Genomic DNA, 71,193 nt, shown 5'->3' with positions numbered 1-71,193 from the left:
GTGGGTTCCCTGCAGCCAGGCTGGGGCGGGATTGGGCTGGCTGGTCCCTGCTCAGGCACGTGGTACCCAGTGCCTTGGGTTCTGCTGGCCATGCCCAGCCTGTCCTGTTCTTGCTTTGGGCCACACAAGCCCCATGGCAGTGCCTGGGGCCCAGCCCCCAGACCCAGCCAGCCTCAGCTCTGGCAGCAGAGTCCCAGTGTGCCAGCCTGGGGACACACGGAAGAGCCCTCTGTGCCTGACTGGAGTGACCATGGCACCTGCTTTTCTTCCCAGACTGATAGAGATCCTGGACTGAAATGGCACCTTTTTGTACATAGTTTTTAGAGTTTGTTCTTCTTTTTGGCATATAGGTTTTAGGGCTTCGTTTTGTCTTCTGTAAATACATTTCAAATATTGTTGTTAGATATGTTCTTAGGTATATACCTTCTATAAATTGTTGTTATTACAAATATTCTTACAAAAGTAAATGTGTTCTGTGTTTTCATTGCTGTTCTTATGTAAATAAACAACCTTGGGTTTTCACACCCCAGTTCTCTTTCCATTTGCTTCCGGCACAGGCAGTATTGGCCAAGTTGTGTTTTCCACTTGCTCCCGGTTCCCAGGGCTGGAGGTTCATGGGGGAGCTGGCACAGCCACCCCAGCAGTGGTCGTCCCACTCAGAGGGTTCCGCTGACAGAGGTCACTGTCTCCTTGCTGTCTCTCTGGACACACTGGGGAGCTGCAGGGGCGAATCCCAGCCTGCCCTGTCCCATGGGATCCCATGTTGGGACTCAATATCCCAGCCCGGGTGAGCACTGGTTGTGGCCCTGGGCTCAGCATGGCAGGCCTGGTGCTCACAGCAGTGCAGACTTCAAGCTGGCCATGCACAGCTCCGTGTTTCTCCCAAAAATATCACTGCTGCAGCACCTGGGGTTCCCCAGTGCTGGGCTTTTTATTCCCACTGCATGGAGGATCACATGGCAGGGCAAAGGATGGGATCCCATGTGGCCTCCAACCTGCCCTGATCCAGGCTGGGCACAGCCTGATGAAGGATGAGCACATCTCGCAGGGATATGGAAACCTCCCCTGAACACCTAGTTCAGGCAGAGCCTGAGCTCTTTTGTGGCTCTGGGCAGGAAGATGCTCAGGATCTCCCAGAGAGGCTCAGCGGGCAGTAGGATTGTGCCTGGATCTCGCTCTGGACATGCCAGTGGCTCAAGTGAGAGCTGTGGGAATGATTTATAATGCACCGAGAGGGGCCAAAGTCCTGCAAGGCTCTTACATCAGGAGCAAAGAGCAGCCTGCAGGGTGGGGAAGGCTGGAGCTGTAGCACTGTGTGCTCATCCCTCACCTTAATGGGGAGCTGCCCCCAGAGTTGCTATGTATCACTTTGATGATTCTCCTGTTGGGTGTATTTTGGAGCAGCTGTTATCTGTGGCTTTTTATGGTGATCCTGTGGAAAGCAGCCATTTACCTGCTGTGATGAACTCAAAACTAATACTAACTCTTCATTCCCTTTGGTTTTATTTGGGGTTTTTTTAGTCTCTTTGTTTGATTGGTTTGCATGGGTTCGTTTGTTTCTAGGTTTTGTCTGTTTTGGTTTGAGTCTTTTGTTTGCTTTTTCATAAGACTCAGGTGAAGTTGGCATAGCCAAAGTCAAGAGAATGTACACCAGGCTTGACTTTCCAGAAATTACTTTTGGCTGGGTTTAACTGCATTCTCCAGGCTCAGGATGACCAGTCCATTTGCAGGATTTGCTCTGCAACATCAGCTTGCCCAGACTCTGCTCGGTGATTCACAAATGGAGAAGACAATGGATATTGTGCCAAGCTTCCTTTCAAACAGCCAAAACTGCAACGGCATGAGAGAAAAAAAGAAAAAAACAGAGACTATATTCACCAATTAGAGCAGAAGCAGTGTCCCACCATCTTGCCCTCCACTCTTATTAATTTTGTACATTGAGAGGCAATCCTGGGCCTAAAGCTTCCGTCTCTCAGTTCCTGATGCCATTTGACTCCAGCCTGGACTCCCCCTGATCACACCGCCTGCTTTCCACGTGGGGCTGGGGATGCTCAGCCTGGAAAGAGGAGACCCTGGGGAGGCCTCACTGCAGCTCTGCAGGACTGCAAGGGTGCCACAAGAAAGATTGGGACAGGGTGTTCCACAGGGCCTGTGGCAACAGGACAAGGGGGGGGACGGCTTTCAGCTGCAGGAGGCTGATTGAAGTTGGATCTGAGGAAGCTGCTCTCTTCCACTGAGGGTGCTGAGGCACTGGCCCAGGCTGTGGATGCTCCATCCTTGGGAACAGGGCTCTGAGCACCATGGTCTGGGGGAACGTTGCTAAGCATGGAACCAAAGGCTCTCTAGCTCAGTGGTCATGTCACAATCCATGTCCCATCTGGAACTGCCAGCAGCCAGCAAGCAGCACAACACAGCCGTTGGCCCTGGGCTCAGCACACGCTGCACGCTGCTCCTGCTGCTCCTGTCACCCTTCTTGTTCCTGCCCCCGAGACCTCATCTCATCAGTCTCAAAAGCTGCCTAAGGCCTGGATTGTGTCATCCATCCCTGCAGGATGCTCACATTTGTCCTGAGGAAGGTACGGTGCCATTCCATGGAGGTGGATCCCCCCAGCTGCCCGGGTGTGGGCTGGAGTTCTGGGGGGATGGGGTGGGACAGGGACCCCACTCTGAGGTTTTGCTACCTCTGCAGGCTGTTGCAGGTAGAGAAGACAAGATGGAGGTGGACAGACAGACTGATAGAGAGGAGAAGATGGAAGTGGAGGGAGAAAAGAGAGGAGAGGAAGAGATGGAGGTGGGCACCATAATGGATACGGAGGAGGAGATGGAGGTGGATGGAGAACAGACTGGAGAGGAAGAGATGGAGGTTGATGAGGATGAGGAGATGGACGTGGAAATGGAAGAGTACACCCAGGAGATGGACATTGATGAGGAAGATGAAGAGGAGGCCATGGTCCTGGGATGAAGAGCAATGCCAGCAGCAGGACAGGCATGTGGTCCCCACAGGCACAGTGGGTTCCCTGCAGCCAGGCTGGGGCGGGATTGGGCTGGCTGGTCCCTGCTCAGGCACGTGGTACCCAGTGCCTTGGGTTCTGCTGGCCATGCCCAGCCTGTCCTGTTCTTGCTTTGGGCCACACAAGCCCTGTGGCAGTGCCTGGGGCCCAGCCCCCAGACCCAGCCAGCCTCAGCTCTGGCAGCAGAGTCCCAGTGTGCCAGCCTGGGGACACACGGAAGAGCCCTCTGTGCCTGACTGGAGTGACCATGGCACCTGCTTTTCTTCCCGGACTTATGGAGATCCTGGACTGAAATGGCACCTTTTTGTACATAGTTTTTAGAGTTTGTTCTTGTTTTTGGCATATAGGTTTTAGGGCTTCGTTTTGTCTTCTGTAAATACATTTCAAATATTGTTGTTAGATATGTTCTTAGGTATATACCTTCTATAAATTGTTGTTATTACAAATATTCTTACAAAAGTAAATGTGTTCTGTGTTTTCATTGCTGTTCTTATGTAAATAAACAACCTTGGGTTTTCACACCCCAGTTCTCTTTCCATTTGCTTCCGGCACAGGCAGTATTGGCCAAGTTGTGTTTTCCACTTGCTCCCGGTTCCCAGGGCTGGAGGTTCATGGGGGAGCTGGCACAGCCACCCCAGCAGTGGTCGTCCCACTCAGAGGGTTCCGCTGACAGAGGTCACTGTCTCCTTGCTGTCTCTCTGGACACACTGGGGAGCTGCAGGGGCGAATCCCAGCCTGCCCTGTCCCATGGGATCCCATGTTGGGATTCAATGTCCCAGCCCGGGTGAGCACTGCTTGTGGCCCTGGGCTCAGCATGGCAGGCCTGGTGCTCACAGCAGTGCAGACTTCAAGCTGGCCATGCACAGCTCCGTGTTTCTCCCAAAAATATCACTGCTGCAGCACCTGGGGTTCCCCAGTGCTGGGCTTTTTATCCCCACTGCATGGAGGATCACATGGCAGGGCAAAGGATGGGATCCCATGTGGCCTCCAACCTGCCCTGATCCAGGCTGGGCACAGCCTGATGAAGGATGAGCACATCTCGCAGGGATATGGAAACCTCCCCTGAAAACCCAGTTCAGGCAGAGCCTGAGCTCTTTTGTGGCTCTGGGCAGGAAGATGCTCAGGATCTCCCAGAGAGGCTCAGCGGGCAGTAGGATTGTGCCTGCATCTCGCTCTGGACATGCCAGTGGCTCAAGTGACAGCTGTGGGAATGATTTATAATGCACCGAGAGGGGCCAAAGTCCTGCAAGGCTCTTACATCAGGAGCAAAGAGCAGCCTGCAGGGTGGGGAAGGCTGGAGCTGTAGCACTGTGTGCTCATCCCTCACCTTAATGGGGAGCTGCCCCCAGAGTTGCTATGTATCACTTTGATGGTTCTCCTGTTGGGTGTATTTTGGAGCAGCTGTTATCTGTGGCTTTTTATGGTGATCCTGTGGAAAGCAGCCATTTACCTGCTGTGATGAACTCAAAACTAATACTAACTCTTCATTCCCGTTGGTTTTATTTGGGGTTTTTTTAGTCTCTTTGTTTGATTGGTTTGCATGGGTTCGTTTGTTTCTAGGTTTTGTCTGTTTTGGTTTGAGTCTTTTGTTTGCTTTTTCATAAGACTCAGGTGAAGTTGGCATAGCCAAAGTCAAGAGAATGGACACCAGGCTTGACTTTCCAGAAATTACTTTTGGCTGGGTTTAACTGCATTCTCCAGGCTCAGGATGACCAGTCCATTTGCAGGATTTGCTCTGCAACATCAGCTTGCCCAGACTCTGCTCGGTGATTCACAAATGGAGAAGACAATGGATATTGTGCCAAGCTTCCTTTCAAACAGCCAAAACTGCAACGGCATGAGAGAAAAAAAGAAAAAAACAGAGACTATATTCACCAATTAGAGCAGAAGCAGTGTCCCACCATCTTGCCCTCCACTCTTATTAATTTTGTACATTGAGAGGCAATCCTGGGCCTAAAGCTTCCGTCTCTCAGTTCCTGATGCCATTTGACTCCAGCCTGGACTCCCCCTGATCACACCGCCTGCTTTCCACGTGGGGCTGGGGATGCTCAGCCTGGAAAGAGGAGACCCTGGGGAGGCCTCACTGCAGCTCTGCAGGACTGCAAGGGTGCCACAAGAAAGATTGGGACAGGGTGTTCCACAGGGCCTGTGGCAACAGGACAAGGGGGGGGACGGCTTTCAGCTGCAGGAGGCTGATTGAAGTTGGATCTGAGGAAGCTGCTCTCTTCCACTGAGGGTGCTGAGGCACTGGCCCAGGCTGTGGATGCTCCATCCTTGGGAACAGGGCTCTGAGCACCATGGTCTGGGGGAACGTTGCTAAGCATGGAACCAAAGGCTCTCTAGCTCAGTGGTCATGTCACAATCCATGTCCCATCTGGAACTGCCAGCAGCCAGCAAGCAGCACAACACAGCCGTTGGCCCTGGGCTCAGCACACGCTGCACGCTGCTCCTGCTGCTCCTGTCACCCTTCTTGTTCCTGCCCCCGAGACCTCATCTCATCAGTCTCAAAAGCTGCCTAAGGCCTGGATTGTGTCATCCATCCCTGCAGGATGCTCACATTTGTCCTGAGGAAGGTACGGTGCCATTCCATGGAGGTGGATCCCCCCAGCTGCCCGGGTGTGGGCTGGAGTTCTGGGGGGATGGGGTGGGACAGGGACCCCACTCTGAGGTTTTGCTACCTCTGCAGGCTGTTGCAGGTAGAGAAGACAAGATGGAGGTGGACAGACAGACTGATAGAGAGGAGAAGATGGAAGTGGAGGGAGAAAAGAGAGGAGAGGAAGAGATGGAGGTGGGCACCATAATGGATACGGAGGAGGAGATGGAGGTGGATGGAGAACAGACTGGAGAGGAAGAGATGGAGGTTGATGAGGATGAGGAGATGGACGTGGAAATGGAAGAGTACACCGAGGAGATGGACATTGATGAGGAAGATGAAGAGGAGGCCATGGTCCTGGGATGAAGAGCAATGCCAGCAGCAGGACAGGCATGTGGTCCCCACAGGCACAGTGGGTTCCCTGCAGCCAGGCTGGGGCGGGATTGGGCTGGCTGGTCCCTGCTCAGGAACGTGGTACCCAGTGCCTTGGGTTCTGCTGGCCATGCCCAGCCTGTCCTGTTCTTGCTTTGGGCCACACAAGCCCTGTGGCAGTGCCTGGGGCCCAGCCCCCAGACCCAGCCAGCCTCAGCTCTGGCAGCAGAGTCCCAGTGTGCCAGCCTGGGGACACACGGAAGAGCCCTCTGTGCCTGACTGGAGTGACCATGGCACCTGCTTTTCTTCCCGGACTTATGGAGATCCTGGACTGAAATGGCACCTTTTTGTACATAGTTTTTAGAGTTTGTTCTTCTTTTTGGCATATAGGTTTTAGGGCTTCGTTTTGTCTTCTGTAAATACATTTCAAATATTGTTGTTAGATATGTTCTTAGGTATATACCTTCTATAAATTGTTGTTATTACAAATATTCTTACAAAAGTAAATGTGTTCTGTGTTTTCATTGCTGTTCTTATGTAAATAAACAACCTTGGGTTTTCACACCCCAGTTCTCTTTCCATTTGCTTCCGGCACAGGCAGTATTGGCCAAGTTGTGTTTTCCACTTGCTCCCGGTTCCCAGGGCTGGAGGTTCATGGGGGAGCTGGCACAGCCACCCCAGCAGTGGTCGTCCCACTCAGAGGGTTCCGCTGACAGAGGTCACTGTCTCCTTGCTGTCTCTCTGGACACACTGGGGAGCTGCAGGGGCGAATCCCAGCCTGCCCTGTCCCATGGGATCCCATGTTGGGACTCAATGTCCCAGCCCGGGTGAGCACTGCTTGTGGCCCTGGGCTCAGCATGGCAGGCCTGGTGCTCACAGCAGTGCAGACTTCAAGCTGGCCATGCACAGCTCCGTGTTTCTCCCAAAAATATCACTGCTGCAGCACCTGGGGTTCCCCAGTGCTGGGCTTTTTATCCCCACTGCATGGAGGATCACATGGCAGGGCAAAGGATGGGATCCCATGTGGCCTCCAACCTGCCCTGATCCAGGCTGGGCACAGCCTGATGAAGGATGAGCACATCTCGCAGGGATATGGAAACCTCCCCTGAAAACCCAGTTCAGGCAGAGCCTGAGCTCTTTTGTGGCTCTGGGCAGGAAGATGCTCAGGATCTCCCAGAGAGGCTCAGCGGGCAGTAGGATTGTGCCTGCATCTCGCTCTGGACATGCCAGTGGCTCAAGTGACAGCTGTGGGAATGATTTATAATGCACCGAGAGGGGCCACAGTCCTGCAAGGCTCTTACATCAGGAGCAAAGAGCAGCCTGCAGGGTGGGGAAGGCTGGAGCTGTAGCACTGTGTGCTCATCCCTCACCTTCATGGGGAGCTGCCCCCAGACTTGCTATGTATCACTTTGATGGTTCTCCTGTTGGGTGTATTTTGGAGCAGCTGTTATCTGTGGCTTTTTATGGTGATCCTGTGGAAAGCAGCCATTTACCTGCTGTGATGAACTCAAAACTAATACTAACTCTTCATTCCCTTTGGTTTTATTTGGGGTTTTTTTAGTCTCTTTGTTTGATTGGTTTGCATGGGTTCGTTTGTTTCTAGGTTTTGTCTGTTTTGGTTTGAGTCTTTTGTTTGCTTTTTCATAAGACTCAGGTGAAGTTGGCATAGCCAAAGTCAAGAGAATGGACACCAGGCTTGACTATCCAGAAATTACTTTTGGCTGGGTTTAACTGCATTCTCCAGGCTCAGGATGACCAGTCCATTTGCAGGATTTGCTCTGCAACATCAGCTTGCCCAGACTCTGCTCGGTGATTCACAAATGGAGAAGACAATGGATATTGTGCCAAGCTTCCTTTCAAACAGCCAAAAGTGCAACGGCATGAGAGAAAAAAAGAAAAAAACAGAGACTATATTCACCAATTAGAGCAGAAGCAGTGTCCCACCATCTTGCCCTCCACTCTTATTAATTTTGTACATTGAGAGGCAATCCTGGGCCTAAAGCTTCCGTCTCTCAGTTCCTGATGCCATTTGACTCCAGCCTGGACTCCCCCAGATCACACTGCCTGCTTTCCACCTGGGGCTGGGGATGCTCAGCCTGGAAAGAGGAGACCCTGGGGAGGCCTCACTGCAGCTCTGCAGGACTGCAAGGGTGCCACAAGAAAGATTGGGACAGGGTGTTCCACAGGGCCTGTGGCAACAGGACAAGGGGGGGACGGCTTTCAGCTGCAGGAGGCTGATTGAAGTTGGATCTGAGGAAGCTGCTCTCTTCCACTGAGGGTGCTGAGGCACTGGCCCAGGCTGTGGATGCTCCATCCTTGGGAACAGGGCTCTGAGCACCATGGTCTGGGGGAACGTTGCTAAGCATGGAACCAAAGGCTCTCTAGCTCAGTGGTCATGTCACAATCCATGTCCCATCTGGAACTGCCAGCAGCCAGCAAGCAGCACAACACAGCCGTTGGCCCTGGGCTCAGCACACGCTGCACGCTGCTCCTGCTGCTCCTGTCACCCTTCTTGTTCCTGCCCCCGAGACCTCATCTCATCAGTCTCAAAAGCTGCCTAAGGCCTGGATTGTGTCATCCATCCCTGCAGGATGCTCACATTTGTCCTGAGGAAGGTACGGTGCCATTCCATGGAGGTGGATCCCCCCAGCTGCCCGGGTGTGGGCTGGAGTTCTGGGGGGATGGGGTGGGACAGGGACCCCACTCAGGTTTTGCTACCTCTGCAGGCTGTTGCAGGTAGAGAAGACAAGATGGAGGTGGACAGACAGACTGATAGAGAGGAGAAGATGGAAGTGGAAGGAGAAAAGAGAGGAGAGGAAGAGATGGAGGTGGGCACCATAATGGATACGGAGGAGGAGATGGAGGTGGATGGAGAACAGACTGGAGAGGAAGAGATGGAGGTTGATGAGGATGAGGAGATGGACGTGGAAATGGAAGAGTACACCGAGGAGATGGACATTGATGAGGAAGATGAAGAGGAGGCCATGGTCCTGGGATGAAGAGCAATGCCAGCAGCAGGACAGGCATGTGGTCCCCACAGGCACAGTGGGTTCCCTGCAGCCAGGCTGGGGCGGGATTGGGCTGGCTGGTCCCTGCTCAGGCACGTGGTACCCAGTGCCTTGGGTTCTGCTGGCCATGCCCAGCCTGTCCTGTTCTTGCTTTGGGCCACACAAGCCCCATGGCAGTGCCTGGGGCCCAGCCCCCAGACCCAGCCAGCCTCAGCTCTGGCAGCAGAGTCCCAGTGTGCCAGCCTGGGGACACACGGAAGAGCCCTCTGTGCCTGACTGGAGTGACCATGGCACCTGCTTTTCTTCCCGGACTTATGGAGATCCTGGACTGAAATGGCACCTTTTTGTACATAGTTTTTAGAGTTTGTTCTTCTTTTTGGCATATAGGTTTTAGGGCTTCGTTTTGTCTTCTGTAAATACATTTCAAATATTGTTGTTAGATATGTTCTTAGGTATATACCTTCTATAAATTGTTGTTATTACAAATATTCTTACAAAAGTAAATGTGTTCTGTGTTTTCATTGCTGTTCTTATGTAAATAAACAACCTTGGGTTTTCACACCCCAGTTCTCTTTCCATTTGCTTCCGGCACAGGCAGTATTGGCCAAGTTGTGTTTTCCACTTGCTCCCGGTTCCCAGGGCTGGAGGTTCATGGGGGAGCTGGCACAGCCACCCCAGCAGTGGTCGTCCCACTCAGAGGGTTCCGCTGACAGAGGTCACTGTCTCCTTGCTGTCTCTCTGGACACACTGGGGAGCTGCAGGGGCGAATCCCAGCCTGCCCTGTCCCATGGGATCCCATGTTGGGACTCAATGTCCCAGCCCGGGTGAGCACTGCTTGTGGCCCTGGGCTCAGCATGGCAGGCCTGGTGCTCACAGCAGTGCAGACTTCAAGCTGGCCATGCACAGCTCCGTGTTTCTCCCAAAAATATCACTGCTGCAGCACATGGGGTTCCCCAGTGCTGGGCTTTTTATCCCCACTGCATGGAGGATCACATGGCAGGGCAAAGGATGGGATCCCATGTGGCCTCCAACCTGCCCTGATCCAGGCTGGGCACAGCCTGATGAAGGATGAGCACATCTCGCAGGGATATGGAAACCTCCCCTGAAAACCCAGTTCAGGCAGAGCCTGAGCTCTTTTGTGGCTCTGGGCAGGAAGATGCTCAGGATCTCCCAGAGAGGCTCAGCGGGCAGTAGGATTGTGCCTGCATCTCGCTCTGGACATGCCAGTGGCTCAAGTGACAGCTGTGGGAATGATTTATAATGCACCGAGAGGGGCCACAGTCCTGCAAGGCTCTTACATCAGGAGCAAAGAGCAGCCTGCAGGGTGGGGAAGGCTGGAGCTGTAGCACTGTGTGCTCATCCCTCACCTTCATGGGGAGCTGCCCCCAGAGTTGCTATGTATCACTTTGATGGTTCTCCTGTTGGGTGTATTTTGGAGCAGCTGTTATCTGTGGCTTTTTATGGTGATCCTGTGGAAAGCAGCCATTTACCTGCTGTGATGAACTCAAAACTAATACTAACTCTTCATTCCCTTTGGTTTTATTTGGGGTTTTTTTAGTCTCTTTGTTTGATTGGTTTGCATGGGTTCGTTTGTTTCTAGGTTTTGTCTGTTTTGGTTTGAGTCTTTTGTTTGCTTTTTCATAAGACTCAGGTGAAGTTGGCATAGCCAAAGTCAAGAGAATGGACACCAGGCTTGACTATCCAGAAATTACTTTTGGCTGGGTTTAACTGCATTCTCCAGGCTCAGGATGACCAGTCCATTTGCAGGATTTGCTCTGCAACATCAGCTTGCCCAGACTCTGCTCGGTGATTCACAAATGGAGAAGACAATGGATATTGTGCCAAGCTTCCTTTCAAACAGCCAAAAGTGCAACGGCATGAGAGAAAAAAAGAAAAAAACAGAGACTATATTCACCAATTAGAGCAGAAGCAGTGTCCCACCATCTTGCCCTCCACTCTTATTAATTTTGTACATTGAGAGGCAATCCTGGGCCTAAAGCTTCCGTCTCTCAGTTCCTGATGCCATTTGACTCCAGCCTGGACTCCCCCAGATCACACTGCCTGCTTTCCACCTGGGGCTGGGGATGCTCAGCCTGGAAAGAGGAGACCCTGGGGAGGCCTCACTGCAGCTCTGCAGGACTGCAAGGGTGCCACAAGAAAGATTGGGACAGGGTGTTCCACAGGGCCTGTGGCAACAGGACAAGGGGGGGACGGCTTTCAGCTGCAGGAGGCTGATTGAAGTTGGATCTGAGGAAGCTGCTCTCTTCCACTGAGGGTGCTGAGGCACTGGCCCAGGCTGTGGATGCTCCATCCTTGGGAACAGGGCTCTGAGCACCATGGTCTGGGGGAACGTTGCTAAGCATGGAACCAAAGGCTCTCTAGCTCAGTGGTCATGTCACAATCCATGTCCCATCTGGAACTGCCAGCAGCCAGCAAGCAGCACAACACAGCCGTTGGCCCTGGGCTCAGCACACGCTGCACGCTGCTCCTGCTGCTCCTGTCACCCTTCTTGTTCCTGCCCCCGAGACCTCATCTCATCAGTCTCAAAAGCTGCCTAAGGCCTGGATTGTGTCATCCATCCCTGCAGGATGCTCACATTTGTCCTGAGGAAGGTACGGTGCCATTCCATGGAGGTGGATCCCCCCAGCTGCCCGGGTGTGGGCTGGAGTTCTGGGGGGATGGGGTGGGACAGGGACCCCACTCAGGTTTTGCTACCTCTGCAGGCTGTTGCAGGTAGAGAAGACAAGATGGAGGTGGACAGACAGACTGATAGAGAGGAGAAGATGGAAGTGGAGGGAGAAAAGAGAGGAGAGGAAGAGATGGAGGTGGGCACCATAATGGATACGGAGGAGGAGATGGAGGTGGATGGAGAACAGACTGGAGAGGAGGAGATGGAGGTTGATGAGGATGAGGAGATGGACGTGGAAATGGAAGAGTACACCGAGGAGATGGACATTGATGAGGAAGATGAAGAGGAGGCCATGGTCCTGGGATGAAGAGCAATGCCAGCAGCAGGACAGGCATGTGGTCCCCACAGGCACAGTGGGTTCCCTGCAGCCAGGCTGGGGCGGGATTGGGCTGGCTGGTCCCTGCTCAGGCACGTGGTACCCAGTGCCTTGGGTTCTGCTGGCCATGCCCAGCCTGTCCTGTTCTTGCTTTGGGCCACACAAGCCCCATGGCAGTGCCTGGGGCCCAGCCCCCAGACCCAGCCAGCCTCAGCTCTGGCAGCAGAGTCCCAGTGTGCCAGCCTGGGGACACACGGAAGAGCCCTCTGTGCCTGACTGGAGTGACCATGGCACCTGCTTTTCTTCCCGGACTTATGGAGATCCTGGACTGAAATGGCACCTTTTTGTACATAGTTTTTAGAGTTTGTTCTTCTTTTTGGCATATAGGTTTTAGGGCTTCGTTTTGTCTTCTGTAAATACATTTCAAATATTGTTGTTAGATATGTTCTTAGGTATATACCTTCTATAAATTGTTGTTATTACAAATATTCTTACAAAAGTAAATGTGTTCTGTGTTTTCATTGCTGTTCTTATGTAAATAAACAACCTTGGGTTTTCACACCCCAGTTCTCTTTCCATTTGCTTCCGGCACAGGCAGTATTGGCCAAGTTGTGTTTTCCACTTCCTCCTGGTTCCCAGGGCTGGAGGTTCATGGGGGAGCTGGCACAGCCACCCCAGCAGTGGTCGTCCCACTCAGAGGGTTCCGCTGACAGAGGTCACTGTCTCCTTGCTGTCTCTCTGGACACACTGGGGAGCTGCAGGGGCGAATCCCAGCCTGCCCTGTCCCATGGGATCCCATGTTGGGACTCAATGTCCCAGCCCGGGTGAGCACTGCTTGTGGCCCTGGGCTCAGCATGGCAGGCCTGGTGCTCACAGCAGTGCAGACTTCAAGCTGGCCATGCACAGCTCCGTGTTTCTCCCAAAAATATCACTGCTGCAGCACATGGGGTTCCCCAGTGCTGGGCTTTTTATCCCCACTGCATGGAGGATCACATGGCAGGGCAAAGGATGGGATCCCATGTGGCCTCCAACCTGCCCTGATCCAGGCTGGGCACAGCCTGATGAAGGATGAGCACATCTCGCAGGGATATGGAAACCTCCCCTGAAAACCCAGTTCAGGCAGAGCCTGAGCTCTTTTGTGGCTCTGGGCAGGAAGATGCTCAGGATCTCCCAGAGAGGCTCAGCGGGCAGTAGGATTGTGCCTGCATCTCGCTCTGGACATGCCAGTGGCTCAAGTGACAGCTGTGGGAATGATTTATAATGCACCGAGAGGGGCCACAGTCCTGCAAGGCTCTTACATCAGGAGCAAAGAGCAGCCTGCAGGGTGGGGAAGGCTGGAGCTGTAGCACTGTGTGCTCATCCCTCACCTTCATGGGGAGCTGCCCCCAGAGTTGCTATGTATCACTTTGATGGTTCTCCTGTTGGGTGTATTTTGGAGCAGCTGTTATCTGTGGCTTTTTATGGTGATCCTGTGGAAAGCAGCCATTTACCTGCTGTGATGAACTCAAAACTAATACTAACTCTTCATTCCCTTTGGTTTTATTTGGGGTTTTTTTAGTCTCTTTGTTTGATTGGTTTGCATGGGTTCGTTTGTTTCTAGGTTTTGTCTGTTTTGGTTTGAGTCTTTTGTTTGCTTTTTCATAAGACTCAGGTGAAGTTGGCATAGCCAAAGTCAAGAGAATGGACACCAGGCTTGACTATCCAGAAATTACTTTTGGCTGGGTTTAACTGCATTCTCCAGGCTCAGGATGACCAGTCCATTTGCAGGATTTGCTCTGCAACATCAGCTTGCCCAGACTCTGCTCGGTGATTCACAAATGGAGAAGACAATGGATATTGTGCCAAGCTTCCTTTCAAACAGCCAAAAGTGCAACGGCATGAGAGAAAAAAAGAAAAAAACAGAGACTATATTCACCAATTAGAGCAGAAGCAGTGTCCCACCATCTTGCCCTCCACTCTTATTAATTTTGTACATTGAGAGGCAATCCTGGGCCTAAAGCTTCCGTCTCTCAGTTCCTGATGCCATTTGACTCCAGCCTGGACTCCCCCAGATCACACTGCCTGCTTTCCACCTGGGGCTGGGGATGCTCAGCCTGGAAAGAGGAGACCCTGGGGAGGCCTCACTGCAGCTCTGCAGGACTGCAAGGGTGCCACAAGAAAGATTGGGACAGGGTGTTCCACAGGGCCTGTGGCAACAGGACAAGGGGGGGACGGCTTTCAGCTGCAGGAGGCTGATTGAAGTTGGATCTGAGGAAGCTGCTCTCTTCCACTGAGGGTGCTGAGGCACTGGCCCAGGCTGTGGATGCTCCATCCTTGGGAACAGGGCTCTGAGCACCATGGTCTGGGGGAACGTTGCTAAGCATGGAACCAAAGGCTCTCTAGCTCAGTGGTCATGTCACAATCCATGTCCCATCTGGAACTGCCAGCAGCCAGCAAGCAGCACAACACAGCCGTTGGCCCTGGGCTCAGCACACGCTGCACGCTGCTCCTGCTGCTCCTGTCACCCTTCTTGTTCCTGCCCCCGAGACCTCATCTCATCAGTCTCAAAAGCTGCCTAAGGCCTGGATTGTGTCATCCATCCCTGCAGGATGCTCACATTTGTCCTGAGGAAGGTACGGTGCCATTCCATGGAGGTGGATCCCCCCAGCTGCCCGGGTGTGGGCTGGAGTTCTGGGGGGATGGGGTGGGACAGGGACCCCACTCAGGTTTTGCTACCTCTGCAGGCTGTTGCAGGTAGAGAAGACAAGATGGAGGTGGACAGACAGACTGATAGAGAGGAGAAGATGGAAGTGGAGGGAGAAAAGAGAGGAGAGGAAGAGATGGAGGTGGGCACCATAATGGATACGGAGGAGGAGATGGAGGTGGATGGAGAACAGACTGGAGAGGAGGAGATGGAGGTTGATGAGGATGAGGAGATGGACGTGGAAATGGAAGAGTACACCGAGGAGATGGACATTGATGAGGAAGATGAAGAGGAGGCCATGGTCCTGGGATGAAGAGCAATGCCAGCAGCAGGACAGGCATGTGGTCCCCACAGGCACAGTGGGTTCCCTGCAGCCAGGCTGGGGCGGGATTGGGCTGGCTGGTCCCTGCTCAGGCACGTGGTACCCAGTGCCTTGGGTTCTGCTGGCCATGCCCAGCCTGTCCTGTTCTTGCTTTGGGCCACACAAGCCCCATGGCAGTGCCTGGGGCCCAGCCCCCAGACCCAGCCAGCCTCAGCTCTGGCAGCAGAGTCCCAGTGTGCCAGCCTGGGGACACACGGAAGAGCCCTCTGTGCCTGACTGGAGTGACCATGGCACCTGCTTTTCTTCCCGGACTTATGGAGATCCTGGACTGAAATGGCACCTTTTTGTACATAGTTTTTAGAGTTTGTTCTTCTTTTTGGCATATAGGTTTTAGGGCTTCGTTTTGTCTTCTGTAAATACATTTCAAATATTGTTGTTAGATATGTTCTTAGGTATATACCTTCTATAAATTGTTGTTATTACAAATATTCTTACAAAAGTAAATGTGTTCTGTGTTTTCATTGCTGTTCTTATGTAAATAAACAACCTTGGGTTTTCACACCCCAGTTCTCTTTCCATTTGCTTCCGGCACAGGCAGTATTGGCCAAGTTGTGTTTTCCACTTCCTCCTGGTTCCCAGGGCTGGAGGTTCATGGGGGAGCTGGCACAGCCACCCCAGCAGTGGTCGTCCCACTCAGAGGGTTCCGCTGACAGAGGTCACTGTCTCCTTGCTGTCTCTCTGGACACACTGGGGAGCTGCAGGGGCGAATCCCAGCCTGCCCTGTCCCATGGGATCCCATGTTGGGACTCAATGTCCCAGCCCGGGTGAGCACTGGTTGTGGCCCTGGGCTCAGCATGGCAGGCCTGGTGCTCACAGCAGTGCAGACTTCAAGCTGGCCATGCACAGCTCCGTGTTTCTCCCAAAAATATCACTGCTGCAGCACCTGGGGTTCCCCAGTGCTGGGCTTTTTATCCCCACTGCATGGAGGATCACATGGCAGGGCAAAGGATGGGATCCCATGTGGCCTCCAACCTGCCCTGATCCAGGCTGGGCACAGCCTGATGAAGGATGAGCACATCTCGCAGGGATATGGAAACCTCCCCTGAACACCCAGTTCAGGCAGAGCCTGAGCTCTTTTGTGGCTCTGGGCAGGAAGATGCTCAGGATCTCCCAGAGAGGCTCAGCGGGCAGTAGGATTGTGCCTGCATCTCGCTCTGGACATGCCAGTGGGTCAAGTGACAGCTGTGGGAATGATTTATAATGCACCGAGAGGGGCCACAGTCCTGCAAGGCTCTTACATCAGGAGCAAAGAGCAGCCTGCAGGGTGGGGAAGGCTGGAGCTCTACCACTCTGTGCTCATCCCTCACCTTAATGGGGAGCTGCCCCCAGAGTTGCTATGTATCACTTTGATGGTTCTCCTGTTGGGTGTATTTTGGAGCAGCTGTTATCTGTGGCTTTTTATGGTGATCCTGTGGAAAGCAGCCATTTACCTGCTGTGATGAACTCAAAACTAATACTAACTCTTCATTCCCGTTGGTTTTATTTGGGGTTTTTTTAGTCTCTTTGTTTGATTGGTTTGCATGGGTTCGTTTGTTTCTAGGTTTTGTCTGTTTTGGTTTGAGTCTTTTGTTTGCTTTTTCATAAGACTCAGGTGAAGTTGGCATAGCCAAAGTCAAGAGAATGGACACCAGGCTTGACTTTCCAGAAATTACTTTTGGCTGGGTTTAACTGCATTCTCCAGGCTCAGGATGACCAGTCCATTTGCAGGATTTGCTCTGCAACATCAGCTTGCCCAGACTCTGCTCGGTGATTCACAAATGGAGAAGACAATGGATATTGTGCCAAGCTTCCTTTCAAACAGCCAAAACTGCAACGGCATGAGAGAAAAAAAGAAAAAAACAGAGACTATATTCACCAATTAGAGCAGAAGCAGTGTCCCACCATCTTGCCCTCCACTCTTATTAATTTTGTACATTGAGAGGCAATCCTGGGCCTAAAGCTTCCGTCTCTCAGTTCCTGATGCCATTTGACTCCAGCCTGGACTCCCCCTGATCACACCGCCTGCTTTCCACGTGGGGCTGGGGATGCTCAGCCTGGAAAGAGGAGACCCTGGGGAGGCCTCACTGCAGCTCTGCAGGACTGCAAGGGTGCCACAAGAAAGATTGGGACAGGGTGTTCCACAGGGCCTGTGGCAACAGGACAAGGGGGGGGACGGCTTTCAGCTGCAGGAGGCTGATTGAAGTTGGATCTGAGGAAGCTGCTCTCTTCCACTGAGGGTGCTGAGGCACTGGCCCAGGCTGTGGATGCTCCATCCTTGGGAACAGGGCTCTGAGCACCATGGTCTGGGGGAACGTTGCTAAGCATGGAACCAAAGGCTCTCTAGCTCAGTGGTCATGTCACAATCCATGTCCCATCTGGAACTGCCAGCAGCCAGCAAGCAGCACAACACAGCCGTTGGCCCTGGGCTCAGCACACGCTGCACGCTGCTCCTGCTGCTCCTGTCACCCTTCTTGTTCCTGCCCCCGAGACCTCATCTCATCAGTCTCAAAAGCTGCCTAAGGCCTGGATTGTGTCATCCATCCCTGCAGGATGCTCACATTTGTCCTGAGGAAGGTACGGTGCCATTCCATGGAGGTGGATCCCCCCAGCTGCCCGGGTGTGGGCTGGAGTTCTGGGGGGATGGGGTGGGACAGGGACCCCACTCTGAGGTTTTGCTACCTCTGCAGGCTGTTGCAGGTAGAGAAGACAAGATGGAGGTGGACAGACAGACTGATAGAGAGGAGAAGATGGAAGTGGAGGGAGAAAAGAGAGGAGAGGAAGAGATGGAGGTGGGCACCATAATGGATACGGAGGAGGAGATGGAGGTGGATGGAGAACAGACTGGAGAGGAAGAGATGGAGGTTGATGAGGATGAGGAGATGGACGTGGAAATGGAAGAGTACACCCAGGAGATGGACATTGATGAGGAAGATGAAGAGGAGGCCATGGTCCTGGGATGAAGAGCAATGCCAGCAGCAGGACAGGCATGTGGTCCCCACAGGCACAGTGGGTTCCCTGCAGCCAGGCTGGGGCGGGATTGGGCTGGCTGGTCCCTGCTCAGGCACGTGGTACCCAGTGCCTTGGGTTCTGCTGGCCATGCCCAGCCTGTCCTGTTCTTGCTTTGGGCCACACAAGCCCTGTGGCAGTGCCTGGGGCCCAGCCCCCAGACCCAGCCAGCCTCAGCTCTGGCAGCAGAGTCCCAGTGTGCCAGCCTGGGGACACACGGAAGAGCCCTCTGTGCCTGACTGGAGTGACCATGGCACCTGCTTTTCTTCCCGGACTTATGGAGATCCTGGACTGAAATGGCACCTTTTTGTACATAGTTTTTAGAGTTTGTTCTTCTTTTTGGCATATAGGTTTTAGGGCTTCGTTTTGTCTTCTGTAAATACATTTCAAATATTGTTGTTAGATATGTTCTTAGGTATATACATTCTATAAATTGTTGTTATTACAAATATTCTTACAAAAGTAAATGTGTTCTGTGTTTTCATTGCTGTTCTTATGTAAATAAACAACCTTGGGTTTTCACACCCCAGTTCTCTTTCCATTTGCTTCCGGCACAGGCAGTATTGGCCAAGTTGTGTTTTCCACTTGCTCCCGGTTCCCAGGGCTGGAGGTTCATGGGGGAGCTGGTACAGCCACCCCAGCAGTGGTCGTCCCACTCAGAGGGTTCCGCTGACAGAGGTCACTGTCTCCTTGCTGTCTCTCTGGACACACTGGGGAGCTGCAGGGGCGAATCCCAGCCTGCCCTGTCCCATGGGATCCCATGTTGGGACTCAATGTCCCAGCCCGGGTGAGCACTGCTTGTGGCCCTGGGCTCAGCATGGCAGGCCTGGTGCTCACAGCAGTGCAGACTTCAAGCTGGCCATGCACAGCTCCGTGTTTCTCCCAAAAATATCACTGCTGCAGCACATGGGGTTCCCCAGTGCTGGGCTTTTTATCCCCACTGCATGGAGGATCACATGGCAGGGCAAAGGATGGGATCCCATGTGGCCTCCAACCTGCCCTGATCCAGGCTGGGCACAGCCTGATGAAGGATGAGCACATCTCGCAGGGATATGGAAACCTCCCCTGAAAACCCAGTTCAGGCAGAGCCTGAGCTCTTTTGTGGCTCTGGGCAGGAAGATGCTCAGGATCTCCCAGAGAGGCTCAGCGGGCAGTAGGATTGTGCCTGCATCTCGCTCTGGACATGCCAGTGGCTCAAGTGACAGCTGTGGGAATGATTTATAATGCACCGAGAGGGGCCACAGTCCTGCAAGGCTCTTACATCAGGAGCAAAGAGCAGCCTGCAGGGTGGGGAAGGCTGGAGCTGTAGCACTGTGTGCTCATCCCTCACCTTCATGGGGAGCTGCCCCCAGACTTGCTATGTATCACTTTGATGGTTCTCCTGTTGGGTGTATTTTGGAGCAGCTGTTATCTGTGGCTTTTTATGGTGATCCTGTGGAAAGCAGCCATTTACCTGCTGTGATGAACTCAAAACTAATACTAACTCTTCATTCCCTTTGGTTTTATTTGGGGTTTTTTTAGTCTCTTTGTTTGATTGGTTTGCATGGGTTCGTTTGTTTCTAGGTTTTGTCTGTTTTGGTTTGAGTCTTTTGTTTGCTTTTTCATAAGACTCAGGTGAAGTTGGCATAGCCAAAGTCAAGAGAATGGACACCAGGCTTGACTATCCAGAAATTACTTTTGGCTGGGTTTAACTGCATTCTCCAGGCTCAGGATGACCAGTCCATTTGCAGGATTTGCTCTGCAACATCAGCTTGCCCAGACTCTGCTCGGTGATTCACAAATGGAGAAGACAATGGATATTGTGCCAAGCTTCCTTTCAAACAGCCAAAACTGCAACGGCATGAGAGAAAAAAAGAAAAAAACAGAGACTATATTCACCAATTAGAGCAGAAGCAGTGTCCCACCATCTTGCCCTCCACTCTTATTAATTTTGTACATTGAGAGGCAATCCTGGGCCTGAAGCTTCCGTCTCTCAGTTCCTGATGCCATTTGACTCCAGCCTGGACTCCCCCTGATCACACTGCCTGCTTTCCACGTGGGGCTGGGGATGCTCAGCCTGGAAAGAGGAGACCCTGGGGAGGCCTCACTGCAGCTCTGCAGGACTGCAAGGGTGCCACAAGAAAGATTGGGACAGGGTGTTCCACAGGGCCTGTGGCAACAGGACAAGGGGGGGACGGCTTTCAGCTGCAGGAGGCTGATTGAAGTTGGATCTGAGGAAGCTGCTCTCTTCCACTGAGGGTGCTGAGGCACTGGCCCAGGCTGTGGATGCTCCATCCTTGGGAACAGGGCTCTGAGCACCATGGTCTGGGGGAACGTTGCTAAGCATGGAACCAAAGGCTCTCTAGCTCAGTGGTCATGTCACAATCCATGTCCCATCTGGAACTGCCAGCAGCCAGCAAGCAGCACAACACAGCCGTTGGCCCTGGGCTCAGCACACGCTGCACGCTGCTCCTGCTGCTCCTGTCACCCTTCTTGTTCCTGCCGCCGAGACCTCATCTCATCAGTCTCAAAAGCTGCCTAAGGCCTGGATTGTGTCATCCATCCCTGCAGGATGCTCACATTTGTCCTGAGGAAGGTACGGTGCCATTCCATGGAGGTGGATCCCCCCAGCTGCCCGGGTGTGGGCTGGAGTTCTGGGGGGATGGGGTGGGACAGGGACCCCACTCAGGTTTTGCTACCTCTGCAGGCTGTTGCAGGTAGAGAAGACAAGATGGAGGTGGACAGACAGACTGATAGAGAGGAGAAGATGGAAGTGGAAGGAGAAAAGAGAGGAGAGGAAGAGATGGAGGTGGGCACCATAATGGATACGGAGGAGGAGATGGAGGTGGATGGAGAACAGACTGGATAGGAAGAGATGGAGGTTGATGAGGATGAGGAGATGGACGTGGAAATGGAAGAGTACACCCAGGAGATGGACATTGATGAGGAAGATGAAGAGGAGGCCATGGTCCTGGGATGAAGAGCAATGCCAGCAGCACGACAGGCATGTGGTCCCCACAGGCACAGTGGGTTCCCTGCAGCCAGGCTGGGGCGGGATTGGGCTGGCTGGTCCCTGCTCAGGCACGTGGTACCCAGTGCCTTGGGTTCTGCTGGCCATGCCCAGCCTGTCCTGTTCTTGCTTTGGGCCACACAAGCCCCATGGCAGTGCCTGGGGCCCAGCCCCCAGACCCAGCCAGCCTCAGCTCTGGCAGCAGAGTCCCAGTGTGCCAGCCTGGGGACACACGGAAGAGCCCTCTGTGCCTGACTGGAGTGACCATGGCACCTGCTTTTCTTCCCGGACTTATGGAGATCCTGGACTGAAATGGCACCTTTTTGTACATAGTTTTTAGAGTTTGTTCTTCTTTTTGGCATATAGGTTTTAGGGCTTCGTTTTGTCTTCTGTAAATACATTTCAAATATTGTTGTTAGATATGTTCTTAGGTATATACCTTCTATAAATTGTTGTTATTACAAATATTCTTACAAAAGTAAATGTGTTCTGTGTTTTCATTGCTGTTCTTATGTAAATAAACAACCTTGGGTTTTCACACCCCAGTTCTCTTTCCATTTGCTTCCGGCACAGGCAGTATTGGCCAAGTTGTGTTTTCCACTTCCTCCCGGTTCCCAGGGCTGGAGGTTCATGGGGGAGCTGGCACAGCCACCCCAGCAGTGGTCGTCCCACTCAGAGGGTTCCGCTGACAGAGGTCACTGTCTCCTTGCTGTCTCTCTGGACACACTGGGGAGCTGCAGGGGCGAATCCCAGCCTGCCCTGTCCCATGGGATCCCATGTTGGGACTCAATGTCCCAGCCCGGGTGAGCACTGCTTGTGGCCCTGGGCTCAGCATGGCAGGCCTGGTGCTCACAGCAGTGCAGACTTCAAGCTGGCCATGCACAGCTCCGTGTTTCTCCCAAAAATATCACTGCTGCAGCACATGGGGTTCCCCAGTGCTGGGCTTTTTATCCCCACTGCATGGAGGATCACATGGCAGGGCAAAGGATGGGATCCCATGTGGCCTCCAACCTGCCCTGATCCAGGCTGGGCACAGCCTGATGAAGGATGAGCACATCTCGCAGGGATATGGAAACCTCCCCTGAAAACCCAGTTCAGGCAGAGCCTGAGCTCTTTTGTGGCTCTGGGCAGGAAGATGCTCAGGATCTCCCAGAGAGGCTCAGCGGGCAGTAGGATTGTGCCTGCATCTCGCTCTGGACATGCCAGTGGCTCAAGTGACAGCTGTGGGAATGATTTATAATGCACCGAGAGGGGCCACAGTCCTGCAAGGCTCTTACATCAGGAGCAAAGAGCAGCCTGCAGGGTGGGGAAGGCTGGAGCTGTAGCACTGTGTGCTCATCCCTCACCTTCATGGGGAGCTGCCCCCAGACTTGCTATGTATCACTTTGATGGTTCTCCTGTTGGGTGTATTTTGGAGCAGCTGTTATCTGTGGCTTTTTATGGTGATCCTGTGGAAAGCAGCCATTTACCTGCTGTGATGAACTCAAAACTAATACTAACTCTTCATTCCCTTTGGTTTTATTTGGGGTTTTTTTAGTCTCTTTGTTTGATTGGTTTGCATGGGTTCGTTTGTTTCTAGGTTTTGTCTGTTTTGGTTTGAGTCTTTTGTTTGCTTTTTCATAAGACTCAGGTGAAGTTGGCATAGCCAAAGTCAAGAGAATGGACACCAGGCTTGACTATCCAGAAATTACTTTTGGCTGGGTTTAACTGCATTCTCCAGGCTCAGGATGACCAGTCCATTTGCAGGATTTGCTCTGCAACATCAGCTTGCCCAGACTCTGCTCGGTGATTCACAAATGGAGAAGACAATGGATATTGTGCCAAGCTTCCTTTCAAACAGCCAAAACTGCAACGGCATGAGAGAAAAAAAGAAAAAAACAGAGACTATATTCACCAATTAGAGCAGAAGCAGTGTCCCACCATCTTGCCCTCCACTCTTATTAATTTTGTACATTGAGAGGCAATCCTGGGCCTAAAGCTTCCGTCTCTCAGTTCCTGATGCCATTTGACTCCAGCCTGGACTCCCCCAGATCACACTGCCTGCTTTCCACCTGGGGCTGGGGATGCTCAGCCTGGAAAGAGGAGACCCTGGGGAGGCCTCACTGCAGCTCTGCAGGACTGCAAGGGTGCCACAAGAAAGATTGGGACAGGGTGTTCCACAGGGCCTGTGGCAACAGGACAAGGGGGGGACGGCTTTCAGCTGCAGGAGGCTGATTGAAGTTGGATCTGAGGAAGCTGCTCTCTTCCACTGAGGGTGCTGAGGCACTGGCCCAGGCTGTGGATGCTCCATCCTTGGGAACAGGGCTCTGAGCACCATGGTCTGGGGGAACGTTGCTAAGCATGGAACCAAAGGCTCTCTAGCTCAGTGGTCATGTCACAATCCATGTCCCATCTGGAACTGCCAGCAGCCAGCAAGCAGCACAACACAGCCGTTGGCCCTGGGCTCAGCACACGCTGCACGCTGCTCCTGCTGCTCCTGTCACCCTTCTTGTTCCTGCCCCCGAGACCTCATCTCATCAGTCTCAAAAGCTGCCTAAGGCCTGGATTGTGTCATCCATCCCTGCAGGATGCTCACATTTGTCCTGAGGAAGGTACGGTGCCATTCCATGGAGGTGGATCCCCCCAGCTGCCCGGGTGTGGGCTGGAGTTCTGGGGGGATGGGGTGGGACAGGGACCCCACTCAGGTTTTGCTACCTCTGCAGGCTGTTGCAGGTAGAGAAGACAAGATGGAGGTGGACAGACAGACTGATAGAGAGGAGAAGATGGAAGTGGAAGGAGAAAAGAGAGGAGAGGAAGAGATGGAGGTGGGCACCATAATGGATACGGAGGAGGAGATGGAGGTGGATGGAGAACAGACTGGAGAGGAAGAGATGGAGGTTGATGAGGATGAGGAGATGGACGTGGAAATGGAAGAGTACACCGAGGAGATGGACATTGATGAGGAAGATGAAGAGGAGGCCATGGTCCTGGGATGAAGAGCAATGCCAGCAGCAGGACAGGCATGTGGTCCCCACAGGCACAGTGGGTTCCCTGCAGCCAGGCTGGGGCGGGATTGGGCTGGCTGGTCCCTGCTCAGGCACGTGGTACCCAGTGCCTTGGGTTCTGCTGGCCATGCCCAGCCTGTCCTGTTCTTGCTTTGGGCCACACAAGCCCCATGGCAGTGCCTGGGGCCCAGCCCCCAGACCCAGCCAGCCTCAGCTCTGGCAGCAGAGTCCCAGTGTGCCAGCCTGGGGACACACGGAAGAGCCCTCTGTGCCTGACTGGAGTGACCATGGCACCTGCTTTTCTTCCCGGACTTATGGAGATCCTGGACTGAAATGGCACCTTTTTGTACATAGTTTTTAGAGTTTGTTCTTCTTTTTGGCATATAGGTTTTAGGGCTTCGTTTTGTCTTCTGTAAATACATTTCAAATATTGTTGTTAGATATGTTCTTAGGTATATACCTTCTATAAATTGTTGTTATTACAAATATTCTTACAAAAGTAAATGTGTTCTGTGTTTTCATTGCTGTTCTTATGTAAATAAACAACCTTGGGTTTTCACACCCCAGTTCTCTTTCCATTTGCTTCCGGCACAGGCAGTATTGGCCAAGTTGTGTTTTCCACTTCCTCCTGGTTCCCAGGGCTGGAGGTTCATGGGGGAGCTGGCACAGCCACCCCAGCAGTGGTCGTCCCACTCAGAGGGTTCCGCTGACAGAGGTCACTGTCTCCTTGCTGTCTCTCTGGACACACTGGGGAGCTGCAGGGGCGAATCCCAGCCTGCCCTGTCCCATGGGATGCCATGTTGGGACTCAATGTCCCAGCCCGGGTGAGCACTGCTTGTGGCCCTGGGCTCAGCATGGCAGGCCTGGTGCTCACAGCAGTGCAGACTTCAAGCTGGCCATGCACAGCTCCGTGTTTCTCCCAAAAATATCACTGCTGCAGCACATGGGGTTCCCCAGTGCTGGGCTTTTTATCCCCACTGCATGGAGGATCACATGGCAGGGCAAAGGATGGGATCCCATGTGGCCTCCAACCTGCCCTGATCCAGGCTGGGCACAGCCTGATGAAGGATGAGCACATCTCGCAGGGATATGGAAACCTCCCCTGAAAACCCAGTTCAGGCAGAGCCTGAGCTCTTTTGTGGCTCTGGGCAGGAAGATGCTCAGGATCTCCCAGAGAGGCTCAGCGGGCAGTAGGATTGTGCCTGCATCTCGCTCTGGACATGCCAGTGGCTCAAGTGACAGCTGTGGGAATGATTTATAATGCACCGAGAGGGGCCACAGTCCTGCAAGGCTCTTACATCAGGAGCAAAGAGCAGCCTGCAGGGTGGGGAAGGCTGGAGCTGTAGCACTGTGTGCTCATCCCTCACCTTCATGGGGAGCTGCCCCCAGACTTGCTATGTATCACTTTGATGGTTCTCCTGTTGGGTGTATTTTGGAGCAGCTGTTATCTGTGGCTTTTTATGGTGATCCTGTGGAAAGCAGCCATTTACCTGCTGTGATGAACTCAAAACTAATACTAACTCTTCATTCCCTTTGGTTTTATTTGGGGTTTTTTTAGTCTCTTTGTTTGATTGGTTTGCATGGGTTCGTTTGTTTCTAGGTTTTGTCTGTTTTGGTTTGAGTCTTTTGTTTGCTTTTTCATAAGACTCAGGTGAAGTTGGCATAGCCAAAGTCAAGAGAATGGACAACAGGCTTGACTATCCAGAAATTACTTTTGGCTGGGTTTAACTGCATTCTCCAGGCTCAGGATGACCAGTCCATTTGCAGGATTTGCTCTGCAACATCAGCTTGCCCAGACTCTGCTCGGTGATTCACAAATGGAGAAGACAATGGATATTGTGCCAAGCTTCCTTTCAAACAGCCAAAACTGCAACGGCATGAGAGAAAAAAAGAAAAAAACAGAGACTATATTCACCAATTAGAGCAGAAGCAGTGTCCCACCATCTTGCCCTCCACTCTTATTAATTTTGTACATTGAGAGGCAATCCTGGGCCTAAAGCTTCCGTCTCTCAGTTCCTGATGCCATTTGACTCCAGCCTGGACTCCCCCAGATCACACTGCCTGCTTTCCACCTGGGGCTGGGGATGCTCAGCCTGGAAAGAGGAGACCCTGGGGAGGCCTCACTGCAGCTCTGCAGGACTGCAAGGGTGCCACAAGAAAGATTGGGACAGGGTGTTCCACAGGGCCTGTGGCAACAGGACAAGGGGGGGACGGCTTTCAGCTGCAGGAGGCTGATTGAAGTTGGATCTGAGGAAGCTGCTCTCTTCCACTGAGGGTGCTGAGGCACTGGCCCAGGCTGTGGATGCTCCATCCTTGGGAACAGGGCTCTGAGCACCATGGTCTGGGGGAACGTTGCTAAGCATGGAACCAAAGGCTCTCTAGCTCAGTGGTCATGTCACAATCCATGTCCCATCTGGAACTGCCAGCAGCCAGCAAGCAGCACAACACAGCCGTTGGCCCTGGGCTCAGCACACGCTGCACGCTGCTCCTGCTGCTCCTGTCACCCTTCTTGTTCCTGCCCCCGAGACCTCATCTCATCAGTCTCAAAAGCTGCCTAAGGCCTGGATTGTGTCATCCATCCCTGCAGGATGCTCACATTTGTCCTGAGGAAGGTACTGTGCCATTCCATGGAGGTGGATCCCCCCAGCTGCCCGGGTGTGGGCTGGAGTTCTGGGGGGATGGGGTGGGACAGGGACCCCACTCTGAGGTTTTGCTACCTCTGCAGGCTGTTGCAGGTAGAGAAGACAAGATGGAGGTGGACAGACAGACTGATAGAGAGGAGAAGATGGAAGTGGAGGGAGAAAAGAGAGGAGAGGAAGAGATGGAGGTGGACACCATAATGGATACGGAGGAGGAGATGGAGGTGGATGGAGAACAGACTGGAGAGGAGGAGATGGAGGTTGATGAGGATGAGGAGATGGACGTGGAAATGGAAGAGTACACCCAGGAGATGGACATTGATGAGGAAGATGAAGAGGAGGCCATGGTCCTGGGATGAAGAGCAATGCCAGCAGCAGGACAGGCATGTGGTCCCCACAGGCACAGTGGGTTCCCTGCAGCCAGGCTGGGGCGGGATTGGGCTGGCTGGTCCCTGCTCAGGCACGTGGTACCCAGTGCCTTGGGTTCTGCTGGCCATGCCCAGCCTGTCCTGTTCTTGCTTTGGGCCACACAAGCCCCATGGCAGTGCCTGGGGCCCAGCCCCCAGACCCAGCCAGCCTCAGCTCTGGCAGCAGAGTCCCAGTGTGCCAGCCTGGGGACACACGGAAGAGCCCTCTGTGCCTGACTGGAGTGACCATGGCACCTGCTTTTCTTCCCGGACTTATGGAGATCCTGGACTGAAATGGCACCTTTTTGTACATAGTTTTTAGAGTTTGTTCTTCTTTTTGGCATATAGGTTTTAGGGCTTTGTTTTGTCTTCTGTAAATACATTTCAAATATTGTTGTTAGATATGTTCTTAGGTATATACATTCTATAAATTGTTGTTATTACAAATATTCTTACAAAAGTAAATGTGTTCTGTGTTTTCATTGCTGTTCTTATGTAAATAAACAACCTTGGGTTTTCACACCCCAGTTCTCTTTCCATTTGCTTCCGGCACAGGCAGTATTGGCCAAGTTGTGTTTTCCACTTGCTCCCGGTTCCCAGGGCTGGAGGTTCATGGGGGAGCTGGCACAGCCACCCCAGCAGTGGTCGTCCCACTCAGAGGGTTCCGCTGACAGAGGTCACTGTCTCCTTGCTGTCTCTCTGGACACACTGGGGAGCTGCAGGGGCGAATCCCAGCCTGCCCTGTCCCATGGGATCCCATGTTGGGACTCAATGTCCCAGCCCGGGTGAGCACTGCTTGTGGCCCTGGGCTCAGCATGGCAGGCCTGGTGCTCACAGCAGTGCAGACTTCAAGCTGGCCATGCACAGCTCCGTGTTTCTCCCAAAAATATCACTGCTGCAGCACCTGGGGTTCCCCAGTGCTGGGCTTTTTATCCCCACTGCATGGAGGATCACATGGCAGGGCAAAGGATGGGATCCCATGTGGCCTCCAACCTGCCCTGATCCAGGCTGGGCACAGCCTGATGAAGGATGAGCACATCTCGCAGGGATATGGAAACCTCCCCTGAACACCCAGTTCAGGCAGAGCCTGAGCTCTTTTGTGGCTCTGGGCAGGAAGATGCTCAGGATCTCCCAGAGAGGCTCAGCGGGCAGTAGGATTGTGCCTGCATCTCGCTCTGGACATGCCAGTGGCTCAAGTGACAGCTGTGGGAATGATTTATAATGCACCGAGAGGGGCCACAGTCCTGCAAGGCTCTTACATCAGGAGCAAAGAGCAGCCTGCAGAGTGGGGAAGGCTGGAGCTGTAGCACTGTGTGCTCATCCCTCACCTTCATGGGGAGCTGCCCCCAGACTTGCTATGTATCACTTTGATGGTTCTCCTGTTGGGTGTATTTTGGAGCAGCTGTTATCTGTGGCTTTTTATGGTGATCCTGTGGAAAGCAGCCATTTACCTGCTGTGATGAACTCAAAACTAATACTAACTCTTCATTCCCTTTGGTTTTATTTGGGGTTTTTTTAGTCTCTTTGTTTGATTGGTTTGCATGGGTTCGTTTGTTTCTAGGTTTTGTCTGTTTTGGTTTGAGTCTTTTGTTTGCTTTTTCATAAGACTCAGGTGAAGTTGGCATAGCCAAAGTCAAGAGAATGTACACCAGGCTTGACTTTCCAGAAATTACTTTTGGCTGGGTTTAACTGCATTCTCCAGGCTCAGGATGACCAGTCCATTTGCAGGATTTGCTCTGCAACATCAGCTTGCCCAGACTCTGCTCGGTGATTCACAAATGGAGAAGACAATGGATATTGTGCCAAGCTTCCTTTCAAACAGCCAAAACTGCAACGGCATGAGAGAAAAAAAGAAAAAAACAGAGACTATATTCACCAATTAGAGCAGAAGCAGTGTCCCACCATCTTGCCCTCCACTCTTATTAATTTTGTACATTGAGAGGCAATCCTGCGCCTAAAGCTTCCGTCTCTCAGTTCCTGATGCCATTTGACTCCAGCCTGGACTCCCCCTGATCACACTGCCTGCTTTCCACGTGGGGCTGGGGATGCTCAGCCTGGAAAGAGGAGACCCTGGGGAGGCCTCACTGCAGCTCTGCAGGACTGCAAGGGTGCCACAAGAAAGATTGGGACAGGGTGTTCCACAGGGCCTGTGGCAACAGGACAAGGGGGGGACGGCTTTCAGCTGCAGGAGGCTGATTGAAGTTGGATCTGACGAAGCTGCTCTCTTCCACTGAGGGTGCTGAGGCACTGGCCCAGGCTGTGGATGCTCCATCCTTGGGAACAGGGCTCTGAGCACCATGGTCTGGGGGAACGTTGCTAAGCATGGAACCAAAGGCTCTCTAGCTCAGTGGTCATGTCACAATCCATGTCCCATCTGGAACTGCCAGCAGCCAGCAAGCAGCACAACACAGCCGTTGGCCCTGGGCTCAGCACACGCTGCACGCTGCTCCTGCTGCTCCTGTCACCCTTCTTGTTCCTGCCCCCGAGACCTCATCTCATCAGTCTCAAAAGCTGCCTAAGGCCTGGATTGTGTCATCCATCCCTGCAGGATGCTCACATTTGTCCTGAGGAAGGTACGGTGCCATTGCATGGAGGTGGATCCCCCCAGCTGCCCGGGTGTGGGCTGGAGTTCTGGGGGGATGGGGTGGGACAGGGACCCCACTCTGAGGTTTTGCTACCTCTGCAGGCTGTTGCAGGTAGAGAAGACAAGATGGAGGTGGACAGACAGACTGATAGAGAGGAGAAGATGGAAGTGGAGGGAGAAAAGAGAGGAGAGGAAGAGATGGAGGTGGACACCATAATGGATACGGAGGAGGAGATGGAGGTGGATGGAGAACAGACTGGAGAGGACGAGATGGAGGTTGATGAGGATGAGGAGATGGACGTGGAAATGGAAGAGTACACCCAGGAGATGGACATTGATGAGGAAGATGAAGAGGAGGCCATGGTCCTGGGATGAAGAGCAATGCCAGCAGCAGGACAGGCATGTGGTCCCCACAGGCACAGTGGGTTCCCTGCAGCCAGGCTGGGGCGGGATTGGGCTGGCTGGTCCCTGCTCAGGCACGTGGTACCCAGTGCCTTGGGTTCTGCTGGCCATGCCCAGCCTGTCCTGTTCTTGCTTTGGGCCACACAAGCCCCATGGCAGTGCCTGGGGCCCAGCCCCCAGACCCAGCCAGCCTCAGCTCTGGCAGCAGAGTCCCAGTGTGCCAGCCTGGGGACACACGGAAGAGCCCTCTGTGCCTGACTGGAGTGACCATGGCACCTGCTTTTCTTCCCGGACTTATGGAGATCCTGGACTGAAATGGCACCCTTTTGTACATAGTTTTTAGAGTTTGTTCTTCTTTTTGGCATATAGGTTTTAGGGCTTCGTTTTGTCTTCTGTAAATACATTTCAAATATTGTTGTTAGATATGTTCTTAGGTATATACCTTCTATAAATTGTTGTTATTACAAATATTCTTACAAAAGTAAATGTGTTCTGTGTTTTCATTGCTGTTCTTATGTAAATAAACAACCTTGGGTTTTCACACCCCAGTTCTCTTTCCATTTGCTTCCGGCACAGGCAGTATTGGCCAAGTTGTGTTTTCCACTTGCTCCCGGTTCCCAGGGCTGGAGGTTCATGGGGGAGCTGGCACAGCCACCCCAGCAGTGGTCGTCCCACTCAGAGGGTTCCGCTGACAGAGGTCACTGTCTCCTTGCTGTCTCTCTGGACACACTGGGGAGCTGCAGGGGCGAATCCCAGCCTGCCCTGTCCCATGGGATCCCATGTTGGGACTCAATGTCCCAGCCCGGGTGAGCACTGGTTGTGGCCCTGGGCTCAGCATGGCAGGCCTGGTGCTCACAGCAGTGCAGACTTCAAGCTGGCCATGCACAGCTCCGTGTTTCTCCCAAAAATATCACTGCTGCAGCACCTGGGGTTCCCCAGTGCTGGGCTTTTTATCCCCACTGCATGGAGGATCACATGGCAGGGCAAAGGATGGGATCCCATGTGGCCTCCAACCTGCCCTGATCCAGGCTGGGCACAGCCTGATGAAGGATGAGCACATCTCGCAGGGATATGGAAACCTCCCCTGAACACCCAGTTCAGGCAGAGCCTGAGCTCTTTTGTGGCTCTGGGCAGGAAGATGCTCAGGATCTCCCAGAGAGGCTCAGCGGGCAGTAGGATTGTGCCTGCATCTCGCTCTGGACATGCCAGTGGCTCAAGTGACAGCTGTGGGAATGATTTATAATGCACCGAGAGGGGCCACAGTCCTGCAAGGCTCTTACATCAGGAGCAAAGAGCAGCCTGCAGAGTGGGGAAGGCTGGAGCTGTAGCACTGTGTGCTCATCCCTCACCTTCATGGGGAGCTGCCCCCAGACTTGCTATGTATCACTTTGATGGTTCTCCTGTTGGGTGTATTTTGGAGCAGCTGTTATCTGTGGCTTTTTATGGTGATCCTGTGGAAAGCAGCCATTTACCTGCTGTGATGAACTCAAAACTAATACTAACTCTTCATTCCCTTTGGTTTTATTTGGGGTTTTTTTAGTCTCTTTGTTTGATTGGTTTGCATGGGTTCGTTTGTTTCTAGGTTTTGTCTGTTTTGGTTTGAGTCTTTTGTTTGCTTTTTCATAAGACTCAGGTGAAGTTGGCATAGCCAAAGTCAAGAGAATGTACACCAGGCTTGACTTTCCAGAAATTACTTTTGGCTGGGTTTAACTGCATTCTCCAGGCTCAGGATGACCAGTCCATTTGCAGGATTTGCTCTGCAACATCAGCTTGCCCAGACTCTGCTCGGTGATTCACAAATGGAGAAGACAATGGATATTGTGCCAAGCTTCCTTTCAAACAGCCAAAACTGCAACGGCATGAGAGAAAAAAAGAAAAAAACAGAGACTATATTCACCAATTAGAGCAGAAGCAGTGTCCCACCATCTTGCCCTCCACTCTTATTAATTTTGTACATTGAGAGGCAATCCTGGGCCTAAAGCTTCCGTCTCTCAGTTCCTGATGCCATTTGACTCCAGCCTGGACTCCCCCTGATCACACTGCCTGCTTTCCACGTGGGGCTGGGGATGCTCAGCCTGGAAAGAGGAGACCCTGGGGAGGCCTCACTGCAGCTCTGCAGGACTGCAAGGGTGCCACAAGAAAGATTGGGACAGGGTGTTCCACAGGGCCTGTGGCAACAGGACAAGGGGGGGACGGCTTTCAGCTGCAGGAGGCTGATTGAAGTTGGATCTGAGGAAGCTGCTCTCTTCCACTGAGGGTGCTGAGGCACTGGCCCAGGCTGTGGATGCTCCATCCTTGGGAACAGGGCTCTGAGCACCATGGTCTGGGGGAACGTTGCTAAGCATGGAACCAAAGGCTCTCTAGCTCAGTGGTCATGTCACAATCCATGTCCCATCTGGAACTGCCAGCAGCCAGCAAGCAGCACAACACAGCCGTTGGCCCTGGGCTCAGCACACGCTGCACGCTGCTCCTGCTGCTCCTGTCACCCTTCTTGTTCCTGCCCCCGAGACCTCATCTCATCAGTCTCAAAAGCTGCCTAAGGCCTGGATTGTGTCATCCATCCCTGCAGGATGCTCACATTTGTCCTGAGGAAGGTACGGTGCCATTCCATGGAGGTGGATCCCCCCAGCTGCCCGGGTGTGGGCTGGAGTTCTGGGGGGATGGGGTGGGACAGGGACCCCACTCTGAGGTTTTGCTACCTCTGCAGGCTGTTGCAGGTAGAGAAGACAAGATGGAGGTGGACAGACAGACTGATAGAGAGGAGAAGATGGAAATGGAGGGAGAAAAGAGAGGAGAGGAAGAGATGGAGGTGGGCACCATAATGGATACGGAGGAGGAGATGGAGGTGGATGGAGAACACACTGGAGAGGAGGAGATGGAGGTTGATGAGGATGAGGAGATGGACGTGGAAATGGAAGAGTACACCCAGGAGATGGACATTGATGAGGAAGATGAAGAGGAGGCCATGGTCCTGGGATGAAGAGCAATGCCAGCAGCAGGACAGGCATGTGGTCCCCACAGGCACAGTGGGTTCCCTGCAGCCAGGCTGGGGCGGGATTGGGCTGGCTGGTCCCTGCTCAGGCACGTGGTACCCAGTGCCTTGGGTTCTGCTGGCCATGCCCAGCCTGTCCTGTTCTTGCTTTGGGCCACACAAGCCCCATGGCAGTGCCTGGGGCCCAGCCCCCAGACCCAGCCAGCCTCAGCTCTGGCAGCAGAGTCCCAGTGTGCCAGCCTGGGGACACACGGAAGAGCCCTCTGTGCCTGACTGGAGTGACCATGGCACCTGCTTTTCTTCCCGGACTTATGGAGATCCTGGACTGAAATGGCACCTTTTTGTACATAGTTTTTAGAGTTTGTTCTTCTTTTTGGCATATAGGTTTTAGGGCTTCGTTTTGTCTTCTGTAAATACATTTCAAATATTGTTGTTAGATATGTTCTTAGGTATATACCTTCTATAAATTGTTGTTATTACAAATATTCTTACAAAAGTAAATGTGTTCTGTGTTTTCATTGCTGTTCTTATGTAAATAAACAACCTTGGGTTTTCACACCCCAGTTCTCTTTCCATTTGCTTCCGGCACAGGCAGTATTGGCCAAGTTGTGTTTTCCACTTGCTCCCGGTTCCCAGGGCTGGAGGTTCATGGGGGAGCTGGCACAGCCACCCCAGCAGTGGTCGTCCCACTCAGAGGGTTCCGCTGACAGAGGTCACTGTCTCCTTGCTGTCTCTCTGGACACACTGGGGAGCTGCAGGGGCGAATCCCAGCCTGCCCTGTCCCATGGGATCCCATGTTGGGACTCAATGTCCCAGCCCGGGTGAGCACTGGTTGTGGCCCTGGGCTCAGCATGGCAGGCCTGGTGCTCACAGCAGTGCAGACTTCAAGCTGGCCATGCACAGCTCCGTGTTTCTCCCAAAAATATCACTGCTGCAGCACCTGGGGTTCCCCAGTGCTGGGCTTTTTATCCCCACTGCATGGAGGATCACATGGCAGGGCAAAGGATGGGATCCCATGTGGCCTCCAACCTGCCCTGATCCAGGCTGGGCACAGCCTGATGAAGGATGAGCACATCTCGCAGGGATATGGAAACCTCCCCTGAACACCCAGTTCAGGCAGAGCCTGAGCTCTTTTGTGGCTCTGGGCAGGAAGATGCTCAGGATCTCCCAGAGAGGCTCAGCGGGCAGTAGGATTGTGCCTGCATCTCGCTCTGGACATGCCAGTGGCTCAAGTGACAGCTGTGGGAATGATTTATAATGCACCGAGAGGGGCCACAGTCCTGCAAGGCTCTTACATCAGGAGCAAAGAGCAGCCTGCAGAGTGGGGAAGGCTGGAGCTGTAGCACTGTGTGCTCATCCCTCACCTTCATGGGGAGCTGCCCCCAGACTTGCTATGTATCACTTTGATGGTTCTCCTGTTGGGTGTATTTTGGAGCAGCTGTTATCTGTGGCTTTTTATGGTGATCCTGTGGAAAGCAGCCATTTACCTGCTGTGATGAACTCAAAACTAATACTAACTCTTCATTCCCTTTGGTTTTATTTGGGGTTTTTTTAGTCTCTTTGTTTGATTGGTTTGCATGGGTTCGTTTGTTTCTAGGTTTTGTCTGTTTTGGTTTGAGTCTTTTGTTTGCTTTTTCATAAGACTCAGGTGAAGTTGGCATAGCCAAAGTCAAGAGAATGTACACCAGGCTTGACTTTCCAGAAATTACTTTTGGCTGGGTTTAACTGCATTCTCCAGGCTCAGGATGACCAGTCCATTTGCAGGATTTGCTCTGCAACATCAGCTTGCCCAGACTCTGCTCGGTGATTCACAAATGGAGAAGACAATGGATATTGTGCCAAGCTTCCTTTCAAACAGCCAAAACTGCAACGGCATGAGAGAAAAAAAGAAAAAAACAGAGACTATATTCACCAATTAGAGCAGAAGCAGTGTCCCACCATCTTGCCCTCCACTCTTATTAATTTTGTACATTGAGAGGCAATCCTGGGCCTAAAGCTTCCGTCTCTCAGTTCCTGATGCCATTTGACTCCAGCCTGGACTCCCCCTGATCACACTGCCTGCTTTCCACGTGGGGCTGGGGATGCTCAGCCTGGAAAGAGGAGACCCTGGGGAGGCCTCACTGCAGCTCTGCAGGACTGCAAGGGTGCCACAAGAAAGATTGGGACAGGGTGTTCCACAGGGCCTGTGGCAACAGGACAAGGGGGGGACGGCTTTCAGCTGCAGGAGGCTGATTGAAGTTGGATCTGAGGAAGCTGCTCTCTTCCACTGAGGGTGCTGAGGCACTGGCCCAGGCTGTGGATGCTCCATCCTTGGGAACAGGGCTCTGAGCACCATGGTCTGGGGGAACGTTGCTAAGCATGGAACCAAAGGCTCTCTAGCTCAGTGGTCATGTCACAATCCATGTCCCATCTGGAACTGCCAGCAGCCAGCAAGCAGCACAACACAGCCGTTGGCCCTGGGCTCAGCACACGCTGCACGCTGCTCCTGCTGCTCCTGTCACCCTTCTTGTTCCTGCCCCCGAGACCTCATCTCATCAGTCTCAAAAGCTGCCTAAGGCCTGGATTGTGTCATCCATCCCTGCAGGATGCTCACATTTGTCCTGAGGAAGGTACGGTGCCATTCCATGGAGGTGGATCCCCCCAGCTGCCCGGGTGTGGGCTGGAGTTCTGGGGGGATGGGGTGGGACAGGGACCCCACTCTGAGGTTTTGCTACCTCTGCAGGCTGTTGCAGGTAGAGAAGACAAGATGGAGGTGGACAGACAGACTGATAGAGAGGAGAAGATGGAAGTGGAGGGAGAAAAGAGAGGAGAGGAAGAGATGGAGGTGGACACCATAATGGATACGGAGGAGGAGATGGAGGTGGATGGAGAACAGACTGGAGAGGAAGAGATGGAGGTTGATGAGGATGAGGAGATGGACGTGGAAATGGAAGAGTACACCCAGGAGATGGACATTGATGAGGAAGATGAAGAGGAGGCCATGGTCCTGGGATGAAGAGCAATGCCAGCAGCACGACAGGCATGTGGTCCCCACAGGCACAGTGGGTTCCCTGCAGCCAGGCTGGGGCGGGATTGGGCTGGCTGGTCCCTGCTCAGGCACGTGGTACCCAGTGCCTTGGGTTCTGCTGGCCATGCCCAGCCTGTCCTGTTCTTGCTTTGGGCCACACAAGCCCCATGGCAGTGCCTGGGGCCCAGCCCCCAGACCCAGCCAGCCTCAGCTCTGGCAGCAGAGTCCCAGTGTGCCAGCCTGGGGACACACGGAAGAGCCCTCTGTGCCTGACTGGAGTGACCATGGCACCTGCTTTTCTTCCCGGACTTATGGAGATCCTGGACTGAAATGGCACCTTTTTGTACATAGTTTTTAGAGTTTGTTCTTCTTTTTGGCATATAGGTTTTAGGGCTTCGTTTTGTCTTCTGTAAATACATTTCAAATATTGTTGTTAGATATGTTCTTAGGTATATACCTTCTATAAATTGTTGTTATTACAAATATTCTTACAAAAGTAAATGTGTTCTGTGTTTTCATTGCTGTTCTTATGTAAATAAACAACCTTGGGTTTTCACACCCCAGTTCTCTTTCCATTTGCTTCCGGCACAGGCAGTATTGGCCAAGTTGTGTTTTCCACTTGCTCCCGGTTCCCAGGGCTGGAGGTTCATGGGGGAGCTGGCACAGCCACCCCAGCAGTGGTCGTCCCACTCAGAGGGTTCCGCTGACAGAGGTCACTGTCTCCTTGCTGTCTCTCTGGACACACTGGGGAGCTGCAGGGGCGAATCCCAGCCTGCCCTGTCCCATGGGATCCCATGTTGGGACTCAATGTCCCAGCCCGGGTGAGCACTGCTTGTGGCCCTGGGCTCAGCATGGCAGGCCTGGTGCTCACAGCAGTGCAGACTTCAAGCTGGCCATGCACAGCTCCGTGTTTCTCCCAAAAATATCACTGCTGCAGCACCTGGGGTTCCCCAGTGCTGGGCTTTTTATCCCCACTGCATGGGGGATCACATGGCAGGGCAAAGGATGGGATCCCATGTGGCCTCCAACCTGCCCTGATCCAGGCTGGGCACAGCCTGATGAAGGATGAGCACATCTCGCAGGGATATGGAAACCTCCCCTGAACACCCAGTTCAGGCAGAGCCTGAGCTCTTTTGTGGCTCTGGGCAGGAAGATGCTCAGGATCTCCCAGAGAGGCTCAGCGGGCAGTAGGATTGTGCCTGCATCTCGCTCTGGACATGCCAGTGGCTCAAGTGACAGCTGTGGGAATGATTTATAATGCACCGAGAGGGGCCACAGTCCTGCAAGGCTCTTACATCAGGAGCAAAGAGCAGCCTGCAGGGTGGGGAAGGCTGGAGCTCTACCACTCTGTGCTCATCCCTCACCTTCATGGGGAGCTGCCCCCAGACTTGCTATGTATCACTTTGATGGTTCTCCTGTTGGGTGTATTTTGGAGCAGCTGTTATCTGTGGCTTTTTATGGTGATCCTGTGGAAAGCAGCCATTTACCTGCTGTGATGAACTCAAAACTAATACTAACTCTTCATTCCCTTTGGTTTTATTTGGGGTTTTTTTAGTCTCTTTGTTTGATTGGTTTGCATGGGTTCGTTTGTTTCTAGGTTTTGTCTGTTTTGGTTTGAGTCTTTTGTTTGCTTTTTCATAAGACTCAGGTGAAGTTGGCATAGCCAAAGTCAAGAGAATGGACACCAGGCTTGACTTTCCAGAAATTACTTTTGGCTGGGTTTAACTGCATTCTCCAGGCTCAGGATGACCAGTCCATTTGCAGGATTTGCTCTGCAACATCAGCTTGCCCAGACTCTGCTCGGTGATTCACAAATGGAGAAGACAATGGATATTGTGCCAAGCTTCCTTTCAAACAGCCAAAACTGCAACGGCATGAGAGAAAAAAAGAAAAAAACAGAGACTATATTCACCAATTAGAGCAGAAGCAGTGTCCCACCATCTTGCCCTCCACTCTTATTAATTTTGTACATTGAGAGGCAATCCTGGGCCTAAAGCTTCCGTCTCTCAGTTCCTGATGCCATTTGACTCCAGCCTGGACTCCCCCTGATCACACTGCCTGCTTTCCACGTGGGGCTGGGGATGCTCAGCCTGGAAAGAGGAGACCCTGGGGAGGCCTCACTGCAGCTCTGCAGGACTGCAAGGGTGCCACAAGAAAGATTGGGACAGGGTGTTCCACAGGGCCTGTGGCAACAGGACAAGGGGGGGACGGCTTTCAGCTGCAGGAGGCTGATTGAAGTTGGATCTGAGGAAGCTGCTCTCTTCCACTGAGGGTGCTGAGGCACTGGCCCAGGCTGTGGATGCTCCATCCTTGGGAACAGGGCTCTGAGCACCATGGTCTGGGGGAACGTTGCTAAGCATGGAACCAAAGGCTCTCTAGCTCAGTGGTCATGTCACAATCCATGTCCCATCTGGAACTGCCAGCAGCCAGCAAGCAGCACAACACAGCCGTTGGCCCTGGGCTCAGCACACGCTGCACGCTGCTCCTGCTGCTCCTGTCACCCTTCTTGTTCCTGCCCCCGAGACCTCATCTCATCAGTCTCAAAAGCTGCCTAAGGCCTGGATTGTGTCATCCATCCCTGCAGGATGCTCACATTTGTCCTGAGGAAGGTACGGTGCCATTCCATGGAGGTGGATCCCCCCAGCTGCCCGGGTGTGGGCTGGAGTTCTGGGGGGATGGGGTGGGACAGGGACCCCACTCTGAGGTTTTGCTACCTCTGCAGGCTGTTGCAGGTAGAGAAGACAAGATGGAGGTGGACAGACAGACTGATAGAGAGGAGAAGATGGAAGTGGAGGGAGAAAAGAGAGGAGAGGAAGAGATGGAGGTGGGCACCATAATGGATACGGAGGAGGAGATGGAGGTGGATGGAGAACAGACTGGAGAGGAAGAGATGGAGGTTGATGAGGATGAGGAGATGGACGTGGAAATGGAAGAGTACACCGAGGAGATGGACATTGATGAGGAAGATGAAGAGGAGGCCATGGTCCTGGGATGAAGAGCAATGCCAGCAGCAGGACAGGCATGTGGTCCCCACAGGCACAGTGGGTTCCCTGCAGCCAGGCTGGGGCGGGATTGGGCTGGCTGGTCCCTGCTCAGGCACGTGGTACCCAGTGCCTTGGGTTCTGCTGGCCATGCCTAGCCTGTCCTGTTCTTGCTTTGGGCCACACAAGCCCCATGGCAGTGCCTGGGGCCCAGCCCCCAGACCCAGCCAGCCTCAGCTCTGGCAGCAGAGTCCCAGTGTGCCAGCCTGGGGACACACGGAAGAGCCCTCTGTGCCTGACTGGAGTGACCATGGCACCTGCTTTTCTTCCCGGACTTATGGAGATCCTGGACTGAAATGGCACCTTTTTGTACATAGTTTTTAGAGTTTGTTCTTCTTTTTGGCATATAGGTTTTAGGGCTTCGTTTTGTCTTCTGTAAATACATTTCAAATATTGTTGTTAGATATGTTCTTAGGTATATACATTCTATAAATTGTTGTTATTACAAATATTCTTACAAAAGTAAATGTGTTCTGTGTTTTCATTGCTGTTCTTATGTAAATAAACAACCTTGGGTTTTCACACCCCAGTTCTCTTTCCATTTGCTTCCGGCACAGGCAGTATTGGCCAAGTTGTGTTTTCCACTTGCTCCCGGTTCCCAGGGCTGGAGGTTCATGGGGGAGCTGGCACAGCCACCCCAGCAGTGGTTGTCCCACTCAGAGGGTTCCGCTGACAGAGGTCACTGTCTCCTTGCTGTCTCTCTGGACACACTGGGGAGCTGCAGGGGCGAATCCCAGCCTGCCCTGTCCCATGGGATCCCATGTTGGGACTCAATGTCCCAGCCCGGGTGAGCACTGCTTGTGGCCCTGGGCTCAGCATGGCAGGCCTGGTGCTCACAGCAGTGCAGACTTCAAGCTGGCCATGCACAGCTCCGTGTTTCTCCCAAAAATATCACTGCTGCAGCACCTGGGGTTCCCCAGTGCTGGGCTTTTTATCCCCACTGCATGGAGGATCACATGGCAGGGCAAAGGATGGGATCCCATGTGGCCTCCAACCTGCCCTGATCCAGGCTGGGCACAGCCTGATGAAGGATGAGCACATCTCGCAGGGATATGGAAACCTCCCCTGAACACCCAGTTCAGGCAGAGCCTGAGCTCTTTTGTGGCTCTGGGCAGGAAGATGCTCAGGATCTCCCAGAGAGGCTCAGCGGGCAGTAGGATTGTGCCTGCATCTCGCTCTGGACATGCCAGTGGCTCAAGTGACAGCTGTGGGAATGATTTATAATGCACCGAGAGGGGCCACAGTCCTGCAAGGCTCTTACATCAGGAGCAAAGAGCAGCCTGCAGGGTGGGGAAGGCTGGAGCTCTACCACTCTGTGCTCATCCCTCACCTTCATGGGGAGCTGCCCCCAGACTTGCTATGTATCACTTTGATGGTTCTCCTGTTGGGTGTATTTTGGAGCAGCTGTTATCTGTGGCTTTTTATGGTGATCCTGTGGAAAGCAGCCATTTACCTGCTGTGATGAACTCAAAACTAATACTAACTCTTCATTCCCTTTGGTTTTATTTGGGGTTTTTTTAGTCTCTTTGTTTGATTGGTTTGCATGGGTTCGTTTGTTTCTAGGTTTTGTCTGTTTTGGTTTGAGTCTTTTGTTTGCTTTTTCATAAGACTCAGGTGAAGTTGGCATAGCCAAAGTCAAGAGAATGTACACCAGGCTTGACTTTCCAGAAATTACTTTTGGCTGGGTTTAACTGCATTCTCCAGGCTCAGGATGACCAGTCCATTTGCAGGATTTGCTCTGCAACATCAGCTTGCCCAGACTCTGCTCGGTGATTCACAAATGGAGAAGACAATGGATATTGTGCCAAGCTTCCTTTCAAACAGCCAAAACTGCAACGGCATGAGAGAAAAAAAGAAAAAAACAGAGACTATATTCACCAATTAGAGCAGAAGCAGTGTCCCACCATCTTGCCCTCCACTCTTATTAATTTTGTACATTGAGAGGCAATCCTGGGCCTAAAGCTTCCGTCTCTCAGTTCCTGATGCCATTTGACTCCAGCCTGGACTCCCCCTGATCACACTGCCTGCTTTCCACGTGGGGCTGGGGATGCTCAGCCTGGAAAGAGGAGACCCTGGGGAGGCCTCACTGCAGCTCTGCAGGACTGCAAGGGTGCCACAAGAAAGATTGGGACAGGGTGTTCCACAGGGCCTGTGGCAACAGGACAAGGGGGGGACGGCTTTCAGCTGCAGGAGGCTGATTGAAGTTGGATCTGAGGAAGCTGCTCTCTTCCACTGAGGGTGCTGAGGCACTGGCCCAGGCTGTGGATGCTCCATCCTTGGGAACAGGGCTCTGAGCACCATGGTCTGGGGGAACGTTGCTAAGCATGGAACCAAAGGCTCTCTAGCTCAGTGGTCATGTCACAATCCATGTCCCATCTGGAACTGCCAGCAGCCAGCAAGCAGCACAACACAGCCGTTGGCCCTGGGCTCAGCACACGCTGCACGCTGCTCCTGCTGCTCCTGTCACCCTTCTTGTTCCTGCCCCCGAGACCTCATCTCATCAGTCTCAAAAGCTGCCTAAGGCCTGGATTGTGTCATCCATCCCTGCAGGATGCTCACATTTGTCCTGAGGAAGGTACGGTGCCATTCCATGGAGGTGGATCCCCCCAGCTGCCCGGGTGTGGGCTGGAGTTCTGGGGGGATGGGGTGGGACAGGGACCCCACTCTGAGGTTTTGCTACCTCTGCAGGCTGTTGCAGGTAGAGAAGACAAGATGGAGGTGGACAGACAGACTGATAGAGAGGAGAAGATGGAAGTGGAGGGAGAAAAGAGAGGAGAGGAAGAGATGGAGGTGGGCACCATAATGGATACGGAGGAGGAGATGGAGGTGGATGGAGAACAGACTGGAGAGGAGGAGATGGAGGTTGATGAGGATGAGGAGATGGACGTGGAAATGGAAGAGTACACCCAGGAGATGGACATTGATGAGGAAGATGAAGAGGAGGCCATGGTCCTGGGATGAAGAGCAATGCCAGCAGCAGGACAGGCATGTGGTCCCCACAGGCACAGTGGGTTCCCTGCAGCCAGGCTGGGGCGGGATTGGGCTGGCTGGTCCCTGCTCAGGCACGTGGTACCCAGTGCCTTGGGTTCTGCTGGCCATGCCCAGCCTGTCCTGTTCTTGCTTTGGGCCACACAAGCCCCATGGCAGTGCCTGGGGCCCAGCCCCCAGACCCAGCCAGCCTCAGCTCTGGCAGCAGAGTCCCAGTGTGCCAGCCTGGGGACACACGGAAGAGCCCTCTGTGCCTGACTGGAGTGACCATGGCACCTGCTTTTCTTCCCGGACTTATGGAGATCCTGGACTGAAATGGCACCTTTTTGTACATAGTTTTTAGAGTTTGTTCTTCTTTTTGGCATATAGGTTTTAGGGCTTCGTTTTGTCTTCTGTAAATACATTTCAAATATTGTTGTTAGATATGTTCTTAGGTATATACCTTCTATAAATTGTTGTTATTACAAATATTCTTACAAAAGTAAATGTGTTCTGTGTTTTCATTGCTGTTCTTATGTAAATAAACAACCTTGGGTTTTCACACCCCAGTTCTCTTTCCATTTGCTTCCGGCACAGGCAGTATTGGCCAAGTTGTGTTTTCCACTTGCTCCCGGTTCCCAGGGCTGGAGGTTCATGGGGGAGCTGGCACAGCCACCCCAGCAGTGGTCGTCCCACTCAGAGGGTTCCGCTGACAGAGGTCACTGTCTCCTTGCTGTCTCTCTGGACACACTGGGGAGCTGCAGGGGCGAATCCCAGCCTGCCCTGTCCCATGGGATCCCATGTTGGGACTCAATGTCCCAGCCCGGGTGAGCACTGCTTGTGGCCCTGGGCTCAGCATGGCAGGCCTGGTGCTCACAGCAGTGCAGACTTCAAGCTGGCCATGCACAGCTCCGTGTTTCTCCCAAAAATATCACTGCTGCAGCACCTGGGGTTCCCCAGTGCTGGGCTTTTTATCCCCACTGCATGGAGGATCACATGGCAGGGCAAAGGATGGGATCCCATGTGGCCTCCAACCTGCCCTGATCCAGGCTGGGCACAGCCTGATGAAGGATGAGCACATCTCGCAGGGATATGGAAACCTCCCCTGAACACCCAGTTCAGGCAGAGCCTGAGCTCTTTTGTGGCTCTGGGCAGGAAGATGCTCAGGATCTCCCAGAGAGGCTCAGCGGGCAGTAGGATTGTGCCTGCATCTCGCTCTGGACATGCCAGTGGCTCAAGTGACAGCTGTGGGAATGATTTATAATGCACCGAGAGGGGCCACAGTCCTGCAAGGCTCTTACATCAGGAGCAAAGAGCAGCCTGCAGAGTGGGGAAGGCTGGAGCTGTAGCACTGTGTGCTCATCCCTCACCTTCATGGGGAGCTGCCCCCAGACTTGCTATGTATCACTTTGATGGTTCTCCTGTTGGGTGTATTTTGGAGCAGCTGTTATCTGTGGCTTTTTATGGTGATCCTGTGGAAAGCAGCCATTTACCTGCTGTGATGAACTCAAAACTAATACTAACTCTTCATTCCCTTTGGTTTTATTTGGGGTTTTTTTAGTCTCTTTGTTTGATTGGTTTGCATGGGTTCGTTTGTTTCTAGGTTTTGTCTGTTTTGGTTTGAGTCTTTTGTTTGCTTTTTCATAAGACTCAGGTGAAGTTGGCATAGCCAAAGTCAAGAGAATGGACACCAGGCTTGACTTTCCAGAAATTACTTTTGGCTGGGTTTAACTGCATTCTCCAGGCTCAGGATGACCAGTCCATTTGCAGGATTTGCTCTGCAACATCAGCTTGCCCAGACTCTGCTCGGTGATTCACAAATGGAGAAGACAATGGATATTGTGCCAAGCTTCCTTTCAAACAGCCAAAACTGCAACGGCATGAGAGAAAAAAAGAAAAAAACAGAGACTATATTCACCAATTAGAGCAGAAGCAGTGTCCCACCATCTTGCCCTCCACTCTTATTAATTTTGTACATTGAGAGGCAATCCTGGGCCTAAAGCTTCCGTCTCTCAGTTCCTGATGCCATTTGACTCCAGCCTGGACTCCCCCTGATCACACTGCCTGCTTTCCACGTGGGGCTGGGGATGCTCAGCCTGGAAAGAGGAGACCCTGGGGAGGCCTCACTGCAGCTCTGCAGGACTGCAAGGGTGCCACAAGAAAGATTGGGACAGGGTGTTCCACAGGGCCTGTGGCAACAGGACAAGGGGGGGACGGCTTTCAGCTGCAGGAGGCTGATTGAAGTTGGATCTGAGGAAGCTGCTCTCTTCCACTGAGGGTGCTGAGGCACTGGCCCAGGCTGTGGATGCTCCATCCTTGGGAACAGGGCTCTGAGCACCATGGTCTGGGGGAACGTTGCTAAGCATGGAACCAAAGGCTCTCTAGCTCAGTGGTCATGTCACAATCCATGTCCCATCTGGAACTGCCAGCAGCCAGCAAGCAGCACAACACAGCCGTTGGCCCTGGGCTCAGCACACGCTGCACGCTGCTCCTGCTGCTCCTGTCACCCTTCTTGTTCCTGCCCCCGAGACCTCATCTCATCAGTCTCAAAAGCTGCCTAAGGCCTGGATTGTGTCATCCATCCCTGCAGGATGCTCACATTTGTCCTGAGGAAGGTACGGTGCCATTCCATGGAGGTGGATCCCCCCAGCTGCCCGGGTGTGGGCTGGAGTTCTGGGGGGATGGGGTGGGACAGGGACCCCACTCTGAGGTTTTGCTACCTCTGCAGGCTGTTGCAGGTAGAGAAGACAAGATGGAGGTGGACAGACAGACTGATAGAGAGGAGAAGATGGAAGTGGAGGGAGAAAAGAGAGGAGAGGAAGAGATGGAGGTGGGCACCATAATGGATACGGAGGAGGAGATGGAGGTGGATGGAGAACAGACTGGAGAGGAAGAGATGGAGGTTGATGAGGATGAGGAGATGGACGTGGAAATGGAAGAGTACACCGAGGAGATGGACATTGATGAGGAAGATGAAGAGGAGGCCATGGTCCTGGGATGAAGAGCAATGCCAGCAGCAGGACAGGCATGTGGTCCCCACAGGCACAGTGGGTTCCCTGCAGCCAGGCTGGGGCGGGATTGGGCTGGCTGGTCCCTGCTCAGGCACGTGGTACCCAGTGCCTTGGGTTCTGCTGGCCATGCCTAGCCTGTCCTGTTCTTGCTTTGGGCCACACAAGCCCCATGGCAGTGCCTGGGGCCCAGCCCCCAGACCCAGCCAGCCTCAGCTCTGGCAGCAGAGTCCCAGTGTGCCAGCCTGGGGACACACGGAAGAGCCCTCTGTGCCTGACTGGAGTGACCATGGCACCTGCTTTTCTTCCCGGACTTATGGAGATCCTGGACTGAAATGGCACCTTTTTGTACATAGTTTTTAGAGTTTGTTCTTCTTTTTGGCATATAGGTTTTAGGGCTTCGTTTTGTCTTCTGTAAATACATTTCAAATATTGTTGTTAGATATGTTCTTAGGTATATACATTCTATAAATTGTTGTTATTACAAATATTCTTACAAAAGTAAATGTGTTCTGTGTTTTCATTGCTGTTCTTATGTAAATAAACAACCTTGGGTTTTCACACCCCAGTTCTCTTTCCATTTGCTTCCGGCACAGGCAGTATTGGCCAAGTTGTGTTTTCCACTTGCTCCCGGTTCCCAGGGCTGGAGGTTCATGGGGGAGCTGGCACAGCCACCCCAGCAGTGGTTGTCCCACTCAGAGGGTTCCGCTGACAGAGGTCACTGTCTCCTTGCTGTCTCTCTGGACACACTGGGGAGCTGCAGGGGCGAATCCCAGCCTGCCCTGTCCCATGGGATCCCATGTTGGGACTCAATGTCCCAGCCCGGGTGAGCACTGGTTGTGGCCCTGGGCTCAGCATGGCAGGCCTGGTGCTCACAGCAGTGCAGACTTCAAGCTGGCCATGCACAGCTCCGTGTTTCTCCCAAAAATATCACTGCTGCAGCACCTGGGGTTCCCCAGTGCTGGGCTTTTTATCCCCACTGCATGGAGGATCACATGGCAGGGCAAAGGATGGGATCCCATGTGGCCTCCAACCTGCCCTGATCCAGGCTGGGCACAGCCTGATGAAGGATGAGCACATCTCGCAGGGATATGGAAACCTCCCCTGAACACCCAGTTCAGGCAGAGCCTGAGCTCTTTTGTGGCTCTGGGCAGGAAGATGCTCAGGATCTCCCAGAGAGGCTCAGCGGGCAGTAGGATTGTGCCTGCATCTCGCTCTGGACATGCCAGTGGCTCAAGTGACAGCTGTGGGAATGATTTATAATGCACCGAGAGGGGCCACAGTCCTGCAAGGCTCTTACATCAGGAGCAAAGAGCAGCCTGCAGGGTGGGGAAGGCTGGAGCTCTACCACTCTGTGCTCATCCCTCACCTTCATGGGGAGCTGCCCCCAGACTTGCTATGTATCACTTTGATGGTTCTCCTGTTGGGTGTATTTTGGAGCAGCTGTTATCTGTGGCTTTTTATGGTGATCCTGTGGAAAGCAGCCATTTACCTGCTGTGATGAACTCAAAACTAATACTAACTCTTCATTCCCTTTGGTTTTATTTGGGGTTTTTTTAGTCTCTTTGTTTGATTGGTTTGCATGGGTTCGTTTGTTTCTAGGTTTTGTCTGTTTTGGTTTGAGTCTTTTGTTTGCTTTTTCATAAGACTCAGGTGAAGTTGGCATAGCCAAAGTCAAGAGAATGTACACCAGGCTTGACTTTCCAGAAATTACTTTTGGCTGGGTTTAACTGCATTCTCCAGGCTCAGGATGACCAGTCCATTTGCAGGATTTGCTCTGCAACATCAGCTTGCCCAGACTCTGCTCGGTGATTCACAAATGGAGAAGACAATGGATATTGTGCCAAGCTTCCTTTCAAACAGCCAAAACTGCAACGGCATGAGAGAAAAAAAGAAAAAAACAGAGACTATATTCACCAATTAGAGCAGAAGCAGTGTCCCACCATCTTGCCCTCCACTCTTATTAATTTTGTACATTGAGAGGCAATCCTGGGCCTAAAGCTTCCGTCTCTCAGTTCCTGATGCCATTTGACTCCAGCCTGGACTCCCCCTGATCACACTGCCTGCTTTCCACGTGGGGCTGGGGATGCTCAGCCTGGAAAGAGGAGACCCTGGGGAGGCCTCACTGCAGCTCTGCAGGACTGCAAGGGTGCCACAAGAAAGATTGGGACAGGGTGTTCCACAGGGCCTGTGGCAACAGGACAAGGGGGGGACGGCTTTCAGCTGCAGGAGGCTGATTGAAGTTGGATCTGAGGAAGCTGCTCTCTTCCACTGAGGGTGCTGAGGCACTGGCCCAGGCTGTGGATGCTCCATCCTTGGGAACAGGGCTCTGAGCACCATGGTCTGGGGGAACGTTGCTAAGCATGGAACCAAAGGCTCTCTAGCTCAGTGGTCATGTCACAATCCATGTCCCATCTGGAACTGCCAGCAGCCAGCAAGCAGCACAACACAGCCGTTGGCCCTGGGCTCAGCACACGCTGCACGCTGCTCCTGCTGCTCCTGTCACCCTTCTTGTTCCTGCCCCCGAGACCTCATCTCATCAGTCTCAAAAGCTGCCTAAGGCCTGGATTGTGTCATCCATCCCTGCAGGATGCTCACATTTGTCCTGAGGAAGGTACGGTGCCATTCCATGGAGGTGGATCCCCCCAGCTGCCCGGGTGTGGGCTGGAGTTCTGGGGGGATGGGGTGGGACAGGGACCCCACTCTGAGGTTTTGCTACCTCTGCAGGCTGTTGCAGGTAGAGAAGACAAGATGGAGGTGGACAGACAGACTGATAGAGAGGAGAAGATGGAAGTGGAGGGAGAAAAGAGAGGAGAGGAAGAGATGGAGGTGGGCACCATAATGGATACGGAGGAGGAGATGGAGGTGGATGGAGAACAGACTGGAGAGGAGGAGATGGAGGTTGATGAGGATGAGGAGATGGACGTGGAAATGGAAGAGTACACCCAGGAGATGGACATTGATGAGGAAGATGAAGAGGAGGCCATGGTCCTGGGATGAAGAGCAATGCCAGCAGCAGGACAGGCATGTGGTCCCCACAGGCACAGTGGGTTCCCTGCAGCCAGGCTGGGGCGGGATTGGGCTGGCTGGTCCCTGCTCAGGCACGTGGTACCCAGTGCCTTGGGTTCTGCTGGCCATGCCCAGCCTGTCCTGTTCTTGCTTTGGGCCACACAAGCCCCATGGCAGTGCCTGGGGCCCAGCCCCCAGACCCAGCCAGCCTCAGCTCTGGCAGCAGAGTCCCAGTGTGCCAGCCTGGGGACACACGGAAGAGCCCTCTGTGCCTGACTGGAGTGACCATGGCACCTGCTTTTCTTCCCGGACTTATGGAGATCCTGGACTGAAATGGCACCTTTTTGTACATAGTTTTTAGAGTTTGTTCTTCTTTTTGGCATATAGGTTTTAGGGCTTCGTTTTGTCTTCTGTAAATACATTTCAAATATTGTTGTTAGATATGTTCTTAGGTATATACCTTCTATAAATTGTTGTTATTACAAATATTCTTACAAAAGTAAATGTGTTCTGTGTTTTCATTGCTGTTCTTATGTAAATAAACAACCTTGGGTTTTCACACCCCAGTTCTCTTTCCATTTGCTTCCGGCACAGGCAGTATTGGCCAAGTTGTGTTTTCCACTTGCTCCCGGTTCCCAGGGCTGGAGGTTCATGGGGGAGCTGGCACAGCCACCCCAGCAGTGGTCGTCCCACTCAGAGGGTTCCGCTGACAGAGGTCACTGTCTCCTTGCTGTCTCTCTGGACACACTGGGGAGCTGCAGGGGCGAATCCCAGCCTGCCCTGTCCCATGGGATCCCATGTTGGGACTCAATGTCCCAGCCCGGGTGAGCACTGCTTGTGGCCCTGGGCTCAGCATGGCAGGCCTGGTGCTCACAGCAGTGCAGACTTCAAGCTGGCCATGCACAGCTCCGTGTTTCTCCCAAAAATATCACTGCTGCAGCACCTGGGGTTCCCCAGTGCTGGGCTTTTTATCCCCACTGCATGGAGGATCACATGGCAGGGCAAAGGATGGGATCCCATGTGGCCTCCAACCTGCCCTGATCCAGGCTGGGCACAGCCTGATGAAGGATGAGCACATCTCGCAGGGATATGGAAACCTCCCCTGAACACCCAGTTCAGGCAGAGCCTGAGCTCTTTTGTGGCTCTGGGCAGGAAGATGCTCAGGATCTCCCAGAGAGGCTCAGCGGGCAGTAGGATTGTGCCTGCATCTCGCTCTGGACATGCCAGTGGCTCAAGTGACAGCTGTGGGAATGATTTATAATGCACCGAGAGGGGCCACAGTCCTGCAAGGCTCTTACATCAGGAGCAAAGAGCAGCCTGCAGAGTGGGGAAGGCTGGAGCTGTAGCACTGTGTGCTCATCCCTCACCTTCATGGGGAGCTGCCCCCAGACTTGCTATGTATCACTTTGATGGTTCTCCTGTTGGGTGTATTTTGGAGCAGCTGTTATCTGTGGCTTTTTATGGTGATCCTGTGGAAAGCAGCCATTTACCTGCTGTGATGAACTCAAAACTAATACTAACTCTTCATTCCCTTTGGTTTTATTTGGGGTTTTTTTAGTCTCTTTGTTTGATTGGTTTGCATGGGTTCGTTTGTTTCTAGGTTTTGTCTGTTTTGGTTTGAGTCTTTTGTTTGCTTTTTCATAAGACTCAGGTGAAGTTGGCATAGCCAAAGTCAAGAGAATGTACACCAGGCTTGACTTTCCAGAAATTACTTTTGGCTGGGTTTAACTGCATTCTCCAGGCTCAGGATGACCAGTACATTTGCAGGATTTGCTCTGCAACATCAGCTTGCCCAGACTCTGCTCGGTGATTCACAAATGGAGAAGACAATGGATATTGTGCCAAGCTTCCTTTCAAACAGCCAAAACTGCAACGGCATGAGAGAAAAAAAGAAAAAAACAGAGACTATATTCACCAATTAGAGCAGAAGCAGTGTCCCACCATCTTGCCCTCCACTCTTATTAATTTTGTACATTGAGAGGCAATCCTGGGCCTAAAGCTTCCGTCTCTCAGTTCCTGATGCCATTTGACTCCAGCCTGGACTCCCCCTGATCACACTGCCTGCTTTCCACGTGGGGCTGGGGATGCTCAGCCTGGAAAGAGGAGACCCTGGGGAGGCCTCACTGCAGCTCTGCAGGACTGCAAGGGTGCCACAAGAAAGATTGGGACAGGGTGTTCCACAGGGCCTGTGGCAACAGGACAAGGGGGGGACGGCTTTCAGCTGCAGGAGGCTGATTGAAGTTGGATCTGAGGAAGCTGCTCTCTTCCACTGAGGGTGCTGAGGCACTGGCCCAGGCTGTGGATGCTCCATCCTTGGGAACAGGGCTCTGAGCACCATGGTCTGGGGGAACGTTGCTAAGCATGGAACCAAAGGCTCTCTAGCTCAGTGGTCATGTCACAATCCATGTCCCATCTGGAACTGCCAGCAGCCAGCAAGCAGCACAACACAGCCGTTGGCCCTGGGCTCAGCACACGCTGCACGCTGCTCCTGCTGCTCCTGTCACCCTTCTTGTTCCTGCCCCCGAGACCTCATCTCATCAGTCTCAAAAGCTGCCTAAGGCCTGGATTGTGTCATCCATCCCTGCAGGATGCTCACATTTGTCCTGAGGAAGGTACGGTGCCATTCCATGGAGGTGGATCCCCCCAGCTGCCCGGGTGTGGGCTGGAGTTCTGGGGGGATGGGGTGGGACAGGGACCCCACTCTGAGGTTTTGCTACCTCTGCAGGCTGTTGCAGGTAGAGAAGACAAGATGGAGGTGGACAGACAGACTGATAGAGAGGAGAAGATGGAAGTGGAGGGAGAAAAGAGAGGAGAGGAAGAGATGGAGGTGGACACCATAATGGATACGGAGGAGGAGATGGAGGTGGATGGAGAACAGACTGGAGAGGAGGAGATGGAGGTTGATGAGGATGAGGAGATGGACGTGGAAATGGAAGAGTACACCCAGGAGATGGACATTGATGAGGAAGATGAAGAGGAGGCCATGGTCCTGGGATGAAGAGCAATGCCAGCAGCAGGACAGGCATGTGGTCCCCACAGGCACAGTGGGTTCCCTGCAGCCAGGCTGGGGCGGGATTGGGCTGGCTGGTCCCTGCTCAGGCACGTGGTACCCAGTGCCTTGGGTTCTGCTGGCCATGCCCAGCCTGTCCTGTTCTTGCTTTGGGCCACACAAGCCCCATGGCAGTGCCTGGGGCCCAGCCCCCAGACCCAGCCAGCCTCAGCTCTGGCAGCAGAGTCCCAGTGTGCCAGCCTGGGGACACACGGAAGAGCCCTCTGTGCCTGACTGGAGTGACCATGGCACCTGCTTTTCTTCCCGGACTTATGGAGATCCTGGACTGAAATGGCACCTTTTTGTACATAGTTTTTAGAGTTTGTTCTTCTTTTTGGCATATAGGTTTTAGGGCTTTGTTTTGTCTTCTGTAAATACATTTCAAATATTGTTGTTAGATATGTTCTTAGGTATATACCTTCTATAAATTGTTGTTATTACAAATATTCTTACAAAAGTAAATGTGTTCTGTGTTTTCATTGCTGTTCTTATGTAAATAAACAACCTTGGGTTTTCACACCCCAGTTCTCTTTCCATTTGCTTCCGGCACAGGCAGTATTGGCCAAGTTGTGTTTTCCACTTGCTCCCGGTTCCCAGGGCTGGAGGTTCATGGGGGAGCTGGCACAGCCACCCCAGCAGTGGTCGTCCCACTCAGAGGGTTCCGCTGACAGAGGTCACTGTCTCCTTGCTGTCTCTCTGGACACACTGGGGAGCTGCAGGGGCGAATCCCAGCCTGCCCTGTCCCATGGGATCCCATGTTGGGACTCAATGTCCCAGCCCGGGTGAGCACTGCTTGTGGCCCTGGGCTCAGCATGGCAGGCCTGGTGCTCACAGCAGTGCAGACTTCAAGCTGGCCATGCACAGCTCCGTGTTTCTCCCAAAAATATCACTGCTGCAGCACCTGGGGTTCCCCAGTGCTGGGCTTTTTATCCCCACTGCATGGAGGATCACATGGCAGGGCAAAGGATGGGATCCCATGTGGCCTCCAACCTGCCCTGATCCAGGCTGGGCACAGCCTGATGAAGGATGAGCACATCTCGCAGGGATATGGAAACCTCCCCTGAAAACCCAGTTCAGGCAGAGCCTGAGCTCTTTTGTGGCTCTGGGCAGGAAGATGCTCAGGATCTCCCAGAGAGGCTCAGCGGGCAGTAGGATTGTGCCTGCATCTCGCTCTGGACATGCCAGTGGCTCAAGTGACAGCTGTGGGAATGATTTATAATGCACCGAGAGGGGCCACAGTCCTGCAAGGCTCTTACATCAGGAGCAAAGAGCAGCCTGCAGGGTGGGGAAGGCTGGAGCTGTACCACTCTGTGCTCATCCCTCACCTTCATGGGGAGCTGCCCCCAGACTTGCTATGTATCACTTTGATGGTTCTCCTGTTGGGTGTATTTTGGAGCAGCTGTTATCTGTGGCTTTTTATGGTGATCCTGTGGAAAGCAGCCATTTACCTGCTGTGATGAACTCAAAACTAATACTAACTCTTCATTCCCTTTGGTTTTATTTGGGGTTTTTTTAGTCTCTTTGTTTGATTGGTTTGCATGGGTTCGTTTGTTTCTAGGTTTTGTCTGTTTTGGTTTGAGTCTTTTGTTTGCTTTTTCATAAGACTCAGGTGAAGTTGGCATAGCCAAAGTCAAGAGAATGGACACCAGGCTTGACTTTCCAGAAATTACTTTTGGCTGGGTTTAACTGCATTCTCCAGGCTCAGGATGACCAGTCCATTTGCAGGATTTGCTCTGCAATATCAGCTTGCCCAGACTCTGCTCGGTGATTCACAAATGGAGAAGACAATGGATATTGTGCCAAGCTTCCTTTCAAACAGCCAAAACTGCAACGGCATGAGAGAAAAAAAGAAAAAAACAGAGACTATATTCACCAATTAGAGCAGAAGCAGTGTCCCACCATCTTGCCCTCCACTCTTATTAATTTTGTACATTGAGAGGCAATCCTGGGCCTAAAGCTTCCGTCTCTCAGTTCCTGATGCCATTTGACTCCAGCCTGGACTCCCCCTGATCACACTGCCTGCTTTCCACGTGGGGCTGGGGATGCTCAGCCTGGAAAGAGGAGACCCTGGGGAGGCCTCACTGCAGCTCTGCAGGACTGCAAGGGTGCCACAAGAAAGATTGGGACAGGGTGTTCCACAGGGCCTGTGGCAACAGGACAAGGGGGGGACGGCTTTCAGCTGCAGGAGGCTGATTGAAGTTGGATCTGAGGAAGCTGCTCTCTTCCACTGAGGGTGCTGAGGCACTGGCCCAGGCTGTGGATGCTCCATCCTTGGGAACAGGGCTCTGAGCACCATGGTCTGGGGGAACGTTGCTAAGCATGGAACCAAAGGCTCTCTAGCTCAGTGGTCATGTCACAATCCATGTCCCATCTGGAACTGCCAGCAGCCAGCAAGCAGCACAACACAGCCGTTGGCCCTGGGCTCAGCACACGCTGCACGCTGCTCCTGCTGCTCCTGTCACCCTTCTTGTTCCTGCCCCCGAGACCTCATCTCATCAGTCTCAAAAGCTGCCTAAGGCCTGGATTGTGTCATCCATCCCTGCAGGATGCTCACATTTGTCCTGAGGAAGGTACGGTGCCATTCCATGGAGGTGGATCCCCCCAGCTGCCCGGGTGTGGGCTGGAGTTCTGGGGGGATGGGGTGGGACAGGGACCCCACTCTGAGGTTTTGCTACCTCTGCAGGCTGTTGCAGGTAGAGAAGACAAGATGCAGGTGGACAGACAGACTGATAGAGAGGAGAAGATGGAAGTGGAGGGAGAAAAGAGAGGAGAGGAAGAGATGGAGGTGGGCACCATAATGGATACGGAGGAGGAGATGGAGGTGGATGGAGAACAGACTGGAGAGGAAGAGATGGAGGTTGATGAGGATGAGGAGATGGACGTGGAAATGGAAGAGTACACCCAGGAGATGGACATTGATGAGGAAGATGAAGAGGAGGCCATGGTCCTGGGATGAAGAGCAATGCCAGCAGCAGGACAGGCATGTGGTCCCCACAGGCACAGTGGGTTCCCTGCAGCCAGGCTGGGGCGGGATTGGGCTGGCTGGTCCCTGCTCAGGCACGTGGTACCCAGTGCCTTGGGTTCTGCTGGCCATGCCCAGCCTGTCCTGTTCTTGCTTTGGGCCACACAAGCCCCATGGCAGTGCCTGGGGCCCAGCCCCCAGACCCAGCCAGCCTCAGCTCTGGCAGCAGAGTCCCAGTGTGCCAGCCTGGGGACACACGGAAGAGCCCTCTGTGCCTGACTGGAGTGACCATGGCACCTGCTTTTCTTCCCGGACTTATGGAGATCCTGGACTGAAATGGCACCGTTTTGTACATAGTTTTTAGAGTTTGTTCTTCTTTTTGGCATATAGGTTTTAGGGCTTCGTTTTGTCTTCTGTAAATACATTTCAAATATTGTTGTTAGATATGTTCTTAGGTATATACATTCTATAAATTGTTGTTATTACAAATATTCTTACAAAAGTAAATGTGTTCTGTGTTTTCATTGCTGTTCTTATGTAAATAAACAACCTTGGGTTTTCACACCCCAGTTCTCTTTCCATTTGCTTCCGGCACAGGCAGTATTGGCCAAGTTGTGTTTTCCACTTGCTCCCGGTTCCCAGGGCTGGAGGTTCATGGGGGAGCTGGCACAGCCACCCCAGCAGTGGTTGTCCCACTCAGAGGGTTCCGCTGACAGAGGTCACTGTCTCCTTGCTGTCTCTCTGGACACACTGGGGAGCTGCAGGGGCGAATCCCAGCCTGCCCTGTCCCATGGGATCCCATGTTGGAACTCAATGTCCCAGCCCGGGTGAGCACTGGTTGTGGCCCTGGGCTCAGCATGGCAGGCCTGGTGCTCACAGCAGTGCAGACTTCAAGCTGGCCATGCACAGCTCCGTGTTTCTCCCAAAAATATCACTGCTGCAGCACCTGGGGTTCCCCAGTGCTGGGCTTTTTATCCCCACTGCATGGAGGATCACATGGCAGGGCAAAGGATGGGATCCCATGTGGCCTCCAACCTGCCCTGATCCAGGCTGGGCACAGCCTGATGAAGGATGAGCACATCTCGCAGGGATATGGAAACCTCCCCTGAAAACCCAGTTCAGGCAGAGCCTGAGCTCTTTTGTGGCTCTGGGCAGGAAGATGCTCAGGATCTCCCAGAGAGGCTCAGCGGGCAGTAGGATTGTGCCTGCATCTCGCTCTGGACATGCCAGTGGCTCAAGTGACAGCTGTGGGAATGATTTATAATGCACCGAGAGGGGCCACAGTCCTGCAAGGCTCTTACATCAGGAGCAAAGAGCAGCCTGCAGGGTGGGGAAGGCTGGAGCTGTACCACTCTGTGCTCATCCCTCACCTTCATGGGGAGCTGCCCCCAGACTTGCTATGTATCACTTTGATGGTTCTCCTGTTGGGTGTATTTTGGAGCAGCTGTTATCTGTGGCTTTTTATGGTGATCCTGTGGAAAGCAGCCATTTACCTGCTGTGATGAACTCAAAACTAATACTAACTCTTCATTCCCTTTGGTTTTATTTGGGGTTTTTTTAGTCTCTTTGTTTGATTGGTTTGCATGGGTTCGTTTGTTTCTAGGTTTTGTCTGTTTTGGTTTGAGTCTTTTGTTTGCTTTTTCATAAGACTCAGGTGAAGTTGGCATAGCCAAAGTCAAGAGAATGGACACCAGGCTTGACTTTCCAGAAATTACTTTTGGCTGGGTTTAACTGCATTCTCCAGGCTCAGGATGACCAGTCCATTTGCAGGATTTGCTCTGCAACATCAGCTTGCCCAGACTCTGCTCGGTGATTCACAAATGGAGAAGACAATGGATATTGTGCCAAGCTTCCTTTCAAACAGCCAAAACTGCAACGGCATGAGAGAAAAAAAGAAAAAAACAGAGACTATATTCACCAATTAGAGCAGAAGCAGTGTCCCACCATCTTGCCCTCCACTCTTATTAATTTTGTACATTGAGAGGCAATCCTGGGCCTAAAGCTTCCGTCTCTCAGTTCCTGATGCCATTTGACTCCAGCCTGGACTCCCCCTGATCACACTGCCTGCTTTCCACGTGGGGCTGGGGATGCTCAGCCTGGAAAGAGGAGACCCTGGGGAGGCCTCACTGCAGCTCTGCAGGACTGCAAGGGTGCCACAAGAAAGATTGGGACAGGGTGTTCCACAGGGCCTGTGGCAACAGGACAAGGGGGGGACGGCTTTCAGCTGCAGGAGGCTGATTGAAGTTGGATCTGACGAAGCTGCTCTCTTCCACTGAGGGTGCTGAGGCACTGGCCCAGGCTGTGGATGCTCCATCCTTGGGAACAGGGCTCTGAGCACCATGGTCTGGGGGAACGTTGCTAAGCATGGAACCAAAGGCTCTCTAGCTCAGTGGTCATGTCACAATCCATGTCCCATCTGGAACTGCCAGCAGCCAGCAAGCAGCACAACACAGCCGTTGGCCCTGGGCTCAGCACACGCTGCACGCTGCTCCTGCTGCTCCTGTCACCCTTCTTGTTCCTGCCCCCGAGACCTCATCTCATCAGTCTCAAAAGCTGCCTAAGGCCTGGATTGTGTCATCCATCCCTGCAGGATGCTCACATTTGTCCTGAGGAAGGTACGGTGCCATTCCATGGAGGTGGATCCCCCCAGCTGCCCGGGTGTGGGCTGGAGTTCTGGGGGGATGGGGTGGGACAGGGACCCCACTCTGAGGTTTTGCTACCTCTGCAGGCTGTTGCAGGTAGAGAAGACAAGATGGAGGTGGACAGACAGACTGATAGAGAGGAGAAGATGGAAGTGGAGGGAGAAAAGAGAGGAGAGGAAGAGATGGAGGTGGGCACCATAATGGATACGGAGGAGGAGATGGAGGTGGATGGAGAACAGACTGGAGAGGAGGAGATGGAGGTTGATGAGGATGAGGAGATGGACGTGGAAATGGAAGAGTACACCCAGGAGATGGACATTGATGAGGAAGATGAAGAGGAGGCCATGGTCCTGGGATGAAGAGCAATGCCAGCAGCAGGACAGGCATGTGGTCCCCACAGGCACAGTGGGTTCCCTGCAGCCAGGCTGGGGCGGGATTGGGCTGGCTGGTCCCTGCTCAGGCACGTGGTACCCAGTGCCTTGGGTTCTGCTGGCCATGCCCAGCCTGTCCTGTTCTTGCTTTGGGCCACACAAGCCCCATGGCAGTGCCTGGGGCCCAGCCCCCAGACCCAGCCAGCCTCAGCTCTGGCAGCAGAGTCCCAGTGTGCCAGCCTGGGGACACACGGAAGAGCCCTCTGTGCCTGACTGGAGTGACCATGGCACCTGCTTTTCTTCCCGGACTTATGGAGATCCTGGACTGAAATGGCACCTTTTTGTACATAGTTTTTAGAGTTTGTTCTTCTTTTTGGCATATAGGTTTTAGGGCTTCGTTTTGTCTTCTGTAAATACATTTCAAATATTGTTGTTAGATATGTTCTTAGGTATATACCTTCTATAAATTGTTGTTATTACAAATATTCTTACAAAAGTAAATGTGTTCTGTGTTTTCATTGCTGTTCTTATGTAAATAAACAACCTTGGGTTTTCACACCCCAGTTCTCTTTCCATTTGCTTCCGGCACAGGCAGTATTGGCCAAGTTGTGTTTTCCACTTGCTCCCGGTTCCCAGGGCTGGAGGTTCATGGGGGAGCTGGCACAGCCACCCCAGCAGTGGTCGTCCCACTCAGAGGGTTCCGCTGACAGAGGTCACTGTCTCCTTGCTGTCTCTCTGGACACACTGGGGAGCTGCAGGGGCGAATCCCAGCCTGCCCTGTCCCATGGGATCCCATGTTGGGACTCAATGTCCCAGCCCGGGTGAGCACTGCTTGTGGCCCTGGGCTCAGCATGGCAGGCCTGGTGCTCACAGCAGTGCAGACTTCAAGCTGGCCATGCACAGCTCCGTGTTTCTCCCAAAAATATCACTGCTGCAGCACCTGGGGTTCCCCAGTGCTGGGCTTTTTATCCCCACTGCATGGAGGATCACATGGCAGGGCAAAGGATGGGATCCCATGTGGCCTCCAACCTGCCCTGATCCAGGCTGGGCACAGCCTGATGAAGGATGAGCACATCTCGCAGGGATATGGAAACCTCCCCTGAAAACCCAGTTCAGGCAGAGCCTGAGCTCTTTTGTGGCTCTGGGCAGGAAGATGCTCAGGATCTCCCAGAGAGGCTCAGCGGGCAGTAGGATTGTGCCTGCATCTCGCTCTGGACATGCCAGTGGCTCAAGTGACAGCTGTGGGAATGATTTATAATGCACCGAGAGGGGCCACAGTCCTGCAAGGCTCTTACATCAGGAGCAAAGAGCAGCCTGCAGAGTGGGGAAGGCTGGAGCTGTAGCACTGTGTGCTCATCCCTCACCTTCATGGGGAGCTGCCCCCAGACTTGCTATGTATCACTTTGATGGTTCTCCTGTTGGGTGTATTTTGGAGCAGCTGTTATCTGTGGCTTTTTATGGTGATCCTGTGGAAAGCAGCCATTTACCTGCTGTGATGAACTCAAAACTAATACTAACTCTTCATTCCCTTTGGTTTTATTTGGGGTTTTTTTAGTCTCTTTGTTTGATTGGTTTGCATGGGTTCGTTTGTTTCTAGGTTTTGTCTGTTTTGGTTTGAGTCTTTTGTTTGCTTTTTCATAAGACTCAGGTGAAGTTGGCATAGCCAAAGTCAAGAGAATGTACACCAGGCTTGACTTTCCAGAAATTACTTTTGGCTGGGTTTAACTGCATTCTCCAGGCTCAGGATGACCAGTCCATTTGCAGGATTTGCTCTGCAACATCAGCTTGACCAGACTCTGCTCGGTGATTCACAAATGGAGAAGACAATGGATATTGTGCCAAGCTTCCTTTCAAACAGCCAAAACTGCAACAGCATGAGAGAAAAAAAGAAAAAAACAGAGACTATATTCACCAATTAGAGCAGAAGCAGTGTCCCACCATCTTGCCCTCCACTCTTATTAATTTTGTACATTGAGAGGCAATCCTGGGCCTAAAGCTTCCGTCTCTCAGTTCCTGATGCCATTTGACTCCAGCCTGGACTCCCCCTGATCACACTGCCTGCTTTCCACGTGGGGCTGGGGATGCTCAGCCTGGAAAGAGGAGACCCTGGGGAGGCCTCACTGCAGCTCTGCAGGACTGCAAGGGTGCCACAAGAAAGATTGGGACAGGGTGTTCCACAGGGCCTGTGGCAACAGGACAAGGGGGGGACGGCTTTCAGCTGCAGGAGGCTGATTGAAGTTGGATCTGACGAAGCTGCTCTCTTCCACTGAGGGTGCTGAGGCACTGGCCCAGGCTGTGGATGCTCCATCCTTGGGAACAGGGCTCTGAGCACCATGGTCTGGGGGAACGTTGCTAAGCATGGAACCAAAGGCTCTCTAGCTCAGTGGTCATGTCACAATCCATGTCCCATCTGGAACTGCCAGCAGCCAGCAAGCAGCACAACACAGCCGTTGGCCCCGGGCTCAGCACACGCTGCACGCTGCTCCTGCTGCTCCTGTCACCCTTCTTGTTCCTGCCCCCGAGACCTCATCTCATCAGTCTCAAAAGCTGCCTAAGGCCTGGATTGTGTCATCCATCCCTGCAGGATGCTCACATTTGTCCTGAGGAAGGTACGGTGCCATTCCATGGAGGTGGATCCCCCCAGCTGCCCGGGTGTGGGCTGGAGTTCTGGGGGGATGGGGTGGGACAGGGACCCCACTCTGAGGTTTTGCTACCTCTGCAGGCTGTTGCAGGTAGAGAAGACAAGATGGAGGTGGACAGACAGACTGATAGAGAGGAGAAGATGGAAGTGGAGGGAGAAAAGAGAGGAGAGGAAGAGATGGAGGTGGGCACCATAATGGATACGGAGGAGGAGATGGAGGTGGATGGAGAACAGACTGGAGAGGAAGAGATGGAGGTTGATGAGGATGAGGAGATGGACGTGGAAATGGAAGAGTACACCCAGGAGATGGACATTGATGAGGAAGATGAAGAGGAGGCCATGGTCCTGGGATGAAGAGCAATGCCAGCAGCACGACAGGCATGTGGTCCCCACAGGCACAGTGGGTTCCCTGCAGCCAGGCTGGGGCGGGATTGGGCTGGCTGGTCCCTGCTCAGGCACGTGGTACCCAGTGCCTTGGGTTCTGCTGGCCATGCCCAGCCTGTCCTGTTCTTGCTTTGGGCCACACAAGCCCCATGGCAGTGCCTGGGGCCCAGCCCCCAGACCCAGCCAGCCTCAGCTCTGGCAGCAGAGTCCCAGTGTGCCAGCCTGGGGACACACGGAAGAGCCCTCTGTGCCTGACTGGAGTGACCATGGCACCTGCTTTTCTTCCCGGACTTATGGAGATCCTGGACTGAAATGGCACCTTTTTGTACATAGTTTTTAGAGTTTGTTCTTCTTTTTGGCATATAGGTTTTAGGGCTTCGTTTTGTCTTCTGTAAATACATTTCAAATATTGTTGTTAGATATGTTCTTAGGTATATACATTCTATAAATTGTTGTTATTACAAATATTCTTACAAAAGTAAATGTGTTCTGTGTTTTCATTGCTGTTCTTATGTAAATAAACAACCTTGGGTTTTCACACCCCAGTTCTCTTTCCATTTGCTTCCGGCACAGGCAGTATTGGCCAAGTTGTGTTTTCCACTTGCTCCCGGTTCCCAGGGCTGGAGGTTCATGGGGGAGCTGGCACAGCCACCCCAGCAGTGGTTGTCCCACTCAGAGGGTTCCGCTGACAGAGGTCACTGTCTCCTTGCTGTCTCTCTGGACACACTGGGGAGCTGCAGGGGCGAATCCCAGCCTGCCCTGTCCCATGGGATCCCATGTTGGAACTCAATGTCCCAGCCCGGGTGAGCACTGGTTGTGGCCCTGGGCTCAGCATGGCAGGCCTGGTGCTCACAGCAGTGCAGACTTCAAGCTGGCCATGCACAGCTCCGTGTTTCTCCCAAAAATATCACTGCTGCAGCACCTGGGGTTCCCCAGTGCTGGGCTTTTTATCCCCACTGCATGGAGGATCACATGGCAGGGCAAAGGATGGGATCCCATGTGGCCTCCAACCTGCCCTGATCCAGGCTGGGCACAGCCTGATGAAGGATGAGCACATCTCGCAGGGATATGGAAACCTCCCCTGAAAACCCAGTTCAGGCAGAGCCTGAGCTCTTTTGTGGCTCTGGGCAGGAAGATGCTCAGGATCTCCCAGAGAGGCTCAGCGGGCAGTAGGATTGTGCCTGCATCTCGCTCTGGACATGCCAGTGGCTCAAGTGACAGCTGTGGGAATGATTTATAATGCACCGAGAGGGGCCACAGTCCTGCAAGGCTCTTACATCAGGAGCAAAGAGCAGCCTGCAGGGTGGGGAAGGCTGGAGCTCTACCACTCTGTGCTCATCCCTCACCTTCATGGGGAGCTGCCCCCAGACTTGCTATGTATCACTTTGATGGTTCTCCTGTTGGGTGTATTTTGGAGCAGCTGTTATCTGTGGCTTTTTATGGTGATCCTGTGGAAAGCAGCCATTTACCTGCTGTGATGAACTCAAAACTAATACTAACTCTTCATTCCCTTTGGTTTTATTTGGGGTTTTTTTAGTCTCTTTGTTTGATTGGTTTGCATGGGTTCGTTTGTTTCTAGGTTTTGTCTGTTTTGGTTTGAGTCTTTTGTTTGCTTTTTCATAAGACTCAGGTGAAGTTGGCATAGCCAAAGTCAAGAGAATGGACACCAGGCTTGACTTTCCAGAAATTACTTTTGGCTGGGTTTAACTGCATTCTCCAGGCTCAGGATGACCAGTCCATTTGCAGGATTTGCTCTGCAACATCAGCTTGCCCAGACTCTGCTCGGTGATTCACAAATGGAGAAGACAATGGATATTGTGCCAAGCTTCCTTTCAAACAGCCAAAACTGCAACGGCATGAGAGAAAAAAAGAAAAAAACAGAGACTATATTCACCAATTAGAGCAGAAGCAGTGTCCCACCATCTTGCCCTCCACTCTTATTAATTTTGTACATTGAGAGGCAATCCTGGGCCTAAAGCTTCCGTCTCTCAGTTCCTGATGCCATTTGACTCCAGCCTGGACTCCCCCTGATCACACTGCCTGCTTTCCACGTGGGGCTGGGGATGCTCAGCCTGGAAAGAGGAGACCCTGGGGAGGCCTCACTGCAGCTCTGCAGGACTGCAAGGGTGCCACAAGAAAGATTGGGACAGGGTGTTCCACAGGGCCTGTGGCAACAGGACAAGGGGGGGACGGCTTTCAGCTGCAGGAGGCTGATTGAAGTTGGATCTGAGGAAGCTGCTCTCTTCCACTGAGGGTGCTGAGGCACTGGCCCAGGCTGTGGATGCTCCATCCTTGGGAACAGGGCTCTGAGCACCATGGTCTGGGGGAACGTTGCTAAGCATGGAACCAAAGGCTCTCTAGCTCAGTGGTCATGTCACAATCCATGTCCCATCTGGAACTGCCAGCAGCCAGCAAGCAGCACAACACAGCCGTTGGCCCTGGGCTCAGCACACGCTGCACGCTGCTCCTGCTGCTCCTGTCACCCTTCTTGTTCCTGCCCCCGAGACCTCATCTCATCAGTCTCAAAAGCTGCCTAAGGCCTGGATTGTGTCATCCATCCCTGCAGGATGCTCACATTTGTCCTGAGGAAGGTACGGTGCCATTCCATGGAGGTGGATCCCCCCAGCTGCCCGGGTGTGGGCTGGAGTTCTGGGGGGATGGGGTGGGACAGGGACCCCACTCTGAGGTTTTGCTACCTCTGCAGGCTGTTGCAGGTAGAGAAGACAAGATGGAGGTGGACAGACAGACTGATAGAGAGGAGAAGATGGAAGTGGAGGGAGAAAAGAGAGGAGAGGAAGAGATGGAGGTGGGCACCATAATGGATACGGAGGAGGAGATGGAGGTGGATGGAGAACAGACTGGAGAGGAGGAGATGGAGGTTGATGAGGATGAGGAGATGGACGTGGAAATGGAAGAGTACACCCAGGAGATGGACATTGATGAGGAAGATGAAGAGGAGGCCATGGTCCTGGGATGAAGAGCAATGCCAGCAGCAGGACAGGCATGTGGTCCCCACAGGCACAGTGGGTTCCCTGCAGCCAGGCTGGGGCGGGATTGGGCTGGCTGGTCCCTGCTCAGGCACGTGGTACCCAGTGCCTTGGGTTCTGCTGGCCATGCCCAGCCTGTCCTGTTCTTGCTTTGGGCCACACAAGCCCCATGGCAGTGCCTGGGGCCCAGCCCCCAGACCCAGCCAGCCTCAGCTCTGGCAGCAGAGTCCCAGTGTGCCAGCCTGGGGACACACGGAAGAGCCCTCTGTGCCTGACTGGAGTGACCATGGCACCTGCTTTTCTTCCCGGACTTATGGAGATCCTGGACTGAAATGGCACCTTTTTGTACATAGTTTTTAGAGTTTGTTCTTCTTTTTGGCATATAGGTTTTAGGGCTTCGTTTTGTCTTCTGTAAATACATTTCAAATATTGTTGTTAGATATGTTCTTAGGTATATACCTTCTATAAATTGTTGTTATTACAAATATTCTTACAAAAGTAAATGTGTTCTGTGTTTTCATTGCTGTTCTTATGTAAATAAACAACCTTGGGTTTTCACACCCCAGTTCTCTTTCCATTTGCTTCCGGCACAGGCAGTATTGGCCAAGTTGTGTTTTCCACTTGCTCCCGGTTCCCAGGGCTGGAGGTTCATGGGGGAGCTGGCACAGCCACCCCAGCAGTGGTCGTCCCACTCAGAGGGTTCCGCTGACAGAGGTCACTGTCTCCTTGCTGTCTCTCTGGACACACTGGGGAGCTGCAGGGGCGAATCCCAGCCTGCCCTGTCCCATGGGATCCCATGTTGGGACTCAATGTCCCAGCCCGGGTGAGCACTGCTTGTGGCCCTGGGCTCAGCATGGCAGGCCTGGTGCTCACAGCAGTGCAGACTTCAAGCTGGCCATGCACAGCTCCGTGTTTCTCCCAAAAATATCACTGCTGCAGCACCTGGGGTTCCCCAGTGCTGGGCTTTTTATCCCCACTGCATGGAGGATCACATGGCAGGGCAAAGGATGGGATCCCATGTGGCCTCCAACCTGCCCTGATCCAGGCTGGGCACAGCCTGATGAAGGATGAGCACATCTCGCAGGGATATGGAAACCTCCCCTGAAAACCCAGTTCAGGCAGAGCCTGAGCTCTTTTGTGGCTCTGGGCAGGAAGATGCTCAGGATCTCCCAGAGAGGCTCAGCGGGCAGTAGGATTGTGCCTGCATCTCGCTCTGGACATGCCAGTGGCTCAAGTGACAGCTGTGGGAATGATTTATAATGCACCGAGAGGGGCCACAGTCCTGCAAGGCTCTTACATCAGGAGCAAAGAGCAGCCTGCAGAGTGGGGAAGGCTGGAGCTGTAGCACTGTGTGCTCATCCCTCACCTTCATGGGGAGCTGCCCCCAGACTTGCTATGTATCACTTTGATGGTTCTCCTGTTGGGTGTATTTTGGAGCAGCTGTTATCTGTGGCTTTTTATGGTGATCCTGTGGAAAGCAGCCATTTACCTGCTGTGATGAACTCAAAACTAATACTAACTCTTCATTCCCTTTGGTTTTATTTGGGGTTTTTTTAGTCTCTTTGTTTGATTGGTTTGCATGGGTTCGTTTGTTTCTAGGTTTTGTCTGTTTTGGTTTGAGTCTTTTGTTTGCTTTTTCATAAGACTCAGGTGAAGTTGGCATAGCCAAAGTCAAGAGAATGTACACCAGGCTTGACTTTCCAGAAATTACTTTTGGCTGGGTTTAACTGCATTCTCCAGGCTCAGGATGACCAGTCCATTTGCAGGATTTGCTCTGCAACATCAGCTTGCCCAGACTCTGCTCGGTGATTCACAAATGGAGAAGACAATGGATATTGTGCCAAGCTTCCTTTCAAACAGCCAAAACTGCAACAGCATGAGAGAAAAAAAGAAAAAAACAGAGACTATATTCACCAATTAGAGCAGAAGCAGTGTCCCACCATCTTGCCCTCCACTCTTATTAATTTTGTACATTGAGAGGCAATCCTGGGCCTAAAGCTTCCGTCTCTCAGTTCCTGATGCCATTTGACTCCAGCCTGGACTCCCCCTGATCACACTGCCTGCTTTCCACGTGGGGCTGGGGATGCTCAGCCTGGAAAGAGGAGACCCTGGGGAGGCCTCACTGCAGCTCTGCAGGACTGCAAGGGTGCCACAAGAAAGATTGGGACAGGGTGTTCCACAGGGCCTGTGGCAACAGGACAAGGGGGGGACGGCTTTCAGCTGCAGGAGGCTGATTGAAGTTGGATCTGAGGAAGCTGCTCTCTTCCACTGAGGGTGCAGAGGCACTGGCCCAGGCTGTGGATGCTCCATCCTTGGGAACAGGGCTCTGAGCACCATGGTCTGGGGGAACGTTGCTAAGCATGGAACCAAAGGCTCTCTAGCTCAGTGGTCATGTCACAATCCATGTCCCATCTGGAACTGCCAGCAGCCAGCAAGCAGCACAACACAGCCGTTGGCCCTGGGCTCAGCACACGCTGCACGCTGCTCCTGCTGCTCCTGTCACCCTTCTTGTTCCTGCCCCCGAGACCTCATCTCATCAGTCTCAAAAGCTGCCTAAGGCCTGGATTGTGTCATCCATCCCTGCAGGATGCTCACATTTGTCCTGAGGAAGGTACGGTGCCATTCCATGGAGGTGGATCCCCCCAGCTGCCCGGGTGTGGGCTGGAGATCTGGGGGGATGGGGTGGGACAGGGACCCCACTCTGAGGTTTTGCTACCTCTGCAGGCTGTTGCAGGTAGAGAAGACAAGATGGAGGTGGACAGACAGACTGATAGAGAGGAGAAGATGGAAGTGGAGGGAGAAAAGAGAGGAGAGGAAGAGATGGAGGTGGACACCATAATGGATACGGAGGAGGAGATGGAGGTGGATGGAGAACAGACTGGAGAGGAGGAGATGGAGGTTGATGAGGATGAGGAGATGGACGTGGAAATGGAAGAGTACACCGAGGAGATGGACATTGATGAGGAAGATGAAGAGGAGGCCATGGTCCTGGGATGAAGAGCAATGCCAGCAGCAGGACAGGCATGTGGTCCCCACAGGCACAGTGGGTTCCCTGCAGCCAGGCTGGGGCGGGATTGGGCTGGCTGGTCCCTGCTCAGGCACGTGGTACCCAGTGCCTTGGGTTCTGCTGGCCATGCCCAGCCTGTCCTGTTCTTGCTTTGGGCCACACAAGCCCCATGGCAGTGCCTGGGGCCCAGCCCCCAGACCCAGCCAGCCTCAGCTCTGGCAGCAGAGTCCCAGTGTGCCAGCCTGGGGACACACGGAAGAGCCCTCTGTGCCTGACTGGAGTGACCATGGCACCTGCTTTTCTTCCCGGACTTATGGAGATCCTGGACTGAAATGGCACCGTTTTGTACATAGTTTTTAGAGTTTGTTCTTCTTTTTGGCATATAGGTTTTAGGGCTTCGTTTTGTCTTCTGTAAATACATTTCAAATATTGTTGTTAGATATGTTCTTAGGTATATACATTCTATAAATTGTTGTTATTACAAATATTCTTACAAAAGTAAATGTGTTCTGTGTTTTCATTGCTGTTCTTATGTAAATAAACAACCTTGGGTTTTCACACCCCAGTTCTCTTTCCATTTGCTTCCGGCACAGGCAGTATTGGCCAAGTTGTGTTTTCCACTTGCTCCCGGTTCCCAGGGCTGGAGGTTCATGGGGGAGCTGGCACAGCCACCCCAGCAGTGGTCGTCCCACTCAGAGGGTTCCGCTGACAGAGGTCACTGTCTCCTTGCTGTCTCTCTGGACACACTGGGGAGCTGCAGGGGCGAATCCCAGCCTGCCCTGTCCCATGGGATCCCATGTTGGAACTCAATGTCCCAGCCCGGGTGAGCACTGGTTGTGGCCCTGGGCTCAGCATGGCAGGCCTGGTGCTCACAGCAGTGCAGACTTCAAGCTGGCCATGCACAGCTCCGTGTTTCTCCCAAAAATATCACTGCTGCAGCACCTGGGGTTCCCCAGTGCTGGGCTTTTTATCCCCACTGCATGGAGGATCACATGGCAGGGCAAAGGATGGGATCCCATGTGGCCTCCAACCTGCCCTGATCCAGGCTGGGCACAGCCTGATGAAGGATGAGCACATCTCGCAGGGATATGGAAACCTCCCCTGAAAACCCAGTTCAGGCAGAGCCTGAGCTCTTTTGTGGCTCTGGGCAGGAAGATGCTCAGGATCTCCCAGAGAGGCTCAGCGGGCAGTAGGATTGTGCCTGCATCTCGCTCTGGACATGCCAGTGGCTCAAGTGACAGCTGTGGGAATGATTTATAATGCACCGAGAGGGGCCACAGTCCTGCAAGGCTCTTACATCAGGAGCAAAGAGCAGCCTGCAGGGTGGGGAAGGCTGGAGCTCTACCACTCTGTGCTCATCCCTCACCTTCATGGGGAGCTGCCCCCAGACTTGCTATGTATCACTTTGATGGTTCTCCTGTTGGGTGTATTTTGGAGCAGCTGTTATCTGTGGCTTTTTATGGTGATCCTGTGGAAAGCAGCCATTTACCTGCTGTGATGAACTCAAAACTAATACTAACTCTTCATTCCCTTTGGTTTTATTTGGGGTTTTTTTAGTCTCTTTGTTTGATTGGTTTGCATGGGTTCGTTTGTTTCTAGGTTTTGTCTGTTTTGGTTTGAGTCTTTTGTTTGCTTTTTCATAAGACTCAGGTGAAGTTGGCATAGCCAAAGTCAAGAGAATGTACACCAGGCTTGACTTTCCAGAAATTACTTTTGGCTGGGTTTAACTGCATTCTCCAGGCTCAGGATGACCAGTCCATTTGCAGGATTTGCTCTGCAACATCAGCTTGCCCAGACTCTGCTCGGTGATTCACAAATGGAGAAGACAATGGATATTGTGCCAAGCTTCCTTTCAAACAGCCAAAACTGCAACAGCATGAGAGAAAAAAAGAAAAAAACAGAGACTATATTCACCAATTAGAGCAGAAGCAGTGTCCCACCATCTTGCCCTCCACTCTTATTAATTTTGTACATTGAGAGGCAATCCTGGGCCTAAAGCTTCCGTCTCTCAGTTCCTGATGCCATTTGACTCCAGCCTGGACTCCCCCTGATCACACTGCCTGCTTTCCACGTGGGGCTGGGGATGCTCAGCCTGGAAAGAGGAGACCCTGGGGAGGCCTCACTGCAGCTCTGCAGGACTGCAAGGGTGCCACAAGAAAGATTGGGACAGGGTGTTCCACAGGGCCTGTGGCAACAGGACAAGGGGGGGACGGCTTTCAGCTGCAGGAGGCTGATTGAAGTTGGATCTGACGAAGCTGCTCTCTTCCACTGAGGGTGCTGAGGCACTGGCCCAGGCTGTGGATGCTCCATCCTTGGGAACAGGGCTCTGAGCACCATGGTCTGGGGGAACGTTGCTAAGCATGGAACCAAAGGCTCTCTAGCTCAGTGGTCATGTCACAATCCATGTCCCATCTGGAACTGCCAGCAGCCAGCAAGCAGCACAACACAGCCGTTGGCCCTGGGCTCAGCACACGCTGCACGCTGCTCCTGCTGCTCCTGTCACCCTTCTTGTTCCTGCCCCCGAGACCTCATCTCATCAGTCTCAAAAGCTGCCTAAGGCCTGGATTGTGTCATCCATCCCTGCAGGATGCTCACATTTGTCCTGAGGAAGGTACGGTGCCATTCCATGGAGGTGGATCCCCCCAGCTGCCCGGGTGTGGGCTGGAGTTCTGGGGGGATGGGGTGGGACAGGGACCCCACTCTGAGGTTTTGCTACCTCTGCAGGCTGTTGCAGGTAGAGAAGACAAGATGGAGGTGGACAGACAGACTGATAGAGAGGAGAAGATGGAAGTGGAGGGAGAAAAGAGAGGAGAGGAAGAGATGGAGGTGGACACCATAATGGATACGGAGGAGGAGATGGAGGTGGATGGAGAACAGACTGGGGAGGAGGAGATGGAGGTTGATGAGGATGAGGAGATGGACGTGGAAATGGAAGAGTACACCGAGGAGATGGACATTGATGAGGAAGATGAAGAGGAGGCCATGGTCCTGGGATGAAGAGCAATGCCAGCAGCAGGACAGGCATGTGGTCCCCACAGGCACAGTGGGTTCCCTGCAGCCAGGCTGGGGCGGGATTGGGCTGGCTGGTCCCTGCTCAGGCACGTGGTACCCAGTGCCTTGGGTTCTGCTGGCCATGCCCAGCCTGTCCTGTTCTTGCTTTGGGCCACACAAGCCCCATGGCAGTGCCTGGGGCCCAGCCCCCAGACCCAGCCAGCCTCAGCTCTGGCAGCAGAGTCCCAGTGTGCCAGCCTGGGGACACACGGAAGAGCCCTCTGTGCCTGACTGGAGTGACCATGGCACCTGCTTTTCTTCCCGGACTGATGGAGATCCTGGACTGAAATGGCACCCTTTTGTACATAGTTTTTAGAGTTTGTTCTTCTTTTTGGCATATAGGTTTTAGGGCTTCGTTTTGTCTTCTGTAAATACATTTCAAATATTGTTGTTAGATATGTTCTTAGGTATATACCTTCTATAAATTGTTGTTATTACAAATATTCTTACAAAAGTAAATGTGTTCTGTGTTTTCATTGCTGTTCTTATGTAAATAAACAACCTTGGGTTTTCACACCCCAGTTCTCTTTCCATTTGCTTCCGGCACAGGCAGTATTGGCCAAGTTGTGTTTTCCACTTGCTCCCGGTTCCCAGGGCTGGAGGTTCATGGGGGAGCTGGCACAGCCACCCCAGCAGTGGTCGTCCCACTCAGAGGGTTCCGCTGACAGAGGTCACTGTCTCCTTGCTGTCTCTCTGGACACACTGGGGAGCTGCAGGGGCGAATCCCAGCCTGCCCTGTCCCATGGGATCCCATGTTGGAACTCAATGTCCCAGCCCGGGTGAGCACTGGTTGTGGCCCTGGGCTCAGCATGGCAGGCCTGGTGCTCACAGCAGTGCAGACTTCAAGCTGGCCATGCACAGCTCCGTGTTTCTCCCAAAAATATCACTGCTGCAGCACCTGGGGTTCCCCAGTGCTGGGCTTTTTATCCCCACTGCATGGAGGATCACATGGCAGGGCAAAGGATGGGATCCCATGTGGCCTCCAACCTGCCCTGATCCAGGCTGGGCACAGCCTGATGAAGGATGAGCACATCTCGCAGGGATATGGAAACCTCCCCTGAAAACCCAGTTCAGGCAGAGCCTGAGCTCTTTTGTGGCTCTGGGCAGGAAGATGCTCAGGATCTCCCAGAGAGGCTCAGCGGGCAGTAGGATTGTGCCTGCATCTCGCTCTGGACATGCCAGTGGCTCAAGTGACAGCTGTGGGAATGATTTATAATGCACCGAGAGGGGCCACAGTCCTGCAAGGCTCTTACATCAGGAGCAAAGAGCAGCCTGCAGGGTGGGGAAGGCTGGAGCTCTACCACTCTGTGCTCATCCCTCACCTTCATGGGGAGCTGCCCCCAGACTTGCTATGTATCACTTTGATGGTTCTCCTGTTGGGTGTATTTTGGAGCAGCTGTTATCTGTGGCTTTTTATGGTGATCCTGTGGAAAGCAGCCATTTACCTGCTGTGATGAACTCAAAACTAATACTAACTCTTCATTCCCTTTGGTTTTATTTGGGGTTTTTTTAGTCTCTTTGTTTGATTGGTTTGCATGGGTTCGTTTGTTTCTAGGTTTTGTCTGTTTTGGTTTGAGTCTTTTGTTTGCTTTTTCATAAGACTCAGGTGAAGTTGGCATAGCCAAAGTCAAGAGAATGGACACCAGGCTTGACTTTCCAGAAATTACTTTTGGCTGGGTTTAACTGCATTCTCCAGGCTCAGGATGACCAGTCCATTTGCAGGATTTACTCTGCAACATCAGCTTGCCCAGACTCTGCTCGGTGATTCACAAATGGAGAAGACAATGGATATTGTGCCAAGCTTCCTTTCAAACAGCCAAAACTGCAACGGCATGAGAGAAAAAAAGAAAAAAACAGAGACTATATTCACCAATTAGAGCAGAAGCAGTGTCCCACCATCTTGCCCTCCACTCTTATTAATTTTGTACATTGAGAGGCAATCCTGGGCCTAAAGCTTCCGTCTCTCAGTTCCTGATGCCATTTGACTCCAGCCTGGACTCCCCCTGATCACACTGCCTGCTTTCCACGTGG

Source organism: Lonchura striata, chromosome 21 (genome assembly GCF_046129695.1).
Source record: "Lonchura striata isolate bLonStr1 chromosome 21, bLonStr1.mat, whole genome shotgun sequence".
Lineage (NCBI taxonomy): Eukaryota > Metazoa > Chordata > Aves > Passeriformes > Estrildidae > Lonchura > Lonchura striata.
This window is presented reverse-complemented; position numbering follows the sequence as displayed.